The 70,938-nt window shown below is 35.4% G+C and overlaps 6 protein-coding genes across 9 annotated transcripts; 3 read left to right on the top strand and 3 right to left on the bottom strand.

The window, feature by feature from the left end:
• Window positions 1–3,831: 3,831 nt before the first annotated feature.
• On the bottom strand, window positions 3,832–14,749 carry LOC111997540 (putative disease resistance protein RGA4). Of its 3 annotated transcripts, none has more exons than XM_065760692.1 (6): window positions 11,306–14,749; window positions 11,078–11,176; window positions 10,738–10,816; window positions 9,835–9,946; window positions 9,624–9,716; window positions 3,832–4,019 (listed from the first exon to the last, which is right to left on the bottom strand). In XM_065760692.1, exon 1 carries the CDS (start codon window positions 14,678–14,680, stop codon window positions 13,499–13,501), a length of 1,182 nt encoding a protein of 393 aa, XP_065616764.1. In that variant the 5' UTR covers window positions 14,681–14,749; the 3' UTR covers window positions 3,832–4,019; window positions 9,624–9,716; window positions 9,835–9,946; window positions 10,738–10,816; window positions 11,078–11,176; window positions 11,306–13,498. The 3 variants fall into 3 exon arrangements, with proteins under 3 accessions (XP_065616764.1, XP_065616767.1, XP_065616766.1); XM_065760695.1 differs by lacking the exon at window positions 3,832–4,019 and adding an exon at window positions 6,066–6,317; XM_065760694.1 differs by lacking the exon at window positions 3,832–4,019 and adding an exon at window positions 6,335–9,427.
• A 1,719-nt stretch (window positions 14,750–16,468) lies between these two features.
• Window positions 16,469–28,690, bottom strand: LOC111997536 (uncharacterized). Of its 2 annotated transcripts, none has more exons than XM_065760680.1 (8): window positions 28,451–28,690; window positions 28,190–28,246; window positions 27,997–28,072; window positions 26,978–27,057; window positions 26,775–26,824; window positions 26,595–26,679; window positions 26,342–26,440; window positions 16,469–17,299 (listed from the first exon to the last, which is right to left on the bottom strand). In XM_065760680.1, the coding sequence occupies exons 1-8, from the start codon at window positions 28,676–28,678 to the stop codon at window positions 17,228–17,230; spliced, it is 747 nt and encodes a 248-aa protein (XP_065616752.1). In that variant the 5' UTR covers window positions 28,679–28,690; the 3' UTR covers window positions 16,469–17,227. The 2 variants fall into 2 exon arrangements, with proteins under 2 accessions (XP_065616752.1, XP_023885399.2); XM_024029631.2 differs by lacking the exon at window positions 16,469–17,299 and adding an exon at window positions 19,397–19,838.
• A 2,013-nt stretch (window positions 28,691–30,703) lies between these two features.
• Window positions 30,704–33,424, top strand: LOC111997584 (pentatricopeptide repeat-containing protein At4g01400, mitochondrial). The gene is made up of 2 exons (XM_024029693.2): window positions 30,704–32,215; window positions 32,806–33,424. The coding sequence occupies exon 1, from the start codon at window positions 30,721–30,723 to the stop codon at window positions 32,140–32,142; it is 1,422 nt and encodes a 473-aa protein (XP_023885461.2). The 5' UTR covers window positions 30,704–30,720; the 3' UTR covers window positions 32,143–32,215; window positions 32,806–33,424.
• A 1,483-nt stretch (window positions 33,425–34,907) lies between these two features.
• Window positions 34,908–38,501, top strand: LOC111997572 (uncharacterized). The gene is made up of 7 exons (XM_024029681.2): window positions 34,908–35,285; window positions 35,430–35,605; window positions 35,680–35,732; window positions 36,158–36,272; window positions 36,485–36,607; window positions 37,851–38,022; window positions 38,197–38,501. Exons 1-7 carry the CDS (start codon window positions 35,166–35,168, stop codon window positions 38,380–38,382), a joined length of 945 nt encoding a protein of 314 aa, XP_023885449.1. The 5' UTR covers window positions 34,908–35,165; the 3' UTR covers window positions 38,383–38,501.
• A 1,456-nt stretch (window positions 38,502–39,957) lies between these two features.
• Window positions 39,958–44,347, bottom strand: LOC111997519 (protein TRI1). The gene is made up of 2 exons (XM_024029614.2): window positions 43,774–44,347; window positions 39,958–40,415 (listed from the first exon to the last, which is right to left on the bottom strand). Exons 1-2 carry the CDS (start codon window positions 44,104–44,106, stop codon window positions 40,290–40,292), a joined length of 459 nt encoding a protein of 152 aa, XP_023885382.1. The 5' UTR covers window positions 44,107–44,347; the 3' UTR covers window positions 39,958–40,289.
• A 13,030-nt stretch (window positions 44,348–57,377) lies between these two features.
• LOC136062069 (RNA polymerase sigma factor sigB-like) lies at window positions 57,378–63,060 on the top strand. The gene is made up of 7 exons (XM_065760686.1): window positions 57,378–57,792; window positions 59,869–60,059; window positions 60,595–61,197; window positions 61,579–61,809; window positions 61,963–62,103; window positions 62,218–62,418; window positions 62,567–63,060. The coding sequence occupies exons 1-7, from the start codon at window positions 57,684–57,686 to the stop codon at window positions 62,846–62,848; spliced, it is 1,758 nt and encodes a 585-aa protein (XP_065616758.1). The 5' UTR covers window positions 57,378–57,683; the 3' UTR covers window positions 62,849–63,060.
• Window positions 63,061–70,938: the final 7,878 nt, after the last annotated feature.

The raw sequence follows: 70,938 nt of genomic DNA on the forward strand, positions 1-70,938 counted from the left end.
AAGTGTTCTCAAGAATTAAGAAGATGACCCCACACATTCACATCTTCCAATTGGGAACAAAACCCTTTCCATAAACAATACCCCTTTTTTTTAATGTGTTTTTCCATGCTAAAGAAAATTTTCTCTAAAATTTAAGAAAAGGGCAATAGCAAACAAAAATTATCAAAAGAAAAATTTTTGTAGTTTACGCATTGATCTTCTTTAAACAAACTTTAATCAAATTATTGTTGGTCTTTTCTAAGGATTTTTTTTTTTTGCTTCATTTTTTAATTTCCCCCTTTCCACTTTCTTTTCTGTGGGTGGGGCGGAGCAGGGCGGGGGGAGTAAAATAGTTAACTTTTACAACACAGAATTGCCTTAAATGATAACATCTTTCTTGTAACAGTTATATCAAGTCACTCATGTAACAAACCAATGAGCAAATACCCTATGATTCAATTTTATAGTACTCCTTTGTCAAAGTTGGACCCACTAACCTCCCTAATGATATTAACTTATTAGATTGTTATATGCTTGACTAGGAATAACTATTTGTTAGCGTGGGTAAGTGCGTTTCAAACACTTTTGCTTTGTGTCCCACATTGTTTAGGAGTGGACACTTTAGTATTTATAAGCCATGAGTTATCTTAAAGGATATCTAAAGATAGTGGGCTAGGTCTTAGACTTGGAATCTTATTTGCGTGATTCTCTAGTTTGTGAAATCTTTCTAAATTCTAGCTATATTTTCCAATACCACAGATGCTTTTTCGTTTGTGTGTGTGGCAAGATGTTTCGAGCATTACAAAATTCAGCTTGCCATAAGGCCCATAACCCGCTGGATCCTTGTATGCATGTGATGGTGTTTCTCTTCTTTCTCTAACTAGCTCTAGCACGAAAGAACTTTGTATTTCTGCCCCTTCTTACAACCAAGTAATCATTGACCTCTGCTTCCATTAAACTTCATCACATTCCATGAGGTTACTCAACTCATGTTTCACTGTATTAGTTGTTTCAGTAACTTATTCATCTGGAGCCATTTGTGCTGCAATTGTTGATGTTTCTGTTTGATGCCAGAATGGTTTGTCAGTTGTCACCAACATGCTGCTTGCCCCTTTCCCAATGTAGGGACTGAATGTTTTAACTTAGCACACAGAGAGAAACTTTGTATTTCTGCCCCTTCTTACAACCAAGTAATCATTGACCTCTGCTTCCATTAAACTTCATCACATTCCATGAGGTTACTCAACTCATGTTTCACTGTATTAGTTGTTTCAGTAACTTATTCATCTGGAGCCATTTGTGCTGCAATTGTTGATGTTTCTGTTTGATGCCAGAATGGTTTGTCAGTTGTCACCAACATGCTGCTTGCCCCTTTCCCAATGTAGGGACTGAATGTTTTAACTTAGCACACAGAGAGAACATTCTTGAACCTATAATTGATGCTCGGATTGGTTCACCTATAAACAATTTGAGGCATTAAATGATGTTCTATAATTTAGAGAGCATGTTATAAAGTTGGCACTTGGCATAACAATCCAATGGAATGCATTTGATTATTTAGCACATTTTGAAAGATCAAAAAGAGATTTTTTTTTTTTTTTTCCACTCTTGTCGTATTTTCTCTATTAATATTCTTTTTATTATAATGAAATTATATATTAATATTCAGGTACAAATTTCAAACATTTTGGAAGAACCCTGAATAATATGATTTTCATTTGCTATGGGGCAAAAATAAAATGCTTATTTATCTAAGCATGAAAACATGTGTACTTAATTATTATAAATTTACAATTCAAATTAACTCTTACATTAAAAAAATTTTAAAATAAATAAATAAATAAAAAAGAGCCAAAGATTTTACCACAGTTCTATTTTATTATGATACATATCCTCAGTACTCACTGATTCAGACTAAACTAGGAAAAATCCTCTTATAAAAAATAAAAATAAAAGTAAAACTAGGAAAAATCCTAATTCAAATTTCTTAACAAAGTAAATCACTTAAATGCTTACTACAAGCATGCCCACGACAAATTACAACACCAAAATTAGTGACTGGTTAAAGAGGAACAATATATGTAATTTAGATATGTATGCATACATGTTAGGGCTGTAACCGGTTCGGTTCGATCGGTTTTTTTTTTTAATCTGGCCAACCGAAACCGAAATTTTCGGTTTGCAAAGTTCTCAACCGAAACCGACCGAAATAGTTGGAACTCAATTGATTTCGGTTTGTTTTGGTTTCGGTTAGTTTTTCGGTTGGTGTTTGGTTTTTGTGCCTTGAGTTTGGGCCAGTTGGGCCTTTGGGTTTTTTTTTTTTTTCCAAAAATTTTCTATTTGGGCTTTTTATTTTTTTATTTTTTAAATGCAGTATTCAAGCTATTTGTTTTATGGCCCTTTTATGCTCTTTGTAATTAAGCCTTTTTTAGAAACCTATTTTAGGCCTTTTTTAGGAACCAGTTTTGGCCCAGATTCGGGTCTTCCCCATTTTGGCCATTTTTGGGCCTCTTTACACATCCATAAAGCATTTTACAAACAAGAAAAAATCACAACCTGCTTTGCAGCCACCTTGAAGGCAATAAAAAAGTAGCTAACTTTGTATATCAGAACTCAAAGGCAATTAGCTAATTTTAATAAAGAAACCAACCAGCATAAGCGGCTAAGCACACGGGTTATCGATTTTTTCAAAACCCTAACTTTATTTGCATATAAAACTTGAAAAAAAAAAATACTTTCTTATGTTGTTACTAAAAACAAAGATTTAGTATTTTAAAAACCTTAACTTTATTGATTCAGTATTAAAAAAATCCAAAATACAAAACAAATAGAGCATTATTGAGATTTTCAAAGAGCACATTAGACAAAGGCAATCAGCTAACTTTAATAAAGAAATCAAGTAGCACAAGCAGCCAAGCACATGGGTTATCGATTTTTTCAAAACTCTAACTTTATTTGCATATAAAACTTGAAAAAATAAACATCTTGATCTTATGTTGTTACTACAAAACAGAGATTCACTATTTTCAAAGCCCTACCTTTATTGATTTAGTATTAAACAAAACACAAAACAGAGAAAGGGTATCAAGATTTTCAAAAGAGACTCACCGTGAGATGAGAAGTCAATGATCAAGCCGGCATGGAGAGGGTGGCGTGTGGAGGCAGCAGCAAGGGTAGATTTGGCGTGAGAGGGAGTGTGGAGTGTGGAGTGGAGGCTGTCTAAATGTGAGAGTGGAAAGTGTGAGAGTGAAAAGTGTGGGATGTGTAGGGTAGGGTTTCTAACTTTTGTTTTTATAGTCTAATTAGTTTTAGTTTAATTAGATATTTACTTAGTTTAATTATTGTTAATTAATCTAATGGGTCTTAAAATGTTATGTTTAAAAAGATAAAATGAAAGGCAGAAAAGCCATTAAGCTAGGGCCGAATTAATTTGATGACTAATTTGTTAGATCATATATGCAAAAAAGGCCCAACTGTTTTAAAATAAGATGGAGGCCCAAAGTATATATAAACCAAAGGAGGCCCAACGCAAAGCATATATAATAACTGAGGTTAGATGCCCAAAGCTCAAATATTTACAAACTTTATATTATATATTTAATATTTAATATAATATAATAATATATTTCAGTTCAGTGCATTCAAATCTACCACCGAAAACTACCAAAATTTTCCGTTTTTCATATAATAAAACCGAACTGAAACGAAACCAAATTGAAATTTTTGCAATAGTTCAGTCAGTTTGAAGCGGTTTTTTCGGTTTCTCGGTTTTTTGCACACCCCTAATACACGTGCCACATTAAACACCGATATCACAACTGCAAATGAACTTCAAAAATTAAAGACAAAGCATTGGGTTATTTGAATATGAATTAGTACCAGAAGCCTTATATTTTCAATCTTTATGGCAATTATCAGTGATCAAACAATGTGATTCATCAACTTTTTATTCTTCACAACAATAGAATCAAGTACGCGTTCTTTTCAAGATAGTTATGGTGAGCTACCCAAATCCCCATCTTCAACAGGTAACCAACCACCTAACATGCAGAAGAGGACATAATTATATATTGTCAGTATAAAATGGAACAGAAGGTAAATATTGAAATCTGGACAAGTGTTTAACAAATCTCAAAAAGAGATGCAGGCTAAGAATTAGTAAATAAATATGGATGTATGGATGTATAGATCATAAATGTATATGGTTACACAAAACCTACAAATGTTAGTAGGCCAAAGCCACCTGTAAACTGATGTGCTCTACAATTAAATCATATTTTTTTTGGCAAACATGGAGGAATTGATCCCTTTCTAAAGTTATGTTCTCCAATACTATGTTTTTTTGAAATTTATAATAACATTTCTTTCTAAAGTTAACTTTCTCATAAAGAGTAATTTCTCAGTTAGTACTTTCACATTATAGATGATACTGTTATCATTAAGTTTGAGCTTGGAACTAGGAGTTCTTCACGCCATAACAATGGATAAATGCTTAGAAATCACATAATGACAACAGTGTCATCTATAAGGTGAAGGTGCTAACTGAGAAATTACTCTTTATGAGAAAGTCAACAGTGTCAATAACTACAAACACCTCCACAAAGCCATTAAATCAGGAGATTGCTCCTTATAAGTGTTAAATCCAGAATCACTACTCATTTTAATGAACTCAATTGTGACACAGCAAAATGCATCAAAATGATACATCTAATCACATCCATAGATGTGTGTGTGTGTGTGTGTGTACATATAGGTGTATATCAGTCCAAATGGTGACATGTTCCTTACACTGGCTTCCATTATACACATCTAACACAATGACAAAGGAAACATTGTCAACCTCTGTCAATATTCAAAAAAGCATTGAAGACTATTGCCTATTGGATAGAAGACTCATGAGAAGCCACCTCTATTTTGATTTTGAATTGACTACAAAGTAACACATCCTCCACTCCACCCCCCCCCCAAAAAAAAAAAAAAAAAAAAAAAAAAAAAAATGAGCAATGGTCTTTGGACCAAATGGCATCTCTCCTCCCCCAATAAATTAGGGTGGAAAGTAAGATCATAGGTTCAAACATGAATGTTACTTCTCATCAAGAACTACATTTTTGGGAAAGGCAAGTTTGATAGATCACTTGAACTACCCTAACTTAGGTAGAAATAAAAGACTAAAATTTACAAAGCTTTCCAAGTTAAAAATCAAGCAAACAGATTTTGAAGCTTTTGTTTCATGGTCCAATTCATTCTCAATGTAATGCATATCTCATTCCAGCCTATTGATAAAAAAATGGAAACAAATGTAAATAAATAAAATGGTAGAAGCAAATTAAATTTCCTAATGGGATAGTAGCAAAATCTGCAATAAGATGACCCTAAAAAATTTCCACTCACCTGCATACAATCAAATGCTGGTCATCTTACATCTCAAAAATTCAAAAATAAATAATATTCAATGCCTTAGGAACGAAAAATAACTAATTCCAAGACAGCATAACAGATTTCCCCAAAACATCAAATTCAATGACACCTGAGTGCCAAATTGCTCTCAATCATGATACAACATTCATATTTGCTTCTAAACTACATGTCCTTGACTTTTGCACAAGACGACCCTAAGAAGTTCAGCAAGAAAACGAGCATTGAATTATTAATAATTTCCACATTATCTTTAAGTAAATAAACTGTGTTCAACAATACTGCAAAAGGAAAATTTTGAATCTAGGCAGTCTCTATGTCATATGAGCACACAACGTTCAAACATGTTGCTTTCATATATAAATAGAAATTCATCATCAAGTTTCCAACCACTAATTTCATGGTGTAACTCCAAACAGATAATATTGTAAGATTTGATTTTACAATCCTATTTCAAGGTGTGGTATCAAGATATGCCAAAAAGGAAGTTTTGAACAGATGGTTCTAAAACATTGAAACCAAAAACATCACGGACACGCATTTCATTGGCAGAAACTTGAGATGGAACTTTCATAAGCAACTTCTCTTTGCTTTTTTCCAGGGGAAAAAAATTTTGAAAAAAATTTTGAAGCAAGTTTTCAAATTATTCCATAATGAAGAATTAGTGAGCGAGCATTAATAAACATCGTGACTGGGATCTCAATAACTATTCAATTAAAGAAAGTTGAAGATTATTTTGAAATAACACCTTCAAAATCTAATTATTTAAAAATTTATTACACACTATTGGGGAATGTTTTTCGGCGCACAACCATGTTGTCCGCTGGAGGGTGACCTTGCTAGACCCAAATATGTTTGGGGAGTTGCGTCCAGAACTCAACATTAGGCCACGTTGCCCAATGGCTTTCGGCATATTTGTAGGCCTACAAATGAGTAAAGCCCAAAATCTAAGAATCATGATAATGGTTGAATAAATAATATGTGTTTGATATAGTAGCTTTGGTTAATAGTTGTAATAATAGTTGAAATAAAGTAATATGTATTTAAAGGTGAAGTAATCATGTATTCAGTAGTGTAAATTTAGAGATATGGATACAGAGACACTTATCTTTGTATGATTTGTAACTCTAACTGTATAGCATCAGTGAGTTGATAGTATTCCGACAGAATGACTCTAGCGGTGGAGAGAGGCAATGCCATGATAACTTCAAGATTGAATAGGAAAAATGGGTGCAACTGGAAGGAGAGAGAGTATGTCCAGTTGTGTATAGAGGCTAGTTAAGTTTATCCCATTTATCATGCACTTAAATGAATTTTCCCTTGATAATACTCTTTTAGTTATTGTGAAATTATGAATAGTATTGTCTTCCATAAGAAGGGTTTTTGTAAGAAGTTTTTATGCCTTCTAGGAGAAAGGCTTTAATATTAAAAGTTTATGCCTTCTATGAGAAGAGCTTTTAGTATGAGTATTTGATATCTCTTCAGAAGTATGGAAATGGTAAAAGATATAGATATTTTGTGGGATGTAGTATTTGTAATTTGTAAGATACATGGAAGTAATGAGAAATATGGAGGTTAAAAATGGTAAAGATATGAGATTATAGCTACTGGAGAAGCTATAGTGATGACTTATGTTACTTTCCAAGAGGAAAGATTTTGTAAGAGAAGAGGTTTTGTAAGAGAAGTGAAGAGGGAGATGTGTTTAGAGGGAATGGGTAGCAAGATAGATGTATTTTCTGAAAATGAAATGCGAGAGAATGAGCTTAAGAAAAGTAATGGTGTTGTAGTCTGTTTAGCAATATTGTTGAGATTTTCTACTAGAGGATGGATAAAGGCTTATGAGTAGTGATATGAGGGGCATTTGTGAGCTTAGGGCTGAAGAGATTAGTTTCTAATTTGGAAATTGAGAACTTAAAAGCTCAAAACCTCATTAAGAGTTTAAGAAGATAATTAGAGGAAGAGGGGAAATAGAGAAGTTTATGAGAGAGTTGTTCTTCTCTATTGGTATGTCTTGAGGTGTTGATGAAATGCTCTATTTATAGCTGAGTTTAAGGGGGTATTTAGCAAAGAATCTCAGCAAAAATCTGTCCCAATTAGCAATAAATCTTCAGAAAATCCATCCTAGGATTTGGCTGAAAATGGTATGTTCAGCTTTAAGGTGTTCTTGTTGTTTTGGATAATAGCAGTTGGAGGAAAGATCAGCAAAAAAGGAAAATATTTTAGCAAGAAAAAAATAGTTTCATTGGTTGGTTTTGGTTTTTAGCCAAATAAGGAAATTCTGTAATTTCAAGACTGCTGGGTCAGCTATCACAACTATTCTGAAAAAGTTGTCCCAGCTGTCAGAAAAAACTATCACAGCTATCATAAGACAGCTGTTGGTTGGGGCTAAAGTAGATGAGGTCAACTGGTTGATGTCAAGTTGCTGGAGAGAATATTCAACATTTATTTCATGGGTTTGGCTAAAATGGTAAGATCTCTTTTAAGGGTATCTCGCTGATTTTGGTATAGCAGCTGGCTGCTGGGATTTGAGCATTAAATGGCTGGTAATGTCACTTTCAGCCAAGTGTCAAGTGCTGAACGCACTGCTAATGTTCTATAGGAAAGGTTTCCTCTTTTAGGTATTTATATTTTTGGTCTAAGATTCTATTACAATACATTTTTAGCAAGTAATAGAATAATTAATTGATAGTTAATGAAACTTTAGAGATTTAGTCAAGGTCTCATTGTGTTATTACTTAATCTTGGTAAGCAAAAAAGGCATTTAATACTCTGCTCTGGCAGCTGGCAGGAGAATATTTGGTTAGATTATGGTAGATGGCTGCTAGGTATTAAAGATATTATGAATATTTTATATTTAAAGATTGAAGATAGCCAATCAGATTTGGCCATGTTTTTGAGTTGGATTTTAGCTAAAAGTAGAAATAAGTTTATGTAGAATAATATGCTTAGGTTTCCAAATTCGTATAGCAATAGTTGAAGATTGAATGAATAGTTATTTTGTCAGTATTTAGATGGCTAGAGTTTTTGAGTGTTTGTCATATGATGAATATTAAGTTTTAAGAAAAGATCAATAAGGAGTTTTATCATTTTAAGTATTATGTGATAAGAGAAGTTTACCATATGTTACTCGCTACACACTGACTCGCCAGAGTTTAGGGAGTTGGAGAAAACAGGCCAAGCAACATGTTTCTTTTATCAACTTTAAACCGCTGGAGCTTTACTGAACATACCTCTTGGCCCTCCAAACCATAACTCCCAAAGTTTCCCCAAAGAGACTCATGAGTTTGGATCATGAGCCAAAGATAAGATGACGTACCTTGAGCTTTGTTGTAATTTTGTGTAAATATGGGCTATTGTTAGAGAAGCCACCTTCCATGAGTATGAAAGAGATAATATGGGCCATGAGTTTTGATTTATTGCTTGAACTCAATCCATATATTGATGTTGATGATATCGTGGGTTACAATCCCAATTGATGAAGAGGAAATATGGACCATGAATCCACCTCTAGAAATAAGGATCTTGTGGGAGAGGTGAGCCCAATCCATGAAGTTGAATAGAATATAAACTTATTTTGGGTTTTAAATGAGATTTACCCAAAAATCAATAATATGTTGACGTGGCGCGAGTTGCCAATGAAGTGATGCCATGTGGCGTGAAAAAAGAGTCCTCAACACATACAAAATGCAATTTGGATGGTTTTTTTTTTTTTTTTTTTTTTTTAATTTTAAGGAAAAAAGTCTACCTTTAGATTTAAGCATTTTTATTCCCTAAAGACACCAGACTCAATCTCATTATGCTTTTGACATTAAAAAGAATTCTCCAAACACATTTGAGAGAAGAAGAAATTATTCTGCCTTATTTCATTGTATAAACTAACTAAGCCAGTAGTTTCTTTCTAATTAATCTAATGACATTGTGCAAATGAAATGACTGAACAGAATACCCTAATAATAAGTGAATTCCTGCAGTGTTTGTTGATCAGGTAGATACTCCCTTCAAGTGTAATATTTTTCTATTTCAGCAAAGCAACCTAAATCACACCTCATCAAATCAGTTTTAGGTACAAAGATTTAAATTGTTAGAATAGAAAGCAAGTTACACTATCCTTTTCTTCTCCATATTGTGAAAAAAATCATAAATGCAACAAAAGTCCTTTGAACAAACAGAAAGAATACAAAGTAGAAAGAGATTTCCCAAATACAAAATAAAAAAGAAAAGATGATTACCGCTGAGTTCACAACTTCGCCTAATTTCAAGGCCTGAATGTTTTGAACAATGTCTGAATTTTAAGCAAGATTTGTTCCTTGCCTTCATTCATTCTGCATGAGAAATCAAACCACTGATAAGTTCTCCAAAATATCAAAACCTCAAAAACATAATGAAGAACAAACAAGAACAATAATATTGGTGTTCCATTCTACAAAAAAGGTCAAATACCTTAGGTTAAAAGATGGCTTTAGAAGGTAGATAAAGAGGCAAGACATCAACCACTAGGCGAACAAAAAGTTCTTAAACTTGTTACTTGGGTGCTCCTCTGAAAATTAACGATCTATCACATGAAAACAGATAAAAAGAAGGTAAGTTATTACTTGCCATCCATTAAAATTGTGAAGGGAAAAAAGTTTTCCCTTTTGGCAAGACAACAATGAGGAGTACAAATAATCAAAAGACTAGAATTTTTAACTTTGAAATATTTGGAAAGAAAGGTTGCTAGCAGCTGCAGGTGATAGAGAAATATCAAGAGATCAACCACAAAGAAAATAAAAATAGTTCCTGGTTGTGTGATGTTCTCTGCATTAGAAACCCAACATATAAAAAGGGATAAATAACAAAGAAACTGAAGGCACCAAAGGTTTTGTTTGAAATGTTTGAAAAAACTCAACAGTGAAATCAAAGGGCATTACTTGAATGCTACCGCTGGTACATGCGAAAAAATGATCAAAAGGGCTGTATTTGCCAGAGTACTGGGAAACTACAATCAGAAATTTTCAGTTAGTAGGTAAAAATTGCAATTCAGATTGAGAAAATCTTGTGATTATTGAATGCTTTGCTTTTAACATAAACCAAAAGAAATAATCTATTTAGGTAGATTATCCCATCAAAGAACTACTTTTTTTATAGGTAAGATGATGTAATTAAAATAAGAATACTTCACATACAATGGACACAAAGAAGCCTAAAGAATTACAACATGAAAGTATTGTGTACAGAAAGGATCATCAAAGAACAACTTAAGCCATTAGTTATTTTCTGAGTAGTTCAATGGAGAATTTGCAAATTATGTCAAAATTTTAAATATAACACCACCCTCTCCTAATGAAAAAATAAAAATAAAAATACCTCCATAGTTAGCACAATTCTGCAGTGTAGTTGCCGGGTTAAGTCCTGCCCTCAAAGTGCTAAGAAATTTTCTATGATTCTGTAATTATAATAATCAACCATATATGTCAGTCCATGAACACAATCTTATTTTACACAAAGATATAAATTAATTAGAATAAAAGAACAAATGAAAGAATTTATGTTATACTTATTTGTTCTCCTAAAACTTTAAAAAAATAAAACAAAAAAATCAAGTGTCTTATTAAAATTTTTATGGATAGGAACAAAATACAAAAGAATTTTACAATAAAAAATAAAAGAAGAAGAAGAAAGAAAGAAAGAAAGAAAATAAGATTACCACTGAGTTCTTGACCTGTTGCGCAATTGCAGTTTTCGAATAGGGTTCGAATTTTAAGCCTAGGTTTGTTCTCTGTCTTAGATGGTTCTTCATTTGTTCCTGCATGAGAAGTCAATTAACCAAGAAGTTCTCCAAAATACCACAAAGCTCAAAATGCACCAAGAAGAAGAGCATTTTGAATAAATATAGAAGGCTATGACAAATTGGGATTAAAAGATAGGTGCATACCTGAAGAAATTGTTTCCGGCTGGTCCCAATAATCCACAATTAAGTATGGGACATGATCAATGTTGGGCCAATCTTCACCTGTTTGACTCAGGCATCTTTGACGTAAGAGGGGACAATCAATAATTGTCAGATGTTCTAAAGATTTCAGCTCATGAATCTCTCAAGGCAATGATGCTAAGTTGGGGCAATTGTGAATGAAAAGACTTTGTAGTGATGTAAGGTTGCCTATCCACTCTGGTAAAGCTATCAAACTAGGACGTTCTGAAATTATGAGTTGTTGAAGAGTCATAAAATGTTGAAGCCCATCTGGTAAAGACACCAGCTTTGTAATTCCCATAAGACATAGAGAACGAAGGCTCTTAAGGCCATGCCATTGTAAGCCATCATCTTCGTTGTTTAGCAGAGCAAGCTCATTGTAGGGCCATATTTCCATAGATTGAAGCGAGGTGAGATGTTGAATACTTCTACAAGTTGAAGATCCTAGTCCATCACACAATATTATAAAGAGTTTCCGGAGAGAAACGAGGTTCTGCAGCCACTCCTCTGGAAGCAATTCTAAATCTGAAACATCCAATAAGGAAAAAGACTCTAATTCTGAGAGGGGAAAGTTGCATGAGGAGGCAGTTGATGGGCTCTGTCTTGGTACCATATTCATTGTCTGATGCAATACCTTTGAGCTAGCTTTATACAATTGCAGCTCTTCTTTGAGAAATGGAAACTTGGGCATGGAAGTCAAGTTAGGACATTGATAAATTCCTAATTTTAAAAGACAAGGAAATGATGGCAGTAACATATGCTCTGCCTCGTTATCATTATCTTTCATCCACCATCCCTTCATAATAGGGCAATTCCCTAATTCAAGAGAATATAAGGTTGGGAAAAATATTGCTTTGGAAGAAGAGGAACCAAACAAATTACTAACAGTGTCTTTCTCCATGTATTCAAGTGCTACCATATCCAATAGACTGACAGTCTTGAGAAAAGGGAGTTGATTTAACAGCGGCAGGTGCTGGCATCTACAATTATCCCTTAACCACAAATTGACAAGATTAGTGAGTAAAGAGACCCAACTTGGAATATTTTCACCCATATAACCATACAACTCCAATGCTTTAAGATTTGGATGTGGCTGGAGCCCTTCCAATGACATTTCATCATAACATTCAATTTCTACAGTCCACTCTGGGTCCCACGAAAATTCTAGTCAGTGAAGATGCTGTTTCTCAGTCATTTTTGCACCTTTACATTCCAGCACCACCTTGTCATCTTTTCCATGTCTTAAATTGGTAATTGTTAGGCTTCCTCCCAAATTTCTCAGATTTTTCAATTTACTTAGCCCACCACTAGGCCTAGCCTTGAAACCTTCCTTGCTCACTACAAACATTGGTAGTGTCTAAAGAGAAGTAAGATGCCCAAGTCCAACGGACATATGTGTCAATTTGCTACAATCAGTAATATCAAGATGCTTGAGATTGACCAACTTTTGAATGTCCCTGGGTAATTCTCTAAGCTCCAAACAACTATTCAGTTTTAGTGTAAGCAAATTCAACAAATTAGTAATTGAATTGGGGAGAATTTCAATACTAGAATTTTCAAAAAGATCAAGATATCTTAAATGCTTCAATTCCCCAATTGAATGCGGCACTACATGTAGCCCTACCTTGCTCAAATCCAATGTGCACAAATACTTGAGATTTGAGACAAGTGCATCACAAGTTAAGCTATCCGAATTCCCCCCACCACCAAATGCAAGAATTTTTCTTATCTTCCATCCACATTTGGGTGTTGAAAGATGATCAATAAATCCGTAGGACCAAATGATACATGACGAACATTTTCAATAACATTTTCCCAACTTGAATTTAATATTGTACTTTCTGTCCCAGCCACAAGAATTGCAAGTTCATGCATGAGATCATGCATTTTGCATGATTTTATGTTGCCCAAATCATCCTTTTCTACATCCTGGAAAAACAACCTCCAAAGTAATTGCATAAAATATTCTCTACCAACATCGTGTACACATTGTCTTTGATCTATTAACTTAATAAAACCTTGTGCAGCCCAAAGTTTAATAAGTTTATCTACATTAATTCTATGATCTTTTGGAAACAATCTACAATAGGCAAAACATTGCTTCAAGTGCGACGGAAGACGATCATAACTCAACTTTAGAGTCGATAAAATCTTATTTTATTGTTGAGCTAGTTTTGAGAGTTCATTTTCTAAGATGGATTGCCATTCAATTTCAGAGGTTTTACCATACAATAAGCTTCCTATTGTTCTTATAGCGAGAGGAACCCCATTACACTTTCCCACAATCTGTTTTCCCAATGCTACTAAGGCTTTTTTCTCTAGTGATTTGCCATTTTTAAATGCCACTTTTACAAATAAGGGCCAAGCCTTTTCTTCCGGTAAGCCTTTAAGATCATAAAGTGAAGTTGTGCCTATTATCTCTACTACCTTTATAGAGCGTGTAGTTACCACTATCCTACTTCCCCTGGCACCACCCATTAATAAATTTTTAAATTGATGCCATTCATCTATGTCCTCATTCCACACATCATCCAAGACAAGGAAGTATTTTTTTCCATTAAGTGTTTCTAGAAGCTGATTTTGTAAAATCTCAAGGTTTTCTTCATGCCTCTCAATTTTCATAGATTCTAGAATTTTTTTTACGTCAAAATTATCCGAGACACAAATCCACAACTTCAGCTCAAAATTATTTTTGACATTTTCATCATTGTATATGAGTTGAGCTAGTGTAGTTTTCCCTAATCCTCCGATTCCAACTATTGGAATAATTGAAACATTCTCTACAACATCAGTATCAAAAAGAAGTTTTATAATTTCTTTCTTATCAATATCTCTCCCAGCCACATCTTCTTCAAGTACAAAAGAATAAGTTTCTCTATTCCTATTATTGACTTGTGGCTCAATGGGGTTTTCTATAAACCGGAACTTCATCCTATCATCAGCAATGGCATTTAGTCTCTCCCTAATTGCCTTTATTCTATGGCCCATCTTAAGACTATAAGCAAGCTGGTTTGAACCTGAAAAGAAAATGCGTACCTCCTTTGTTATCTTACTTCCAGTCATCATTTTCTGTAGCAAAGCTTCAGTTGAGAAATCATCCAGCAGGTCATCTGCATCAAAGAAGAGATCTTTGAGCTTTCTGAGCCAGTCTTTGATCTTGTAATTATGAGAACCTTGATTTTCTGCATCTAGAAGCACAGCTTGGATTGTGGAAACTGTGCTATTTAGAATTCCAAGCTCAGCTTTGACACCACATGCTAACTTGATCTCTTGGAGAAGTAAGGAATGTAGCACTTCAAGTAATTTCCAGGAAAGGTCAAAGAAAACTCCGTCTGCCATTTTTTTTTATCCCTTTCAGGAATGCTTAATAGTTTTGTGGGATGATAAAAGTGATGAGAGGCAGGTTGTAGTGTCAAGCTTAACATAACCACATCAATATTTATAAGCCATGAGGGTGACATTGTTGAACACTTTTCCTGTTAATTGTCTTTCAATGATGCTTGCACAAAGGATTAATTCTCTAGGTTAAAGAAAGTAATATTAGACAGCAATGATTCTCAGCAAAAGTAACACAAACAACTTTAACAATTATTCCTTCAGTGATAATGGATGGCATGAATGGTTCCTCTTCTTTTCTTCCTTTGGTGGCTTAATTCCAATTCCAATCCACTCTCCATCTTTTGTGTTCCTTAAGATCATGAAGCGTACCAAGTAATACTTATACCTTGCTACATTGGACCCTCTTATAGGTATTTTTATCACCATTTTTATCATATTGTTCTTTCTTTTTCGTTTTTTGAGAATGATATTGTTCTTTCTTAATAATGATATTAGGTTTAACTAATTAAAGAAAAGGATTAAGGGTCCAGTTAATGTGTGCCCTTAGGGCACACATTAAGCTTTCTATTTTTGGAAATATTTTCACGAAAATTGAAAAAGCTGTCATTACTTTTTCAATTCTCGAGAAAACTTTTTCCAAAAATGGAAATTAATGTGCGCCCTAAGGGCACACATTAGTAAAATCCAAGGATTAATTACAGGTGGAGGGGTATTTGGAAGGGGAAAATTTTTATTGTGAAACCCAAGATTGTTGGTCGATAAAACCAACAACAACAACAATAATAATAAATAAATAAATAAAAGGTGAATAGCGAGTTCTATAAAGTTTTTCATATGGAGTGCAAGTAATTTTATATATACGTGATTAAATATGACGAGAATAATTTACTTATTTTTCAGGGAAAAAATAGAAAGAGAAAAGATTACTTAAGGCATTCTAGGCAAAGCAAGTGGAATTAACAAATAGTAAAGAAACAACGTTTTTTTTTTTTTTCTGTGTTATCCATTCATTGAAGCAATCAAGAAATTAATGTTCAATGCTTTTGCTTTATTGCCGGAAAATTTTCAATTTTTTTTTTTTACATGCTTCCTATCTAGAAATAGAATTGCCTATTAAATAATTTTATAAATTCCAATAAAAATGAAGACTTTATAGTAAATATATATTTAAATTGTTCTAACTTCTAAGGAAAATATTATATGCTGATGAGATTTGTTTTGGCAGCATATACAAAGTGCAAAAGAGAGGAACATATGAATAGAACACTGCCCTCTGCTTTAATGTTGATATGGCAAGTACATATCTTGAAGGAATTTAGGTATTGCGCATTTGAAGAAAAGATTCTGGAGAGTAATTGCAAAGTAGCTGACTAGTTGCCTTTCTCTAAAGAGAGCAGTATTGGACGTGAAGGTTTTGATGCACTTTATTCTTCACTAGACTCCCTTCTTTTTTTCATGTAGTTTGATGCCAATTGCAATACATGTCTCTCTCTTTTATCAAGTCAACTTTTTTCTTTTAAACTAACCGCCACGCGATGCGTGAGAATATATAAATATTATGTAATGAGGTAAAATATATAAAAAGTAACAATTATTTTTTGTATATTTGATTAATATATTTTTACAGTGAACCATATTCTTCTAACTTATGTTGTAGTGTGTTAATTTGCCTAATATACAACTAAACTTTATAAATTTCAAATTTATTATTCAAATTTATCATCTCGGAGATTATCTCTTTTTTTTATAGGTAATTAGAAAACTAATATTAATGATAAAAAAAATAAGAGGAAAGTACACGATGTTCATGATGATGAACAACAAGAAAAAAAGAGCAAACAGCACAACAAGAAAAGGGTAATCAGGAAACTAGGCTAAGGGAAGACATAAACTCAAAGAGAAAAGAACAATCAGTAAAACCCCAACAACAAGACCACTCCAATAAACTACGATTGCTTAAAACATTTAACTCATCCACCGTCTTCTCCTTGTCCTCAAAAGAACGACGATTTCGTTCCAATCACACAATCCACATTAGGTACCCTGGAACCAAATTCCAAATGTCCGAATTATGCTTCCCAAGCCACTGATGCCAACAAGATAACAAACCCACCATTGATCCTGGCATAACCCAATGAATACCAAAAACTTGAAACATAAAAGTCCATAGGGAATGAGTAACAGGACAATGAAGAAGAAGGTGGTCTGTCGACTCCCCATCACGGCAACACATACAACACCAATTAGCCAAAGGGCAACCCTTAAGCATTAGATTATCCAAAGTGAGGATCCGACCATGAGCAGTTGTCCACAAAAAGACCGCCACTCGCTTAGAAATCTTTGGTTTCCAAACCCCCTTACAAGGAAACAAAGAATTCGAAACACCCCGAATTGCATGATAGTAAGACCAGGGGTCAAACTTACCATCACCTTTTAGCCGCCAACAAAGAGTATCTCTCCTATCATCCCGAGGAATATGAGTTTGGATAAGCTGAAATAGAGAATACGATGCAGCCAACTCCCAATCTTCAAAAGCTCTATACAATCTTAAATTCCACACTCCAACTGTACCCCCTTCTGGAATCCACAGAACCTCAGAAATGCAAGCATCCTTGACCGCTGAACACACATAAAGCTCAGGAAATAATAAAAACTTATTATAAAATTACAATGTTATCTTAACCAAAATTAAAATAAAACCAAAGGGAAAAAAGATAGAATTTATAATAATTTATTACTCAAACAATTGGTAGGTATATATTCAAATTCATATTCATGTAGATTGTGTTTTAATATAAACTCAAATTCCTATTTCCCAAAAAACTAAATATTAACCCAAACCAAAATTCAAGCAAAGGTATAAAATGGAGAGGGAAGACTTAGAGATGAGAAATTAAAAAAACACAATACCAAAACACATATTTATTGTTAAAAAAAAAAAAAAAAACCCATCAACCTTAATCACAATTATAAGAAAGAACAAAAATCTACCAAAAGAAAGTAGAGAGAGAGAGAGAGAGAGAGAGAGAGAGAGAGACTGTGTGTGTAAGAACAAAGATATTATAATTTATTCTCCACACTCTCAACGTTGGGAGTTATTTTCATATATATAATCAGATTAGTTGCATAGGATAAGATGTTTGAATACAAAATGAAACATTTGAAATACAAATTGTAGATGAGATAGAAAAGCATATGAGATATGAAAGTGTTCGGGGCTTATCTTGAACTGTTCTTATCTACTACAATATTTTAATTTGATCTAATCTGATTTGCTGCAGTGTTTGATTCCTTATCAGATTGGAATGCTGAGAGAGAGAGAGAGAGAGAGAGAGTACTCACAATTTTTTTGTGAGAAAAATATGGATTGAATGAGAGAATTGGTATTGAATTTATACAAAATAAAATAGAGAAAACAAGAGTCAAAATATAAAAAAGAGAAAAAGATGAAGAAATTGTAACGGTAAAGTAGAGAGTAGTGGGGAGATAAAGAGGTACAGAGAGAGGATAAAGGTTAAAAGAAGTGTAACAGTAAATATGGACTAATAGGGAGAAGAAGAGTTTTTCTTTTTCTTTTTCTTTTTCTTCTTCTTCTTCTTTTTAAAATAGGGAGAATAAAAGTTTAAAAAAAAAAAAAAAAAAAAAAAAAAAGAGAGGTAGAAAATAAGTGAATGATGTGGCCACTGATATGACTTAACAAGAACATAACAACAATAAATGATTTGCTTCAGCTTTTAAATATATATAAATTTACTATCTTACGGTTAGTCATTTATTGGTAATTTGGTACTATAGAAATGCATACTATTATATTGTTTATCGAGAATCTTGAGATACATTTTCCTTTACTTTCTTTTTTCTTTTTTTTTGCCATTTTTGAAATTTGTTCCCTTATATCACCATACATCTTTGGTGCGATGGTCACTCCACAAGTATAAATGCTTGTAAAGTGTGGGGGGTAAGAGCCAGAATTCAAGTCTCTAAGAGGAAGTTTCACGCACATATACACTTAGATTAAGTTAGAGTATAATTTCTATCTTATATCAAAAAAAATGAAAGAAATTTGCTCCCTTATCAAATTTTATACTTTCATAGCATTCATAAATGCCCATTATAGATATGCATTACAATTTTAAAGCTGTTTTTGTACATACTACCATATGGTGCAAAATCACATACGATGCATGATCATGGTGTATGCATGGAAAGAAGAACGGGTGAGCATGCATAGCCTAGGAGGCAAAGGAATATCTGGAGTACAAAAACACAGCAGGTGTGGGAGTTATAATTAGACACTCCAACGATGAGCTAATTGCAGCGATAAGAAAGAGGAGAAGGTCAGTGGAATGGTAGAGATTGCAGCAATTCGAGCTATATCTTTTGCAAAGAATATAGGAGTACACAAAGTGATCAATGAAGTAAGTTCATTACAGATGAAGAAGACTGTTATAGAAACAGAACTGGACCTGTCAAGTGTGGGACACTTGATGGAGGAAGCAAGAAATGGATTAAAGGACTTAAGAATGTTTGTTGGACTGTCTGGTGGGTAGGCAGGAAAACAGGGTTGCTAACAGATCAGCATGGCATGTTGTTTGCATTATAGATGCTGTTGCTTGACTGGAGGACGCTCCAGTTTTTTTACCAAGTTATGTACTACTACCTATGTTTTTTTTTTTTTTTTTTTGATAGGTGTACTACCTTTGTAAGACAATTCAATTAATACAAATGCATTTTTTTCATTCCCAAAATAAAAGTCTCTACAAGATACCTCACAATAAATTAACCTAGCCACCTTCTTCTTTTGGTGGGGGAAGAAGTGAGTGACCCAACGGGGCGGGGTTTCAAATTTAAATTGATAGCCTTTATTTCAAAAGGCTGCATCTTGACAAGTGAACTACTCGTTGGGATTAATAATAAAGAGCCTATAGATTATTTATGCCATCTTCTGGTACAACCTACGGAAAATTCTTGCGCCTTCTAATTCTGCATGAATTTCTCTCTCAGTCCTTATTCCCATTGGATTGCTCAACAACCATCCCTCATTGTCACACAAGACACTCTGGCTGAGGGCATCAATGTGATGAAGCACATCCACATCAGCATCAAACTGATTTCTCATATCAAGCGCCACTTCAAGCACATCAGACTGTATGAACACCTGATCAATACATCAAAATGAAATTTAAGACATGCCTAAATCTTGCATGTGTGAAGGAAGTTTTGGTAAAATAGTATGTTCAACACAGAAAACTGGGTAGAAAATGAAGATTTATCCCTACATACTTGAAGCAAATTATAGCACCATTTGTTTAGAAAGAGAATTATCTTACTCATTTGCTCCTCTTATTTTTTTTTTTTTTTTCCTTTCTGATGCTCCTGTCTAGAAACAGACCATACATCTTTCTATTAGGTATGAAAAACAACCCACAAAAGCATGTTAAAACATTGCATCTTACCCCAATTATCTAACTGAAAGCAGCTATATTAGCTCACAACACAACAGAATCTAAAAGGAATATTGAGGTCCAGGGTCAGAGTGATGGGGAACGTAACCAGCAGCCCTTTTTGAATACTAGCAAGAGGAAAGGGAATTTGAGTGCTCAAGATTTTTTTTTTTTTTTTTTTTTTTGAGGGTTTCAACCTATGTCATCCGCTTATGATAATAGCTCTTTATCATCAGACCAAAACACCAATCAGTTTTTAATGTATGCAGGAATTGATCCCTAGATCTCTTATACAATCATCAGAGACTTTACCAGTTGAACTAACTGGAACCCACAACCATCAAGAGTTAATTTGGGATGTTTTGCATAATGAAAAGGCCTCTAGGGGACCTTTCTTAGCTAGTCTGAGTTGTTTTGAATCTTTTTTTTACTGCTTTTTAGAAAAATACTGGTCTAGTTTCAAATAAAGTTTCCCTAAGCTTGCGCTTTTCCTTTTGTAGACCCATTTAAAACCAATAGGCTTAATACCTTCTGGTTTGTCTACTAAGGTCCAGACCTGGTTGGTATACATTGAATCCATCTCTGATTTCATGGCCTTTTTCTAATTCTCAACATCCTTATCATTCATTGCTTCTTGATAAGTAAAAGGATCATTATAATGCTCCTCTGACTCCATTAGATAAATCTCATTTAACAAAGTGAGTCTAACTGGAGGCCTCATAGTCCTTTTACTACACCAAGTCTCTTGCATTTTGCTTGGTTCAATAGGCACTATTACTTGCTCTTCATTATTCTCATTCAACTCAGCCATTGGTTCATCAGTTTGTTCATCAAGAGAAACTTTGGCTCTACTTTCATTTAAGCTATAATCTTCCTCAAAAAAATAGCATTCCTGCTCCCAAAAACCTTTTGCTTGCTAGGATTGTAAAAATAGAAACCAGTAGACATCTTGGGATAGCCAACAAATAAGCATCTACGATTCCTTAGTCCTAGCTTATCCACATTAGACTTTCTAACATGTGCTGGACAACCCCATATCTTTAAGTAATTTAGACTTGGTTTCTTACTAGTTCATAACTCATATGGGGTGTTAGGAACTGATTTGGTGGGGACCCTATTTAATAAATAAACAGCAGTCTCCAAAGCATAACCCCAAAATGAGATTGGGAACTCTGACATGCTCATCATGGAACAAACCATAATAAGGTTCTATTTCTTCTTTCGGCTACACCATTATCTTGAGGTTTAGCAGGGAGAATCAATTGAGAAATAATGCCATTTTCTTTTAGATATTCCCCTCCTCTTTCAAAGTGAAGAACTTTTATGCATTTTCCAACTTGTTTCTCAACCTCATTATGGAATTCTTTGAACTTTTCAAAGGATTCAAATTTATGTTTCATTAGGTACAAATAACAATACCTAAAATAATCATCAATAAAAGTAATGAAGTAAGAGAAACCACCTCTTGCCATGTGATTCATAGGACCTCATACATCAGTGCATATTAATCCTAATATATCAATGGCTCTAGCTCCCTTTCCTGTAAAGGGGCTTTTGGTCATTTTCCCTTGAATGGTAATTCGCCAGATTTTATAGAACGGGTTGTACCAAGGCCCATGAGTCTTATTTGTGGAGGTGAATCAATTTCTTTTTGGTTTAGATGCTCTAGTTACTTTTCTTTGTTATCAAGACTCCCTACTCTTTTCTAGGAAAAGGTTATCATGAGTCCTACTCATTCATTCTTTCAATAGGTGGAATCCTACTCTTTCTAGTAAAGGATTTGAGGTTTTTAAATGTAGTCAATAATGGAGATAGAATTGAATTTAACAAAATTCTAACAGCTTATTTGGTCTTTGAGGGTATGATTGCCTCTATTTCCTATGTGATTGACTAGGGTTTATCTTTCTTTATTTCTTGTTCTATTCACAGTTTTGACATCAAACCATCAAACTCATTCAAAATCTTCTTCTTTTTTATATAAGTAATTAGAAAATTTTATTAGAGGGAAGGAACACTCAAATGTGAGTGCCCTTACAAGAATTACTAACACACACTCATACCCCCCGAAAAAAATATCAAAGTATATTCAAACAAAGATCTCAAAAAACTATTCTTAATATCTAGCATAGAGTGCTCTTCATTCTCATAAAGTCCAACAATTCCTCTCTCCAAACTGCCCACATAATGCAATGTGGAGTAGCTTGCCACACAACCCTTAAACATCAAAACCTTAAAACCCTTCAAAATCTCATCAAGTACCCTAATTTAATGCTGAGTTTCTAAAGATCCTACATCAAAATTGGTATCAAAGATCATTAAAGCTTCTGCCCCCCATCAGAAAGTTACTCCACAAAAGCATGTTAAAATTTGCATTGAAGCCAATCACAATGACTAAAAGAAGAGATTCTTAAGCTCTCAATACAAAAGAATCTAAAATTGAGCATATCACTTGACATAATCATGAATTTGACATGCCTTTCATGATTAACTAAACAGTTGCTTATAAAATTACAAGAATTACTTAATTACTTAATGCATAATTGCATATGCTGAATTGTTGATGTACACCAAGAATTATTCCCCTTATAGGCTTCCCACCTAAGGTGTTTGGAATCACTACCAAACAAATACGCAAATAATCTCGATAAAAATAATAATAATCTGTAACCTACAAAAGGAACCATCTGGAGCTTTATATACAGCTTTCAGGAATCATAATGATAAAGATAAACTCTCCTAAACAAATCCTAAACAATCTCAAACACTAATATTATAATCCTAAACAATCTCAAATACTAGTCCAATACTAAAGATAAACCCAAATAAAGATAACATAAATGATAAGGATAATCTCCACAGGTGTGCCATCATGTGGTGTCCGCACCAGGAATTCTTTGAACTTTTCAAAGGATTCAAATTTATGTTTCATTAGGTACAAATAACAATACCTAAAATAATCATCAATAAAAGTAATGAAGTAAGAGAAACCACCTCTTGCCACGTGATTCATAGGACCTCATACATCAGTGCATATTAATCCTAATATATCAATGGCTCTAGCTCCCTTTCCTGTAAAAGGGCTTTTGGTCATTTTCCCTTGAATGGTAATTCGCCAGATTTTATAGAATGGGTTGTACCAAGGCCCATGAGTCTTATTTGTGGAGGTGAATCAATTTCTATTTGGTTTAGATGCTCTAGTTACTTTTCTTTGTTATCAAGACTCCCTGCTCTTTTCTAGGAAAAGGTTATCATGAGTCCTACTCATTCATTCTTTCAATAGGTGGAATCCTACTCTTTCTAGTAAAGGATTTGAGGTTTTTAAATGTAGTCAATAATGGAGATAGAATTGAATTTAACAAAATTCTAACAGCTTATTTGGTCTTTGAGGGTATGATTGCCTCTACTTCCTATGTGATTGACTAGGGTTTATCTTTCTTTATTTCTTGTTCTATTCACAGTTTTGACATCAAACCATCAAACTCATTCAAAATCTTCTTCTTTTTCATATAAGTAATTAGAAAATTTTATTAGAGGGAAGGAACACTCAAATGTGAGTGCCCTTACAAGAATTACTAACACACACTCATACCCCCCGAAAAAAATATCAAAGTATATTCAAACAAAGATCTCAAAAAACTATTCTTAATATCTAGCATAGAGTGCTCTTCATTCTCATAAAGTCCAACAATTCCTCTCTCCAAACTGCCCACATAATGCAATGTGGAGTAGCTTGCCACACAACCCTTAAACATCAAAACCTTAAAACCCTTCAAAATCTCATCAAGTACCCTAATTTAATGCTGAGTTTCTAAAGATCCTACATCAAAATTGGTATCAAAGATCATTAAAGCTTCTGCCCCCCATCAGAAAGTTACTCCACAAAAGCATGCTAAAATTTGCATTGAAGCCAATCACAATGACTAAAAGAAGAGATTCTTAAGCTCTCAATACAAAAGAATCTAAAATTGAGCATATCACTTGACATAATCTAGAATTTGACATGCCTTTCATGATTAACTAAACAGTTGCTTATAAAATTACAAGAATTACTTAATTACTTAATGCATAATTGCATATGCTGAATTGTTGATGTACACCAAGAATTATTCCCCTTAGCTCCAACAATCATTATGAATATCGCCACAATGACTATACCCAAAAAGAAAAAACTTAAAAAAGGTGTTAGCGATAATGAAAAATGGCTCTATCATAATAATATTATAAAAATGAAATTCATGACTTCATGGAATCCTAATACGGTTTCCATGGTCAGTTGTGGGGAAAGATTTAACTTTTCCAATGGAACCAATTTGGTTGATGGATGCAACCTTCAGATGTCTTATGGAAAACTGGAACCATTTGATTTACAACTATATTAGTAAGTTTTAGGCTCCAAATTTACCAATTAAAAAAAAGAAAGGAGGGAGGAAAAAAACAAAGGATGGTAAGGGTGGAGGCGTGGAGCTACTTGATTATGAATGCACTAGAGTTGGACAGCATGCAATGATTTACTGGGTCCATGGTTTACACAATCAAATCAAGAAACTCTCAATTCAAACCTAATCCGACCAATATGAAGCATCAAACAGACCAACTAAAGGGCACAAAAGTGGAATCTCAAGCACAAGAATCATCAAAGATGAGCAACCCTAATGCCCGATACCCTCACCATCTAACAGGTCCACTTGAGATTCTCTAAGCTGAATTTCATATATCCTACAAAGAAATCTACCTTCTTCATATTTCCAGCATGAGAAAGATTTCCTTCCATTGCCATATAGGCCCCTACATAAAATGGAGCACAAAATTCATACCACATTGAATACAATAGTTGCTGACGCATTCACTCCTTCCAAAATTTGCATGGCATTCAGCCTATTTACAAACCCATCACTAAAATCACCCATCTTGTTTTAACAAACCACATCAGTGACATTAAGTCCTTCTGCATCTCATGAACCATCTAAAGCGCTTTTCTTTTGCTTGGTAGAGGGGAGACCCACCCAGATGGAATTAAATTAACACCACCAAATTTTCTTAGGCTCTTACAACATCATTTGAAGCGTAATAAACTACTACAGATTATGTCGGCTTTCTTAGATGCCTCCAAACAACCCCACATAAATTCATTGATAGACACACCATTTCCTTTTTCTTTTTCTTTTTTTAACACACCAAACAATGAATCACACCAGGGAAGGAAAATTCAAATTCACTATTGCACTGTACTGCTAAATATCTTTCCCAAAAGGGAAACCCAACTTAATCCAAGCAGGAGCTGGGGACAAAACTGAAATTTTACCAGTGACATGTTTGGATAAAAAGGGAAGACAGGTTTGGACTTTTGAAGACTAAAAAGATCGGGGCAAAACAGTGATTCAAGCATTTGGGTGATCCAGTCAGAGAGTCTATAGTTTAAGCAGAAACATTAGTTACTGGGTCACTTTTATTCTTGTTTGTTCCCCCCCTTCTCTCTAGAGGAAAGTTAGAACCAGCAAAAACACTACAAGGCAAGAGAAAGTTTCAATTTTGGAAGGTCGAAATGCCCTTCCCAATTGTTTGGCTCAATTGAGGTCTTTTTAGTTGATAAATTCTAAAATACGAAAATTTTCAAAATCAAATTATTTTTGTTTTATTTAGATTATGTTGGCATTGAGAAGGAGGTTCAGATGGGTGTCTGTGCCTGTGTATTGAATTATATGTTCCATGTCTGTGTATTGAATTATATGTATGCATGTGCGTGTATGTACATAAAAATGACTATGTAGTATGTACAACATCACATTTCTGTTTCATCAAGAAATTTAACATAGTATATATTATTTTGAGGATTTTTTTCTTTTTCTTTTTCTAGTTTACTATCAATACAAGGTTGATACATGAAAAAAATAGCCTAGCCTTATGCCAAAGCTAAATCAAATGCACCTGGCACTATGTTCTTCAAGTAAGTTCTGAATTAGTCACCTAACTGATCTACTGAGATGGTCCTGTTAAAGTTCCTAATCCTTAAGTTTCAGGTTCAGATAGTGAAAGAGTCACAGTAAACTTTTTAAGAGAGAGAGAGAGAGAGAGAGAGAGAGGAATGATAGCTTAATATTGGAACAAGGGCTGTATATCAAATAACTTCGAATAAAGAATAGTTTGGAGACTTAGACAACAGAAAAATGAGTACTGCAAATGAAGTCTGAATCTATTTTGATATAAACTAAATAGATACCTGCCCCCCATGCATTAAATTCTTTATGATAGAATCTACCAAATGCTTCTGCACAACCCTTCTTTTATGATGCCTTTTCTTGAAATGAGGGTCTGGGCACTGCATATAAATAGGAGCCAAGAATGATTTTAGTACAAGTCAATGATCATTATATCTCACCATTGGCTAAAATAATAACTTGGAGTAAATCCCTCTAGAATTAAACATGCAAAATAATTCTTCCTGAATGTTCCGGAATAAGAGGTTCACTCACGAGGATTGAGACTAGCATCAAGGGTCCAGGATATGTTGATACTAATTGATTGAAAGAAATTGTGGCATTAGCAAACAAGAAATGTCTGCAATTCAGGTCAAGCAATCCATTATTTAATCACCCATGATAAACAGTTGGTTTCTTGTTTTCACTGTGCAAAACAAAGTCTCAGGACCATACATGTTGCTAAGAGCTAGCTCTTTAACCCAGAAGTTAGCACGCTTTACCAGCTGCACATGGATAGAAAATGTTACCACATAAATTTAGAGCCCTCATACTCTTTGAAGATGAAAGAGTAATTATAAATAAGTAATTATAAATTTGAATCAATCACAAAAACTCTAAAGCATATAAAGAGTAATATAAGGAGTTGGTTCCCATACTTTCTGCCGTATTTCCAGCCCCAAATAATTTTTCTCTTCAGGATTTCTTTTCGCAAGCCATAAGAGAAATCTGCCACTACCTGGGGATATTTGTATCATTAGATCAGTACAACTGATGAGTTCTTAATTCTCCTCTCCAGTGACTGAAAATAATGTAAAGCATTTAAAAAGGGTCCCAGAACATTAAGTCACTAATAACATATGCATTTATCAAAAAAAACATACAACTACCATACATATCAAATTGCTACAATATCTGTACATAGCTTAACCATGCGAGACAAGTCTCTCTCTCTCTCTCTCTCTCTCTCTCTCTCATAACTCCAGTCCAGAGGCATATGAAAGTCAGAAGGTACAATTGAATTATCCTTCTATAGGTAATTCAATCCACACCAGAACAGAAGTAATAGAAACATAACGATTAAAGAGTTATTAGTTCTTGACTTTTTTGAAAGCTAGGAAGGATAAGTTCATAGTGTTTCATCTTTAGGTTTGTGTAATCTATGACAGTGACTTAAAAAGAGCACCCTTGTAACCATATGTATTTTCTCTGTTTTATCTGTTTTCTCACTTACATGCGTTTTATCTTTTACCATTTTGTCCCATCCTTGCAAAAGTAACGAAAAATGGTATGCCTTAGGACTGGCAATGACATCCATAGTAGATGCAGAAAACATGAGAAACAGAGTGGATGCCGAAGAAAAGTACTTCTGATTGAACTTTTTTTTCTTTTTGAACTTTGTTCTAAAAAGATTAAGACTGGTATCTTCTAATTGAACTTGTATCTTGAAATTTGCACTCAAAGGCTAACAATTGCACTCGTTTAAAACAAAAATCTGATTTTTGACATGAAGGTTCTTAGAGATGCACTTGTGCAAGAGCAAGGCACAAGTAAGATATGGCCACCTTAAATGGAATTCCATGGATAATCCATTGTTGTGTGATCATAGCAATATTGAAGCTCATTATGAAGAAACAATAGTATACACTTTTCTAGATGAAAAAGATAAGGCATTTACCACTTCCAACATCCACCATGAGAGGCAATGTTGGGTCCTTGAAAACTTCATCCCAGTCTGGTGCATCCGCTGGCATCTACTCAGAAACAGAAGATTATTTATCTATTTCTCACTAATTAAAAAAAAGACCCATTTTAGTAGTGAATAACTGTAATATTTGTGAAAGGAAAAGCAGGCCCAATGAATTACATACAGAGAAAGAGGCACTCAGAGGGTTCACATGTTGCCGGATTCTGACATGACCCAACTCCTGCAATCCAATAAATAACCCCACAATTCACTCAAATATTTAAATTAAATATAAAAAATCACCCACAAGCCCTTGACAATATAGCAAGCTTTTATGGCTAATGAAAAGAAGGGGGTCTCATTTTCCATCATATTATCAATATTGGTTCCAAAAAAAACATAGAAATTATCAATATTTTAACAAGAAGAAGAAGAAGAAAGAAACCTCCGAGACTTTGTGGGTGAGATTAAGGTCAGCATATTCTAAGGCCACCAGGTCTGGGCTTCTGAGAGCAGTAGCACAAGCAGCACCCACCAAGAAGTTACTACTGCAATAGTGTCGACCAAACAAAGATGATGTTCTTAGTAGGACTGAGCAAAGCCCTTCCTTTCTCAAATTCTTGTTCCAGCTATTAAAGTAGCGCAATACGCACAAGGAAGGAGCAGTTGCCATTTCATCCTCTCCCCTATAAAAAAAAAGACCCATTTTAGTAGTGAATAACTGTAATATTTGTGAAAGGAAAAGCAGGCCCAATGAATTACATACAGAGAAAGAGGCACTCAGAGGGTTCACATGTTGCCGGATTCTGACATGACCCAACTCCTGCAATCCAATAAATAACCCCACAATTCACTCAAATATTTAAATTAAATATAAAAAATCACCCACAAGCCCTTGACAATATAGCAAGCTTTTATGGCTAATGAAAAGAAGGGGGTCTCATTTTCCATCATATTATCAATATTGGTTCCAAAAAAAAACATAGAAATTATCAATATTTTAACAAGAAGAAGAAAGAAACCTCCGAGACTTTGTGGGTGAGATTAAGGTCAGCATATTCTAAGGCCACCAGGTCTGGGCTTCTGAGAGCAGTAGCACAAGCAGCAGCCACCAAGAAGTTACTACTGCAATAGTGTCGACCAAACAAAGATGATGTTCTTAGTAGGACTGAGCAAAGCCCTTCCTTTCTCAAATTCTTGTTCCAGCTATTAAAGTAGCGCAATACGCACAAGGAAGGAGCAGTTGCCATTTCATCCTCTCCCCTATCTACTGTCCTTTCTTGGTACACAAAATGTTGGGCTACTCTTATTTTAGTTCCCCCAGTCACAAATCCTGGTAAAAAAAGTTAAATTTTTTTTTTTTTTTTAATGAGTTTCAAGTGTCAACAGGGACGGGTGTGAGGTGGGTTTTCTATTCTTCGCTCTCGCTTCCACTTTCGCTTCGGAGCGGTGCTTTTTTTCGTCCCATTCTGGCAAGTACCCATCCCGCCACCCTTATCTAGAGAAAGGTAAATTACAAAATTAGTGGTAATTTTAGGTTATAATTTTACTTAATATTTTTTTATTGAAAGAAAATTTTGTCAAATTTATTATTAGATTACATTTTTTTTTTATATTTTCTATACTTGTAAAATTTTAAAAAAAAATTAAAGATTAATAACTATGTCATCAATAAATTTTTTAAATTGTATGTTTTTGTAGTTTAAAATTATGCATGAAATATTAGCTTATAAGTTATATAGTAAATAATATTTTATTGATACAAAATTTGACATGAGTATTAAGAGAGTAAAGAATATGTAATTCAATGATTAGATTTTTAAAATATGTAATAATATTTATTTTATTGAGTAAGGTTGTCCCTCCTCAAAAAAAAAAATATTGAGTAAGGTTGTAGCCTAAGGCTACATCTAATTTTGTAATTAAATTTTGTTCTTTAAAATTTATTTTGAATGTATTAAATTAAAACTCATAAAACATTAAAAAAAAAATAAAAGATCTAACATTACAAAACATTTTCAAAGCATAACAATACATTAATTCAAGTAAAAATAAATATAAAAACAATTCAAACATAACAATAAAACAATTAAAAAATATGAACAACGTAAATATTAAAACATAAAAGTAAAAATTCAATAATACAAAATAATAATAATTATATATTTAAAAGTTAGAATACTAAAAACACATATGTATATCTTATGAAAAAACTTATAATTTTTTTTAATTATTTAAATATAAACAAGAAGGGTGCGAGAGAAAATATTAATCTTCATACCCACCCCATTTGTTATGCAGGGCAGGTAAAACTTGTCCATTAAGGGCGGGTGTGGATTTAAATTGTCATCCCTAATGATGACTACATTTTTTATTATTTGACCGAGACATCAATCAGTTATAGTGTAGATGATGTTTGAAACCTAAATTTTCAATTCAAACTTTATTAATTAAACTAATTGGAATCCACGATTAAGTAAACTTTCATATCTCAACCAAAAAAATCACACAAAACTTTAACATGAACATGGTATCACACCCAAAATTCGACTCTGGTTCCTAAACAAAATTTGGTTTTGTCTTTTTAATCCGTTCAAAAATACTAATAATTATAATACCCATCACCAAACGTCGTCGTTTTTCTATTCTTCAATGAGAAATTCACAAAGAATATCTCCTTCTCTCCTTCCTAAAATTTCAAACCCTGGCTTCAATATGAAAATCACAAAGATGAACCGAGCTCCACTAACTTTGTCTTTTCTTCTCACTTGTTCAAATTCAACTGTAAAGACCAGAATTGTGACTCATTCCTTCTACTCCTCACTACCACAACACCCCCACCAAAACCAAAACCAAAAGCAACAACAAAGACAACATTTAAACTCCAATACCCCAATTGGGTTGTCTCCATCTAGAGTCCAGAAGCTCATAGCCTCACAAACTGACCCACTCCTCGCCAAAGAAATCTTCGACTACGCATCAAACCAACCCGACTTTCGTCACTCTTACTCTTCCTACCTCACTCTAATCCTCAAACTTGGTCGCTCCAATTACTTCTCTCTCATTGACAACCTTCTCATTAGCCTCAAAACCCATCACTACTCTCTCCCCCCATCTCTCTTCTCCCACCTCATCAAACTCTATGGCAATGCCAATTTACCAAACAAGGCCCTCAAGACTTTCTACACTATCATGGAATTCAACTGTAGGCCTTCTGTCAAACACCTGAACTGCATTCTTGAAATTCTCGTTTCTCACCGGAACTATGTCCGGCCGGCTTTCCAACTTTTCAGGAATGCCCACTGCTATGGTGTTGAACCCAACACCAAGTCTTACAACACTTTGATGCGGGCGTTTTGTTTTTGTGGGGATCTTAGTATTGCGTACCAACTGTTTAACGAAATGTTTAAGAGAGATGTTGTTCCCGATGTTGAGTCGTATCGGATTCTAATGCAGGGTTTGTGTAGGAAGAGTCAGGTTAATAAGGCGGTGGACTTGTTGGAGGACATGTTGAATAAAGGATATGTGCCGGATACGTTGAGTTATACTACTTTGTTGAATAGTTTGTGTAGGAAGAAGAAGCTTAGGGAGGCTTACAAGCTTCTTTGTAGAATGAAAGTTAAAGGGTGCAATCCCGATATCGTTCACTATAACACAGTTATCTTAGGATTTTGTAGAGAAGGACGTTCGGTCGATGCTTGTAAGGTTCTTGAAGATATGGTATCAAATGGGTGCTTGCCTAACTTGGTCTCATATCGAACTTTGGTTAATGGTTTGTGTGATCAGGGAATGTTTGATGAGGCGAAAAGTTATACAGAGGAAATGATATCAAAAGGGTTTTCTCCACATTTCTCGGCTGTTAATGCTTTGGTCAAGGGTCTTTGTAATGTTGGTAGGATTGAGGAAGCTTGTGGAGTTCTAGGGGAAGTCTTAAAGCATGGGGAAGCTCCTCATGTAGATACTTGGATGATGATAATTCCTAGGATTTGTGAAACAGATGAGACGGTAAGGACGAAGGAAGTTTTGGAAGAAATTTTGAAGATAGAAATAAAGCATGACACTAGAATAGTGGAGGTGGGTGCTGGTTTGGAGGACTATTTGATTAGAAAGATACGAGCTAAACAATGGAGAGGCTAACTGTTTCGTGATATACAGATGACTAGTTTTTTACCCTTTATAACACAAGGGATCCATGGAATTCTTGTTCCAGGTATGAACTTGTCATTCCCATTGGTTTATTTGTTTATAGCTGTACTTCTTGTAGCTCACCATATGATCTAGGCAACAGAGAGGTCGATAGGAAAACAAGATCAAATATCAAAACTTTCTAGAATTTTGGTCTAGTTATTAGCTTGTTGCTCTTTTCTTTGAATTAAGCTTTTGAAAGTGGACATGTGAGAGTTATTGTAATTTTCAGTTTTCTCATTCAAGAGTGGTTTGGAATTGGACAGTTATGGGAGCCAAATGGGTTTTGGACTTTGGTCTTGTGACTGATATTATGTGAGTTTGCTAGTTTAGTTTTCCTGTTAATTTAGTTTCGTGCCACTTCTTTTATTTTTTTCATTTCTAAGGGATATTAGAATGTGGGCTTGAGCAGGTGTAGTTTTGATATTCAGTGAATATATCTATATTTTCGGTAATCATATAGTCTTCACCCTGTGTTTTTTGATTCAAGGCTTAGGAACAAAGTTTTAACGTTGGAGTATCTTTTTGCCAATGCTATTTCTGATTATGTATAAGATCCTAGGGATGCTAACTTTAATTGAAATGGGTTATTGTTGTGGTTTGGCATTACTGCAGGGTAAAGATATGGCTACAGGGAGTTTTTCAAATTCACTTGGTGATGTAGATGCACAAGAACCAATGGCGAGCTCAACCCAAATGGATTTTGACGTTGATCTTGAGGAGCTATCCAAGAGGAAACAAGTTGATTATTCAAGTGCAATGTCAACTCAATCAATATCACACCAAAAAAAATATATATGCAGGAGCTCTGCTACTTCGAAGGAAGATACCATTTATAAGGATTTGTCTATGCAAATTGGAAAAGTTGCAGTAGCATTGGAAAAAAATTTACCAAAATCAACTTAATATGATTTATGATGATAAAAGGTCTTGATGAGGCTATGCTTGATTCTACATTTGACCATCTAACACAGAATGAATAACTAGCTAATTCATTCTTGTTGGCATGACAACCTATTTTGGATTTTTCAGTAGATGGTTGTATTTTGGACTACTTAAGATACTTATGTAGATGATAATATTTTGAACTATTTTAGATTATACACACACACACACACACATCTTCTTTGGATGATTTCTTTTTGTATAGGTTTTTTTTTTAATGCGTGAGAACTATTTTAGGTTGATTTTGTACTTGGTCAACATTATATTCAAGTTATAAATGAAAGCTTCCGTTCATGCAACCATTTGGAATTTACAGGAAATATTACTAATTTTCTGTGCATGCCGAAAACTGGATTAATGTTTTTTCAGCCTTTCTTTTTCTTTTTTTTTTAGGGGGGGGGGTTGCAAACAAACACTTGAAAAGTTTTTTAACCATGAAATATTTTCCGTAAAACAAGTCATTTTCCAAAAAAGTGTTTTCCATCAAAACAAATTAAGCAACAGTGTTGAGTAGTTTCAACATTAGCAGCAAGTGATGAATAATGATGTGTAGACTGGGTTTTACATTTCTTGATGGTGACTTGTTTTCTTCTAGATAGAAAAATTGGCAGCAAATCTTGAACCAAGCTTCTGCATGTTCATTATTTTTGGTCATGTCTGCTCTTTTTGGGCGTTCGACTTGATGGCAGTTGGTGTTTTTTATGGAGATGTAGAGGTTGCCGGCAGTGTGGTCATTTGTGTTGTCAATGATTATGATGATGGCATTGGGTATGGATCGTATGGTTGGAAAGAGATAGAGGGATAGAAAAAACCCAAAGAAAAATACTAATTTACACTTTTTAAAATGGTAATATATATATATAATGAAAGCTAATGACATTGACGAGAAGTGAATTCACTCCAAACCATAAAAGACTCACTGTTTTATCTATAAGTCTCACATTACAATTTTAGCAAAGTGAACTCGTTCCCAAAGTGTAACATTAGCAAAGTGTAAAAGTTATTATCAATTTTACCATAAATTTAAAAAAAAAAAAAACTTACAAATGTGAAAATGAATCATAAATGTGATTATATATATATGTATATATATTGAGTTCCAGTTTGCTTAACTAGTAAAGTTTTAAATGTTGAATAAAAGATTTGGGATTCAATCCCTGCCTATACCAAAAATTGATTAGTGTCTTACTCTAATGAGATTTAAGGTTAAATTAATAAATGTGTGAAGGGTTGTCCAAGAGTCAATTCAGTAAGGTTTGTATCCAACTTAATCCAATCAGGAGATAGACACAAATCAGAGGACTCAATATCGACTGAGACGTATCAAATAAGTTCAAATCAAGCTTTACACAAATTAAGTTAGTTTCGATCGAAATTGAGAAGGCAACGATGATCAGCGGATCCTGTTAGAGATCTTTCAATTTCCTCTAGGTCTTGTTTGAGATCTTTGGGCAAGATCTTGGACAACAATGCGATTTAGGTCAGATTCTTGGCAAAGAGGGAGGATTCCTGCGAGATTTCAAGATATTTGGGGTGAAGGGTTGGTTGAGTTTGTTTATATCGAGTTTCAAATGAGAGACCCACTACCAGACTCACTCCTAACGGTTTTGGAGGAGGACACCCGCTGTCAATTGCCTTAGGCGTTAGTTTGTCCTGCTTTGGGCTTAGGTCTGGCCAGTTGGGGCGGGTGGGTCGGGTTGTTGGGTCTAGTGGACAGCCCTAAATGTGTAAAAAAAACAAACAAACAAACTCTATGAGCGTTACTTGTAGAAATAAATCCGTGAGGGCAAACATCCTTAAAGCCCGGCCAGTTAAATATCTTTCGATATTTGTATGTTCTTTTTCTATCAAAGGGGCAGAAAAACAAACAATTCAACTTGCAATGCCACATGACAATTATTTGACATGTTTGTGGTGGTAGTTTCTTCCACACGTCCACTGATTCGCAGTTAGCAGCTAGCAGCGACACACTGACCCTCCTCCACTTCAGTTTTATACTTTGTGTGGTGGGTAATAACTTAATAAAAGTTATGGCCTTAGCTTTGTCATCATCATTGAAACCACTGTGCTCCTTTTCCTCCTCCGCCGCCACTTCACCATCTTCAACCCAGCAAGACTCCTTCAGCTACCGTCCTGCTGTTATTCTTCCAGCTAAGTCTCCATTTCTTTCTGTCTCTCTTTATTTACACTCACTTCATGCACATGCGCTGCACTCCATTGCATGCATTTTGCACCAAAACTAGTTAACTTAACTGTGCGTATGTGTAATGTGTATGATTCTCAATTCTATACAGGGCTTAGGGAACAATTCAAGTGACTACCTTAAGTTAGAGGCCACTTTGAAAGAGAACTATGGTGTCCCCACCGTTGTTGCTAAGGTTTCAAGGCTTGATTGGCTTAGAAATGCTGCTGGTTTGGTGGACCCCAATTACTGGCGTGGCACTCTCCGTCCTCGCCCTGTTCTTGATTGGTTTTTCCTTTTTTCTCTATTGGGTCTCTCTTTTTTTCTTGATTAAGCAAAGGCTTATAGGTCTATGGTAGCAGGTATTTGAAGAGGGTAGATGAGGCTGTTCAAGAGGCTAAGGAACTAGCTCAAGGTATTCTCATCTCTTTGCTTATAACTTTAATTGAACTTACAAAAGTTTGTTTGTTTCTTTTTTTTTTTTCCTTGTTTTGATTAGTGTTTAGTTGTGTAATGTCAATAAGTTTCTTTTAATTGTGCATGAATAGTTCATTTCATTCTACATTAGTTTTCTCTTTCGAAAGAATTACAGCTAATTATATGTTGTAAATAAATGAAGGGCAGAGAGATGTGGACCAAAAAGGCATTTCAAAGCATTATCTAGCCTTTAGAATTGTTTTTCCTTGAAATCACTGTCATAAGTTATTCCCTTGCAATTAGCAATTCATGCAGCTTCCTTTCTCTGCCAGCCTGTGTCTTAGTATTTTAATTCTCCGTCAAGGACATAATTATGTGCTTACAATGGCAGTTTCTAAAGTTGTGGAAAATATCTTATTCTAGGGGGTACTTTATCCTTGATTGGACACTCAGCTGGAGGATGGCTTGCACGTGTTTACTTGGAAGAATTTGGACTGTCCCATATCTCCTTGTTATTGACTCTTGGAACCCCCCACCTGTAGGTTATCGAACCTTAATTATTATTACTTGCTAATGAGTAGTCTTGAATCCTGGCAGTTGCACTAATACATAATTTGTTTTTTTACATTGTTATAAACAGGGTTAATGGGATATACTAGTAACATTTGTTGTGCTATCTGCAAGAGCTTAATTTGAATTTCATAATGAGAATTACCATCAGCTCTTTTTATTTTCTTTTCATTCTTCCAGGCCACCTCCAAAAGGTCTGTCAGGGGTTATTGATCAAACAAGGGGTCTCCTGTATTATGTTGAAAAACATTGCTCAAAAGCTGTGTATACTCCTCATCTGAAATATGTATGTATTGCTGGGAGGTAAACTCAATATCAAATTCTGTTATTGGTCTTGCTTCTAGAATCACTTTTTGTATCGCTCTCCTTGTTCAATTGCAATGGCTTTTGCTACTTCGCACCAAAATTTTAGGTTCTTTGGTGCCAGTTCATTTGGCCTAAGGGAGTCTTTGGTGGAGGCTAGTAGTAGTTTGACTCTTATCTTGCTGCTTCTTTTTTTTTTTTTTGGTGATTTCCCATATTTGAAGAGCAACAAATCAGTATTATCAAGATAAATAACTAGTATGGCTTCCTTGGAATATTTATTTCAGACAACCAAATAGGAAAACTTCTGGAATGGTATAATTGGCAGAATGATGTTGGAAAGCATGAGAGAATTGGGCTGTATGGCTAGATGGAGTCACGCAGCCCAACATAACATGTGCATGATTGATTTTGTAGGAAGTTTGACATGCTGCAAGTTGTATTACAATTACTTGTTGCCTTAGAATTATCTTGGCTAGAGTTTATGAGCCATGAATTTGTAGATATGATGGTCGTAAAGCATTTTGGTGCTTTACTACCATATCCAAAGAACTGAATATAAGCAAATTTCTTTTGTACTTTCGGTGAGCTGTAGTTCCAATTCACTGGTGGTTGGTGTGATGAATTGAGGAACGTGCTGGTACTGCATCTATGCATTTTAGTGACTCTGGAGTAGCATTCACTGGCAAGAATCATCAGTTAACCTGTTTGATTCCATACCCAAAAGCCATAGAAAAGAACCACATAGCAAAAATTTGGAGTGACACAATTGAATGATGGAAAGGCTTAGTGGGGAAGTGGTAGGTGAGAAGGGGAAGCTTTACATTTAGTAGCTTTTTCTGTTCTTTTTTTTTTTTTTTCATTTTCCTTCCCCTACCCCTCCCTCCCCCTCTGCAAATAAGGCACTGATGAGTTATGGCAGCAAAATGGTGCATGGATGATGCTAACAGGATTAATAATCCTATTGATGTGAATCAAGTCTGAATTAGCATGAAGTTTGCCAGGTCTAGTAAAATTCATTTGCATAAAATGGAACAAAGTTAAACAGGACAAGAATAGTGTATTTATGGATGAGTGAGTCACACTTTTATTTTGTAAATGGCAACAAGAACAAGAGTTTATCATGCAAAAGGCATCATAAAATTCTATAGTTGTTATCTTTATAATTATTGCTTTAGAATTTGATTTATTGCTTAAAAGCTGTGCGTAAATCTAGAATCTAAAGGGGTACCTTAAACTGCAGGTATATCCGAGGGGCTCAGCTCTTTCGCAATTCAACTGTAAAAGTTGAGTCCACAGTTCCTATTGGCAGTGCCCAATCAATTTCTGAGGATGCTATCATGAATGATTTGAGCACTTCAACATCAAATACAGCAACTTTACGCGCTCGCTTTGTTGGCCAAGGGTATAAGCAGGTAAAGTCAATTATTTTAGCAATTCATTTCATACTATAAACTATATTCTTGAAATATTGTCATCGAGGAGTTGAAATTCTCTCTTAATACTTCTTCTATGAGTTATGCTATCTACCTCTCGTTTAGCATGCAAATGATGGTTTTGGTACTGACTTGAGTATGGTATTTTGCCAGGTTTGTGGACAGGCCGATGTATGGGGTGATGGGGTTGTGCCAGAAGTATCAGCCCATCTAGAGGGTGCTCTTAACATTAGCTTGGATGGAGTTTACCACTCGCCAGTTGGCTCAGATGATGTGTTGAGACCATGGTATGGTTCTCCTGCTGTTGTAGAGAAATGGATACACCACCTCCTCAGTTAATGGATGTGGAATATCAATTCATTACGTAATACTATTAGTTAACCGAGCAAATCAAACAATATTCTTTTGACGTTCAGAGAATCTATCACGTATTCCATTCATCATAAATTCCTTGTTTACATCTTTTTTGTATTCCTAGTCATTCTGTTAGGGAAGCAGAAATGCCCTTAGCATTTTGTGATCTTTCTATTTATGTAATTAATGTACACTCAAACACCTTTTCCCCTTCTTTGATTAATCTCACGTTGAAAGCCAATTGGACAAACTCTTGTCCTGCATCTCACAGTCAAATCCTTGCACTTACTGCTCATCTACAACCAGCTAATTTTTATTAGCACAAAAGCATCAAATCTTTTTTCAACCACCCCCCCCCCCCCCAAACACCATTTTTTCCTCTCGTGAATGTTGTCCACCAGATTTTAAATCTGACTATGAACATCAGAATCCGCATTTGAGTTCAGATTAAGTAACTTCATAAAAATAGCAACTGAATTTTAATCTAAATAAATCCATGAAACTTGCATACACCATGGATCCAACTATTTACAATGTTTAGTCATATGATGCAGCTGTAATTGTAAAGGTTTGTTTAGCTTATTTACAATGTTTAGAATGAACCTTATAGCTGGCCAAGCTAGAATTTCTTCCAAGAGAGTTATGGTAGAATACTGTGGTTAACTCTTCTCCCCTGATAAATGAAAAGGCATAACCACGTTTTCACTTTTGTTCGCAGTCAGCTACTCAGCTATAATTCCATTGATTTGTCAGAGATCACATTGTCAGGTTTGGATCTAGCTGAGTCATGAGTTCAGAAATTTGAACTAGAAATGAATTTCCTAGGCCATTCTCACCCTCTTGTTAATTGTTATAAATTGTTAGACAAGCAATACTCATACTTGCCATGGTAACAGATCCAAAGACAATTAAATGATAATCTGCAATCCAGAAAATATTTACTAGCAGGAAATCACTTTGAAAGAATACAAGGCGCCAATTAAGATGCACTCCTATAGAACTTTAATGGATCTAAGAAAATATGATCACCACAATATGGCAACCATTTTTGTGGAATTGTATTGCATAACTCAAATATGTAACAACTTGGCTTCCTCCTGTCTTGTCTTGGTNTGTTAATTGTTATTGAAATTGTTAGATCAAGCAATACTCATACTTGCCATGGTAACAGATCCAAAGACAATTAAATGATAATCTGCAATCCAGAAAATATTTACTAGCAGGAAATCACTTTGAAAGAATACAAGGCGCCAATTCAGATGCACTCCTATAGAACTTTAATGGATCTAAGAAAATATGATCACCACAATATGGCAACCATTTTTGTGGAATTGTATTGCATAACTCAAATATGTAACATCTTGGCTTCCTCCTGTCTTGTCTTGGTATGTGGGAAAAAAGAGGGGAGCAATAAAACAAAAACAAAAAGGACAGATAGCATCATCAGAATTCGGAAGTAATGCAAGTGAGGTGGTGCCCAATAGTATGAGCTCAATGCGAACCATATGAACAGGAGCATATGCAACAAAAAAAAAAAAAAAAAAAAAAAAAAAAAAAAAGAAGGCTAAAATACATCTAGATAATTCTCCATAATCCAAGCCACCAAAGGTTTGAACAACCTGCTGGTAATATAAGCTAACACTTAGCACAAATAACAGTAAACTTGATATCAGAGAGCTGCATAAATGCCATCTGATATATTTTCCTAAATGCTTTTTACAACATGTCCAGCTAAACACTTTTTTAGTTGCAAACCCAGCCCAGAGAGTTCACTCTTAAACAGAAGTTAAAGAAACATAATAACATTCGAAAGGATTAACAAGAAATGTCACAAGAGATTGCTCTGTAAAGGGTGGGAGCATCAATCCTGAGGCAAACACCTGAGTCAGCAGTTACTCGGTCTTAATAAAGTGGCGGAACAGCAATTTTCCAATTTCCAGGAACCCAACCTTATCCTTTCCATCAAATAAGCCCTTGAGCTTCTCATCACAATAGATCTCCCTCTTATCTGCCGGATTCTGCAGGCAAAAGGCACGCACACATTTCATCAAAAACATTGTCAAAATCCAAATCAACAAAAGATGAAGGCATCAAGGTCTACCCTGTAACATTAGTGGTAGACAAAGCAGAAACAACTACAATGTATGCAACACAAAACAGGTTCCCTATAATAAAGGTATCTACATGTTCCAGTTACAAGAGTACCAGTAATTTTCAAAGACAACTTCAGGAGAAAAGAACTAGTTCATTCTAATCTGGACTGGGGAAGGTAGAGAAACAATTATATTTTATTACATATATACCAAACCCCAATCTGGCAACATTAAAGACAAAACTAATTAATCCATGAACAGTATTAGCAGGCACTTAAGTTTTCACAGAAAACAGCAGCATATCCAGAAAGGGAGGAAGCTGTCCATTTACTGACTAAGAAGCAAAGTATTACCAAAGAATTTGAGTTTTATATATTTTAATTCCCTCTATTTCTTTGAGTGTGCATTTCTCAGGGTGAAGCCTATGTTACAGGGGAAAAGAGTGAAGAAAAGGTCTAACATCCTCAAGGAGTGGCAACTAGCAAACAAATATTTAACTGCAGAGGGGTCCCAATGCAGAATAAACTATAACTCTGGATTATATGGACATAAGACCACCAATTCAATTGGCCATGAATTGCATTCCCTAATCCATGACAGATCCTACATTCCTATATTCTGTTTATAATGAGACAAGAATCCTCAAATTACACCATTCACACACAATCGCAGCTTATCTAAACAAGTGACCTGCAACTGAAGCATTAATTTCAAAAATAACACAAAGTGTCATATTAACAATAAAAAAATATAAATATAAAATACTAGAAACACCAGTGATACATGAGATTCCTCTGGTTAAATAGTCAATATTTCACAAGGATTAGTGCCTAGGGTTGGTATATTGACTAATAAACTAGATCAATAAAATCCAATGTATATTCTCAACATATCCTATCTTTAGAATTCCATATAGACTTTGTGACCTTTCAAAAATAAATATGAAGGGGGCAAAAAGGTGAAACTATCAAGGCCAAAGGCCTTAGAGCACCCACAGCAAATGTGCCACATGTGCCAAATGCTAAATATTTGGCACACCAAACACCATTTGACCCCATTTATCAGATGTGTCATATCTCATATTTTTTGCAACATGCTACAATAGAGTCACAAATTTGCCATAGTACGGACAGGTGTGGCATATAGATTTATTATTTTTTTTAATTCCTCTTTCTCTCTCATCTCTCTGTCAATCTCACCCTCAAACCCCAATCCTCTCCTCTCAAACCCTAACCCTCACTGCTCTTCCACGCCCATGCCCATGCCCATGCTGACGATCGAGTTTGGGATCGAACCTGACAACGAGTTGGATGCTAAAGACATGTTCTTCAGCAAAATCAAGTCCCCAAACGAAGTGGGTATTTCACCATCAAGCGCATTTGATGAAAGATTTAAAGACTCGAGGTATGCATTTAGTGTAACCGAAGTGGGCATCTTTCCTTTGAGCCTATTAGCTGGGTTTGGTTCCAACAGAGGTGGGTGGGTTCGGTTGGGAGTAATGACGGTGTGGGTCGGCGATGTCGGTGTGGGAGTAATGTCGGTGTGGGTCTGTTATGTGGGTCGGCGATGACGATGACGATGACGATGACGACGATGAAGATGGTGGGTTTGGAGTCTAGGTTGACTTGGATTATGAAGGTTTTGGGCTTGGAAGTGGGTGTGGGTGAGGGTGTGGAGGCAGTGGGTTTGTCAGGGTTTGTGGTTGAGGTGGTGGTGGTGGTGGGGCTTCCGATTTGGTGTTGGTGGGCTATGGGTTTGTTTTGAATTGTGTTTTGGGTTGTGGAGGATGTGGTGGTTGTGTGGTGGTGGCTGTTGGTTGTTGGCAGCAGTGTGATGTCTGTTGATTGTGTTTGATTAGTTGTAAATATTATTTTAATGTATAGAATTGAATGATAAAATATCTGATAAATGGGATGTTGTAAAATGATGTGGTAAAATAATAAAGTAGGCCTTTGGTTTGGCAAAATGGCATAAATTATGCCACAGCTGCAGTGGATGCTCTAGCATTGGCCCAAACATTACTGCTCTATGTTGACATTTGACAAAGGGAAATGAAGTCAAATCAGGTCTGGCAGTTCTGGACAGCTATGATTTTGAAGAATTAGTATTAGGCTTTGGTGGGGAGAAACGGCTGGAAAATAGTAAGGAATAATAGAAACCTAAGGTTTGGATAGCTGTTCCACAACTGTAAAGAGTAACCCATGAACAGTAGTTTGTTGATTATTAGGGCCTATTTGACAGATGGGTGGTTTAGAGTTTTGAAGTATTGCATTTTAGGGTTTTAAAGGTGACAAATCAATGTGGTCTAGAGCTGTGTAGCTCAACTGGCATCTTTTGGAGTTTCCAACAAAGAAAACTAGGTTCAAATTCCCCCTCACAACTTGTAATTACCAAATTTATCAAAAAGATGACAAATCAATGTGTGGTTGCAAAGATTCAATTTTCTTGAAATATAAAGACGGAAAAAAAATAAATAAATAAATTTCTAGCCATCATGCAAGCCTCAAACGAAGCTTCAATGAGATGAGTAATACCTATTTCTAGTGGAAACTCTGAATTCTTGAAACCCTAATAAGAGCTGGACTCCTTGATCTTTTACTAGTGAGTCCAAACTAAACAACAAAACTCAAATAAAGCCAAAGTAAAACCTAAATGGACTACCAATCTAGCCCTCGGTTCCACTTTCATTGTCAATCCTCTATGCTATTAGGGCATTTCAGTTTCAGTTTGGCTTCTTTTGCCTAGCATTCTAAAGAAGAGCCCTTTAGACTCACCTCTAACCATTAAAAACCTAAAAGCAACTGACCCCACCTATCAGAACCAGCTGCTGGGTAATCAACAGCATTCACTGCGCTAAGCAATTTATGCTAAGGTAGCAAGTACCAATCTTGTTCATCTTACTCCCATTCTTTCTTTCTTTTTTTTCTTTTTTTGAGAAGAACATTCATTCATATATAATATAATATAACACAAAAAGGTCATTACTATCTTCTTTCTTTTTTGAGAACCAAAAGGTCATTACTTTCAATATTCATTGTTACAATGCAACCCACTTTTCAAAAAGTACCAATCTTTTAATTTATAACAAAGAACCCTTTGGACTCACCTCTAACTGACCCCATTTGCCAGAACCAATTGCCGGGTAATCCAGCGGTACTAACCCGTGACGGGCTAAACAGTTTATGCTCATGCAGCATTCTTTTAAAAAAAAATTGCAACCCATAAAACAAGAAGAATGAAAAAAAATAAAAAATAAAAAAAAATAAGAGGAGGGGAAATGGACCTGGAGATTGTGGAGCTTGATGTAGGACCAGATTTGCTTGACGGCGTCGGAACGAGAGGCCTCAGGAGCACCCAGGAAGGTCTGAAGTTGTGGAGAGATTGGACTCACTTTCTGTATCCCGGAGGCTCTTTTGGGCACTGTTGTAGATGTAGATGTAGAAGGAGTCGCCTTTGCTGTCTTTGTTGGTTTTGGCTTCGCTGTTGCCTTTGGCTTTGGCTGCTTTGAGGTGGTGGTCTTGATAACCTCGGCAGCAGAAGCAGAAGAAGCAGAGGACTTGGCTGGGGCTAAGAGTGCCCTGCAACCTCTCAATGCCCTAATTCCAGAAGACGCCATTCTCACTGTCTCGGTAGAGTCTCACTGTCAGGTCCTGAAGTAGAGGAAATAAACGAGGGTTTTTCTTCTTCTTCTTTTTTTTTTTTTTTTCTTTTTCTCCTCTTGTGTTTGTACTCTGTACTACCACCGCCTATTTGAGTCTAGTTTTCAACACGCCTGAGGCCGAGAAGGGGTGGATTCAAGCACTAAAACGGCAAAAACACCTTGTCGTTGAATGGTGACGGCCCTTTTTCTCTCCCTTCTTTCCTTTTTGAAGGAAGGAAAAGATTATTTTTATAGGTAAAAAATTGGTTTTTTTTTTTTTAAATAACTATAAAAGCCAAATAATTTTGTTAGTTAGCAACATTTTTAAACTATTTAGGAAACTAGTAACTTAAGTCTTTGAGACTCGATTTTTGTATACTGGCAAAGCTAAGGTGGATTAAAAGATCTACGTAGAAAAAGACTCGATTTCTTGTTCACCATCTTCTTCCTTCGTTCTTTTTTTTTTTTTTTTTTTTTCCTCTATCTACTATCCCACTCCTTTCTTCCATGTCCCAACCGTACCTCTCCCAATCAACTCCGCCGAGGCTCTCATCAGCATTTCCAAATTGTACACTTATGCCTCTCCTCCACAGAACACCAAGTTCCCACTCGTCTATACCCTTCGTAGCTCATCGCTTTTGCGTAGCTATAACATTATGTCTTTTTCCTTCACTTGTTGAGCTTAGGCTGTTGAATTCGGAGAAGGAGTGGCATTCGAGTTTGTGGCCTCGAACGATGTCATTGTTGAGGTTTTCAAGTTTTGATCTAGGCTGTTGGCGTTGGTGTCGGAGGTAGTTCTTTTTTTGTTGAACAGGAAATCAAGTCTTAAAGACTCAAGTTCCATGTGGATCTTTTAGTCCACCTCAGCTTTGCCAACACACAGAAATCGAGTCTCTTAAACTCGATTTGCTACAATAAAATCGAGTCTATCAGACTCGAGTTGTTATTTTCCTAAATAGTTTGGAAACGTTGCTAACTAACAAAATTGTTTGGCTTTTATAGTTATTTAAAAAATAAAAAAAAATAAAAAACTTAAAAAATTCAACTTTTAAATATTAAGAGTATATTTGGTATCTTAAAAAATCAAAAAAAAAATTTTATTATTTAGTATATTTTTGCTATTATTCATGAGTCCAATTGCACTTTTTGATATTACTCATAAATTCTATTATACTATTTCAGCTACTTTTTAGTTTTATCTACAATACTTTTAGCAAAAAGTTTTCAATTTCAACTAAATAAACTGTTCCCAAACGAACTCACATGTTTGGGATGAGCTGAATTTTTTTGCTTATTTCCACTTTTAACTTATTTTTGCTACTATTCATGGGTCCCACAGTAGATACTATTCATGAGTCTCACTGTACTACACAACTTATTTTTTAACATTTTTTCTACACTTTCAACAAAAAGTTTTCAATTTCAGCTAAATAAACTATTCCAAACAGACAATAAAGTTAGCAAAATGTTAGGTCTACACTAATTTTACAATGAATCTCAGTCTTATGTGGTAGATTGTTATTGATTTTAATCTAAACCAACCATTGAAATTGTAATATGGACATTAGGGATGCACACTTCGAATGTGTCTCAGTGCTAGTCTCCAATGCAGTTAGAGGACTGAGCCATCCACAAGTGTCCATTAGCAACATAATCTCTAGTATTTGTCACAGATTACAGGCTTTTCACTCCATGCAGGTTTCGCATGCTAATCAGGAGGATAACAAACTTGCACATATTTTAAATTGAAATGTCAAGGGGATTGATAATTATGAAAGTTGGGTAGATGAAATCGGGGTATCATTGAATCGGCTTTTGCTCAAAATATTTTTAATTTATCTTTATTTGTGGGTTCCAGTTAGCTCAACTGATAAAGTCTCTGATGGCTACATAAGAGATCTGGGGTTCAATCTCTGCCTACACCAAAAACTGATTGGTGTCTTGGTCTTATGATAAAGAGCTATCATCAGAAGCGGACGCCAAAGGTTGAAACTCTCTTTCAAAAAAAAATTTATCTTTATCTTAATAAAGTTACTATACTTTTCATAAAAAATAAAAAGAAACCATGAAATTACTTTTTGGCACACCAATCATAGCCTACCCCATAAAATTTATTATGAAATTATTGTGTTATATAGCATTTCTCTTAAAGTAATATACTAAAACCTACGACTTCAAAAGTAATAACTTAAACTTTGGAGTTTCAAAGAGTATTAAATTAAACTCGTGGAATGTGGAATGACATTATGTTTGCAGTTTAGATTTCTGTTTCTATTTTTGGGTTCCAATTCCTTAGAACAATTTTGGTTGATTGGTAATTATCTTATTAGATTTTAGATAATTACTTTAATTTTGAAGATTTTTAGGTTATTTAATTACATGTAATAATAAAATTGACGTGGCATGATTTAATTGGACCAACTAGCACATGTGACAGGATTTTTTTTTTTTTTTATATTTATAAGAAGCTCGTAACTTTATTAAGAAAAAGATAAAAACGTTACATCTTAAATCAAAGCTGACTCAATCATAGTAGGATTTTCCTTTATCCAAGCTACACTGTCCTTAGGCGCAGCCTTGAGGAGATCTATACTGCTATTACAAAGTTTGATACTAAGTTTAACAAGAAATCTAATGGAGAATATGTTGGGGGTGACAAACAAACCAATCCTTTGTTTAAGGACAGTGATTCGGTAGGACAAAGGAGTGGGGATGTTGAATCTCAAGTCACTATTAGTCAGCTTAAAGGTGGAAAGTGGACAAGGGTGCAAACTATTAGGGCCACTTCCATGGATCCGTTGGGGGTGGTTGTTGGGAAAAAGCGAAGCACAGAAGGGAGTATGGCAGAAAGGGAGAGTAATTCAGAGGTTCAAAATAAGAAGGGAAGAGTGGTGAAGGGGAGTGAAGTAAAAAATTTTGAATTGGTGGAGGCTAGGTCCCAACCCCGCCAGTTACAATGAGTATTTTATGTTAGAACTGTCAGGGGCTTGGGAATGTGAGAGACCGCGCCCCCGACCCGTTTTAATGAATGTTGGGCCAAACCAACATGAATGGGTGGAGTTGTGTTATTGCCTCTCAAAATTAAGGTTTGACTAGTTATATTTTCCCCTTTAGATTAAGGGTTTTACAATGGAGTTGCCACTTATTTAATTATTGGGATAAATAAGAAAACCAAAATTGAAAAATTCCTCATTTTATTAATTTTCAATTGAATTTACATTGATCATAGGAAAATTACATGGCTTTGGTCCTAGATGCAATCTTAAATAAAAGTACATGGCTTTGTTTCCTAATTACAATCTAAAAATTGAAAATTACAAGGATAAGCATTTGATCTACTAACCCTTGATCTAAGTTTGGAGGCTATATTACAAGGTGGGAAGGTGTTAGGCACCTACCTTGCCTGGTGAAACTGGTCTTCTAGACTGTGGTGGCCAACATTCATATCATATCATCCAATATGTCAATCAATTTGCATGTTAAATTTAATGTGTGTGCATGTGATAAACCCTAATTCCATTTACTAAGTATTGCATTTGGATTGAAAAATAAATTCTAGTGAATGTGTGTGATTAGTGATATCCTAGATTCAAGGATTTGAAAGAATTATGAAACAAACATGTTTTTCATATTTTTGATGTAAATTTAAGATTAAAACTAATGTTATGCATGAACATGTGATGAACAACCAAGAACATATGAAGAACATATTAGAACAACTAAGAACATTCAAACATATTCAAAGGAATTTAAATGATCATTATCATATTTTAATCTTAAATTCTCATCATAGCAATACAAGAAACAAGTTACAGAAATGGATTATACCTTCATGCAAGATCCATATGGTGGAAAAGGAAACTCTTGGTAGAGATCCTAAGGGTGGAGGAAAAGAAGAGTTAGGAAAGGAAGAGTGAGTCTCACTCAATACCTTGAGTCTCAAGAAGACCAAGATATGACAATATTACTCAACTTCACTAGAACTCAAGAGAGGAGAAGAGATGAGAGTTTTTGTGTCCTTTGGAATGAAGGAGGAGGAGGGTTTATATAGTAGTGGTGGAGGGAATATGAATAGAAGACCATTTAGTGAGGGTTGACAAGGATCATGAACTTAGACTTCATTTTAGCCTTGGGAAAAATTTGATGCATTAAATGGAGAGATTGGTAGGAGTGGGGAGCAAGCCAAAATTCGGTTTTCCCGTAGCTACTATAACAGCCTGTAGAGCCATCTTTGAAAAATCATATCTAACTCAATTCTAATCGGAATTGTCTCATTCTTGTACTCAAATTGAAGCCTCGGATGTCTAGTTTCTAGAAAAATTAACCTCATTCACAGATTCAAAATATTCTGAGAGATATCAATGAAATTGTGAGAAGAGGTCATTTGTTAGAAAATAGTTTCAGCACAATTAATATTAATAGGTCCCAAATTAGGTCCCAATTAACATTAAATGGTTCCAATCACTCCAATTTCAAACTTAAGTAGTTTCAAATTTACTCTAATTAAAAGATAATTGCACAAATTACTCATTGAATAATTAATGTTTAACTATCTAATTAATTAGGCGTATGCAATCTCACCATAAAATGTAGTCATAACCAATCAAATTATGACACATCATTGATATTAAATTGATTACACTTATAACCAATTGAAATAAATTGTTCATAATCACATATAGTCGGACTCAATTTGTAATAGTGCATCTCAGCCATTAAAACTTGATTTGATGATAACTTTCAATCTGGTAGTCCGATTAGGGCTTATGACCAGTCGATTTGATCGTTACAACATCAAGATTATTTTAGTGAAATGAGATTAAGGATCTAATAGCCAAAATCAAGATGCATATTTCTAAGATGAAAGTATCATTTTACCCTCCATGTGAGGTTAAATGCGAGTTGCAAAATAAGGTGTCAACAGGGAACCGGCAGATAGTTCAAGAGCTCGAGGATTTGATCCGGGCACAAGATCCTTCAGTCGTGTTTATAGCCGAAACATGGTTGGTAGAAACAAGGCTAGGTAACATTAGGGATAGATTGCGAATGGGAGATTATTTTGGTGTGTCTAAAGTGAATTTGGATGGAGGCTTAGCTTTGTTTAGGAAGGAGGGGGTGGACGTGAGTGTTGAGTCTTCATTACTAAACCATATAGATGTTTTGATAAATAAGAATAAGGAGGATGAGTGGAGGTTTACGGGTTTTTATGGTGAACCATTGACACAACGAAGGGTGGAATCATGGAATTTGTTGAGAAATTTGCATGGGAGATTTTCTGTATCTTGGTTACGTGCCAGCGATTTTAATGAGATTACAAAATCTCATGAAAAAAGTGGAGGGAGATTGAGGCCGTGTGGGCAAATGAAAGATTTTAGAAATGCTTTGGATGAGTTTGGGCTTATGGATTTAGGGTTTGTGGGGAGCAAATTTACTTGGTTCAAAAATATTGCCAATGGAATCACGGTATGGGAACGTTTAGATAGAGCATTGGACACAATGGATTGGTTTGGAAATTATCTGGCAACAATAGTGGTGATTTTAGAATGTGGAACGTCGGTTCATAAACCAATGTTAATTCATTCTTGTGGGATACCGGTGAGGAAAAACAAGCCATGGCGGTTTAAGAAGATGTGGTTGGAAGAGAAGGGGTGTCATGATGTAGTAAACTCGGCTTGAAGGGAAGGGGAAGGCGGTACTCCAATGGGTGGTGTGGTGAACAAAGTGGGAAAGTGCCAAGTAAAATTAAAAATGTGAAGTAAACATTGTTTCAAGAATGTAACATAGGAGATAGCTCAAAAGAAAAAAAGATTGAGGGAGGCAGAAAATTTGGCTCTACAAGGAAATAATGTGGAGTTGGTGACAAAGCTAAAAGGTGAATTGGTGGATTTGTTAGTAAAGGAGGAGCAGATGTGGCAGCAAAGATCCAAAACCCATTGGCTGAAATCAGGTGATAAGAATTCTAAATTCTTCCATACTAAAGCCTTACAAAGGTTTAGGAGAAATTGCATCTTGGGAATTAAGGATCACAATGGGGTATGGTGTGTGTGGGAAAGGAAAAGGTGGCTGAGGTGTTTGAAAATTACTATAGTAGTTTCTTTACAACCTCAAACCCAAATGGTTTTAAGGAAGTAACACAACATGTGGGCCGAGTAGTTAATAAAGAGATGAATAAGGAGTTGATTGGAGATTTTAGTAGAGGGGAAGTTGAGAGGGCTTTGAATCAAATGGCTCCTTTAAAGGCACCTGGCCTGGATGGGATGCCTCCAATCTTCTATCAGCACTATTGGAGGAACATTGGCGATGATGTGACAAATGTGGTGCTATTTTGTCTAAATACCGATAAGAACCCCATAGGTTTGAATCATACTCATCTCACTCTCATTCCCAAAGTGAAGAGTCCTATAAAAGTGTTAGATTTTAGACCTATAGCTCTTTGTAATGTTTTGTACAAAATTATTTCAAAGGTTCTAGCAAATAGGTTGAAAAAAATTCTACCATGTATCATCTCTGAATATCAAAATGCCTTCCAATCTGACAAAGCCATTTCAAATAATATTTTAGTGGCCTTTGAGTTGTTACATCATATGGGAAACAAAAAAAAAGAAAAGGAAAGAGTGGGTCTATGGCTATGAAATTAGATATGAGTAAAGCCTATGATAAGGTGGAGTGGGACTTTATGATGAAAATAATGGAGAGAATGGGTTTCCATCCTAGATGGAAGGGCTGGATTTATGAATGTATTAGCACTATTTCCTTTTCTATAATGGTTAATAGGGAACAAAGGGGTAATATAGTTCCAACAGGGGTTTAAGACAAGGGGACCCTTTATCACCATATCTGTTTTTATTATGCTCTGAAGGGTTCAATGGATTGATTCAGCATGCTGTAAATGAAGGAAAAATTAATGGGTTCTCTCTATGTAGGGGTGGCCCAAAAATTTCTCATTTATTTTTTGCAGATACAGCCTCCTGTTTTGTCATGCAAAGGTGGAGGAGGTGAAATCCATTCAAACTATTTTGGAAGTGTATGAAAAGGCATCAGGTCAACAAATAAATGCGGGGAAGACAACTTTGTTCTTTGGGAAAGCAGTGAGAGAGGAGACCAAAAATTCCATTAAAGTACTACTTGGTGTGCCTGAGATAAAGCATTATGAGAAGTAATTCGGACTACCTACAGGGGTTGGTAAAAATAGAAGAGCAAGTTTGAATTATATAAAAGATAGGGTATGGGGGAAATTGCAAGGGGTGGAAGGAGAAATTATTATCATAAGCGGGGAAGGAAGTGCTCTTAAAGATGGTGGTCCAAGCTATTCCCACTTTTGCAATGGGATGCTTCAAACTCCCAATTGGGTTGTGTAAGGATATTGAAATGTTAATCAGGAAAGTCTGGTGGGGACAACAGGGGGAATGAAGGAAGATACATTGGAAGAATTGGGATACTCTTTGTAAACCAAAGATTGAAGGAGGTTTAGGGTTCAAGGACTTGGCAAAATTCAACGATGCAATGTTGGCCAAGTAGGTGTGGCAGCTTAGTCATGATACAAGCTCACTATTTTATCGTGTATTTAAGGCTAGATATTTCCCTAATGGCACCATTTTTTATTCCAAACAAAAATCTGGTTCTTATGCATGGAAGAGTATCCTGAGGGCAAGAAAGGTGATGGTGATGGGAGCAAAATGGAGGGTAAGGGATGGCAAATCAATAAAATTTTTTGTGGATAATTGGTTACCGGGTAGTTTAGGTGGTAAAGTAACTCATGTCCAATCGGGTTTAAAGGAAAATATAAAGGTGGCTAAGTTGATATCATCGGATAGGGCTGGCTGGAATGAACAATTGGTGGAGTCTCTATTTCTTCCTTATGAAGCTCAACAAATTAAGGCGATTCCCTTGTGTATGGTGCCTAGTGGAGTTTATTCAGTTAAGTCCGGATATAAGCTACTCTGTGAAGAAGGAAGAAGGGATGTTGCATCGGGTTCAAGTAGAGAAGGAATGGCTGCACTGTGGTCTAAGATTTGGAAGTTGAAGGTACTGGGGAAGATACTTCACTTTTTATGGAAGGCCTATAATGACTGTTTACCTACTAAGGTAAATCTCATGAAGAGGAAAGTTATGGATGACTCTCATTGCAAGCTGTGTGGGAGGCAACCTGAAGATACAAAGCATGCGTTGTGGAGCTGTGAGGCGGTGAGGAGGGTGTGGTGTGTGGATTTAAATTGGGTGAGTGAAGATCTGACAGTATACGAGACGTTTTTAGACCTAATGGAGCTGTGCTTGAAGAAACCAGGTTCAGGCAAGCTATTTGGGATAACAGCGTGGCACATTTGGACGCATCGTAATAGAATTAGGCTGAGGGAGAAAACAATACCGTTGAGTGGTACCGGTGAAGCTGCAAAAAATTATTTGCAGCAAGTGAAGGCAGTTCGTGAGGTTAGGGAAGCTCAAATAGTGGTTAAACAACCATTTAGGTGGAAATGGCTCCCACCGACAGCAACAGAGTTCAAAGCAAACTTTGATGGAGCGTGGTTTAATGAAAGTGACGAAGCTGGAATTGGAGTGGTGGTGAGGGACTCCGCGAGTCAGGTAATTGCTACACTAGCCAAAAAAAAACCTCATTCCCTGGACTGTTTGGAGATGATGGCAGCGAGAAAAGCAGTGGTTTTTGCACAAGAGATTGGCCGACAAAAATGCCAATTCAAGGGTGATTTAGAAACTATCATAAAGGCTCTTAATGGAGGGGATATGTCCTCTTCATATTTTGGCCATTTAATTAGAGATACTTTGATTGTTGTTAATTAATTTTTGGATTTTTATTTCTCTCATATTGTAAGGCAAGGCAATGTCATGGATATGCCTTAGCCCAGAGAGCTCGTTTATCTTTTCCTTTACTAGTTTGGATGGAGGATGTCCCATCTGATATTGTTGCTTTTGTAACTGCAGATTACCATATTTCTTAATAAAATTCCTATATAGGCGTGGGCCTGTTTCTCAAAAAAAAAAAAAAAAAAAAAAAAAAAGCTACATAGTCATCAATGCTCTTAGCATGCCAAGCCAAGACTGGACATAAACATAAAGAGCCTTTGTACAAGTGGTATTTAATGATATTGGTCAAAATCAAATTTACCCCAAACTTTTAAAGGTGCAATTTGTAAATTAGTCTTAGATTGAAACTATAGGATTTAATTACTTGCAAAGGACCTAGCAACCGTTCCTCTTCCTCACTCCCTTTTTGTTCCATTTTCCTCCTTTTTTATTCTCTTCCTTACTCTCTTTTTGTTCCATAACCTTTGTTGATCCCATTTTTGCAAATCCATACCTAAAAGCCTATGAGGAAGAAAGCCCAATAAGAAGCAAGACTCAAATGCCCATATGAAGGAAAGCCCAATGAAAAGCAAGGCCTACCAAGAAGACCAAAGAGCAAGAAAGGTCCGAAGAAAGAAATGCAAGAGAAAGTGATTTGTAGCAAAATACAGATCTACCAAGAATACAGTTCTTCAGCAAAATGGTTTAGGCAGATCAAGGCAAATTGGACCAAAAACCCTTTTGATCCAGTCAACATTATTTGGCCCACAAAGGCCCTAATCCTTTTGTATAAAATAATATGTGTGAAAACTAATATGAAAAAACAATGAAAAGAAAGAAGGAACAGCACGAAATGTCAATAGCAGGAATTGCGTTAAGGAAAGAAAATCCAAACCAAAGAAAATGACAAACACAACATAAAACGCATGAAGAAGTAAGACAAGGACATGCAACAGAATGTAACAATGCTATTTTGCTATGGTGGAAACAGTGTGGGAATGAAATAAGACAAAAGTAGAAGAAAATAGTGAGGCAAGCACACAAGGGTCGGAGCACCATCAACTTGTACCTAGCCAATACAAGGGAGGTGGGTCACGGTCAAGGGGATTCAAAGGGCGTGGTTTAGTGGTGGGAGGAAATGGGGTCTATATTTAGTTTCTAGTTGTGAGTCTGTGACTTCTTTTGGAAATATACCCTGCTGGGATTGTATCTTATCCAAAAGATGTAGTAGATGGCTAGGACCATTTGATGCATGCCATAGAGGTAGGTAATAAGGTAGTTCAATCCTTATCTATTTGAACCCAGAGGTGGAGATATACAACAAGAATAAACAAAATAGAATTTTGTCATGAAATGAGTAGCGGTGGAGTGAGAACATACTAAGTAGTGGTAGTGGCTGGCAACCAGTAGGTTGGTGGGTAGTCCTAAAGGAATGCTCACAACAAACAAAAACAATTGGTAAAACCCTAAGGGTAAAAGGGAATTCCTATTGAATTAGCTCACTATAAAAATGGGAGGTAGCAATAAATGAAAAGGAGGAACCCATGGTAAAAGAAAGCAATAAACACCTAGGAGGCATTTAGAGGAGAGGCACCCAAGGAGAGGGGGATCCAAAAAGGAAAAGACCTAAGGGAGAAAAACAATCCATGACAAGATAGTAGTCAGAAACTAAGAGTAAAAATAACAAAAAGAAAGAAAGAAAGTGGTAAAAAGAAGAGAGAAAATATGGCAGAAATAGGAGCATGCATCAATAGACCATCTTTTTCCTCTCTCCTAACAAACTCACTCTTTGAAGTCCCCTAAAAGTAATAACTAGTAATCATTTAAGCCTATTCTCCAAAATGCACAACTTTAATGGAGAAAGCCTATGTCAAGATTGTTCAAGTTGGGGTTTGGGTTCCTTCTTGGTTTACTTATTCTATGAGAAGATTCAATACTTTATTTCGATTGCAAATATATTTGATTTCACTCGTTAGAACATATATTTGATGTATTTAGTCGTTCTACTGTAGCATCTTTTTTTTATCACATTTGCTGCATCAATTGTCCTGCTGTAGTATCTTTATTTGCTGTACTAGTTATTCTGCTATAGCACCTTGTTATTATATTTACCTTGTTAGCTATTATACTAGCTAAACCTTTTCTGCTGAAGCTTTTTTTTTTTTTTTTGTTATTACGTGTTTTACTTTTGACACGAACTAATCATTATCATGTCATAAGTATATATACATATACCTTGTATCTCATGTTCTGTAAAATATATTTTCTATATGTATGTGTGTATACGTATGAGTGCATTTACGAATATATGTGTGTATATATTTGAGAATATGCTAAGCCATGTAAACTAACGTTTACTTGATGAGTATTTTCTTTTGGTTTTAAATTTTTTTATGTGCAAGAAGTAGAAAAGTACTTCTGCAATAAAAAAGAAAAGTAGTCATTCATGTTGCAGAAAGTTTTACTGCATGGCAAAAGGTTTTACTGCGTAGTAGAATGCTTTAGTGTGTTGCAGAAAGCTTTAGTGCACAGGAAAAAGCTTTATTGCGCAACATAAAACCTTACTACGCAGTAGAATGTTTTATTGCACAACTGAAAAGTCAGTCATGTGGCAGAAACTAGAGAAAAGTTCATTCTGTGGTAGAAATAGAGGATAAGTCCTCTTTGTAGCATCTTCCCTTGGACTTTGGACTCAATATTTGCACACAAACTAGCAACGGTAGAATGGTACTTTGGAACTCATTCCACGGAGTGCCAGGCCCAACTTTCTTCTTAGAAAATGCCTAGACTAAGCGTTGTCCAATTACATCAAGACACATGTCTAAGGTACAAGAAACATAAAAAGAACCCTCAACACCCTTTCCATCCATCTCCTTTAGGAACCATCGAGTTCTATTACCCCTCAAGTTCAATGCCTAAAATAGCCTATCTCATGGGTGGATCGCTTAATTTTTCAAGTCCTCAATTTATGTGAGAAAAACTTTTGGGTCTTAATCAAAGGACAAAATGAGCTTTAAGCTTGATCTATAAGATAGAGAAATTTCGAGCATCTTGTTCCATTTTCCTCCTTCTTCTTCTTTTTTCCCCTCTTCCTTACTCTCTTTTTGTTCCATACCCTTTCCATCCATCTCATTTTGGAACTACCAATTATAATACTCCTCAAGTTCAATGCCTAAAATAGCCTATCTCATGATCACTTAATTTTCAGGTCCCCATTTTATATGAGAAATTTTTAGATCTTAATCAAAGGACATAATGAACTTTAAGCCTAGTCCATAAGATAAGGAAATTTCGAGCTTTTTGGACAAACTTGTGACATTATAGACTTTTTGGGTTTAAGCCCAATTAATGTAGAAAAAGATTAGGGCTTTTTATGCCCAAATGGTATCGTGATGGCATTTCGGTTGTTAAGTCCGATCTATGTCATGGAGAATTTTGGGCTCAATATTTTGAGAAAAAAATATGAATCTTTGTTGGATAAAGGATCATCTTGTGTAAGTTTAAGGTTTTTTTTTTTTTTTTTTTGGGTCCAATATTTTGAGAAAATTTTATGAATCTTTCTTGAATAGAGGATCATCTCATGTAGGCTTAAGGTTCTTTTTTGGGCCTTCTTTGAGCTTACAACATATTTAGTGCACAATCTTAAGTCTTTTGTGCTTATTAATGATGCGATATAGTCTGTCCAATGAACCTATATCTTGTGACACGTGGAAATAGAAATGATATTAAACAATAGTTACTTTTCATTTTAAAGAATAAATACGATCAAACAACACAATTCCATTCCTACTTATCAAACGAGTCATAATTAAAAAAATATTGTGAAGGTGGGTCCCATGTCCACACATCCAAAATCTTATTAGAGTCATCAATAAGGTCTGCTTACCCTTATGTAGTCGCTAGTCTAAAACTTGGGTGGTGGAGATGTGAAGTTGCAAATTGTTACTTTTCATTTGTGATCAAAAGTAAAAATATCATAATAAGATCTAACATTATACAGAATTTCACAACATTTAAATTTTTAAATAAAATGTTGGCTACACCTTTGAATTTGTAAGATTTAATATAAATTATGAAATAAATTCATTTTAAATATGGATGATTCTTTTTCATGAACCCCAATGTCAAGCCCATTTTAAAAATCCACAATCACACAATATTATTTTCGATGTGTTTTCAATTACCAAATTGAATCCCAAACTAGTGACAAGTCTATGATGCAAAACTTTTTCTCAAAAAAGAAAAAAGAAAAAAGTCCACGATACAAAACAATTTTTTTTTTTTTAAGAATAATTGCATTTGGCTTTTTTCTTTTTCTTTTTTATTTTATTTTATAATTTTTATTTACAACTCACAAGCCAGTAGCCACAACTCACAAGTCATTAGTGTTGCTCAAAAGGTCCAAAATTGAAAGGAAATGGTAAAATGGGCTGGCTCGTAAAAACGTGGGCTGGCCTGGCTAAGCTAGACATTAGACTTTCTCTCTCTTCCTCACTCACTCACTCCTAGCCCTCAGGCAGACATGAGACATCCCCCACCTCCTTATCCGTTCTTTTATCGTCAAAACATCAAATTTCCAACACAACTCTTCTCTTCTCTCCTGTTCCTCTTCTCCTCTCCTCTCCTCTCCTTTGCCACTAAAAATGCTCTGTCTTTCTCTCTCTCATCCATCTATGTGGGAACAGATTTTTCTTTCAAATTTTGAATAACAGAAAAAACCAACATCATAATCAACAACAACAACAAATACTAGGATGTCTTGTTTGCTGCCACAGTTCAAGTGTTATCCAGACCCCTTCTCTATCCAGTTCAGAACTCTACACTCTTACACTATTACTACCACTCACTCTCACTCTCAATCCAGTGAGTTTTTCTCTCTCACCCATTATAATAATGTGTTTTTCACTCTTGCCAATTCTGCTTATTTAAATGTATTAGCATTAGTGTGGATTGTATTTATATCTGTTTATTTGTTAAGTAGCTCAAAACTGATGTTGTTTCTCACTTTGCTTATGGAAGTCTGTTATTGGGTTTCTGGGAACTTCACAAATGGGATTTGTTTCACCTCATGAGATACCCATTTTGACTTTGTTCCCATTAGGCTTTCATTGGGTAATCTTGTGGGAATGCCTGAATTGTTAACAGATACCCAGTTTTATATGTGAAACAAAATGCATTAGAAACTCACTTGTTTACTAGTTTGAATCCATTTGAGTAGAAGCATAGTTCTTAAGCAGTTCAAGTCAAACAACAATAAATCTAATATAATGATATTTTAGTCATCATTTCTTCTAAGTATATTACCTTTCATCCTATGGGCATTTGATAATGTGGGTTGATTTTTCATGAATGAGAAAAAAAAAATTAATCAAAGCAAGTTATTGCTAGATTGACTTGGTCCTCAGGACAGATATATTTTGCTCTGGTGGACTGAGGAACTCATTCGGCAAGTTTGTGCAAATGCATAAATAAGTGTGATATGTTTTAAGCTTTGTAAGTAGAACCAAATGTTTTCACAAGTTCAATTCCATTTGATAACAATTTTCTGGAGCATAGTTCTGACAGAATTCATATCCTGCATTGTAGTGTCATCCACTAATATTTTAATCATAATTTTAATTGGAATTTTAAAAATGAAAAGAGAAAGGGACATCTTCCTCATTAGATCCAGCATCTGAATTTATGAATTGGCATCTCTTGATGGAAACAAAAAGAGACTCACAACAGTTATTTTCTTCTCTTCCTCCCTTTTGTTGTTGTTGTTGGTGATCTTGTGCTCTAGGGCTCTACCCTATGTTTCCAAAAGTCCATTTCTTTTTCCTTAATGGTCCGTATGGATTGAGAGGGAGGGAGGGGGAGTAGAGTAGATTTGGCCCAAAATTAGGCCAAATCTACTCTACTCCCCCTTCTTTCTCCCTCAATCCAAATGGTCCCTTAATTTTTTTTCCCCTTAATACAACTTTTTGGGATGGCCTGTGAACTTATTTGTATTATTACTTTTGTAACTGAAGATTTTAGTAAGTTGTGCAAAGCTGTACTAAGTAAGTTGTACAATGTTACTATTGGGCTAAACCATATTGAAGCATGACAATTTGTTATAAACAAATAGTTAAGATGGTTAACAATACCAGATAATATTTTATAAAAAAAGTTTTAATCTGTATAAAATATATTTATTACAGTTGAAAATAATTGATCTATCACTATACTGACAGAAGTGAGCATCCAGCAAAATAGCATTTGGTGGCTAGTCTACTGTTGCTAAGGCGATTACCTTATGATTTCTCATATTGTCAATCTATTCTCTCACTTTGGATAACTACCTAGATGCCAGCAATCTTGTTTGTAACTACAGTCAACTGCTCTTTATCAATGATTCAAAAGCACAGTGCATTACCAGGAGTAGTTATTAAATAAATTGTGTCTATATCAAGTAGTGGACTTTCTGTAAAGTTCCTTATCCTAGTTATCTAGCTCCTTTGCTTCCCAATATCTAGCTTGATGGGCCATGTACTGTTTACAAAGTTTGATCTGGGTTCAACCCTCAATTATATTATGCTTTCAGTTTTAGCTGGGAATAAGAGATATTTAAATATGTAAAGTACCTTTTTAAAAAAAAATTGTTTTTGAGTGCCCAATGTTTCTGTTCTCAACATATTGATTTGGAATATAGCCTCTATATCATGTAGTCTTTCTGTTAAATGATTTTCCTTCAAGATTCTTCAAAATAGTTTGCTGAGTTGCGTTTAAATGTAATTCTTTATATTCATCAAGCATATTTAATAGCATAAAATGTCTTAAAGCTGTTGACAAAGGGTCAGACTTACTGGACAGAATACAGCAAAGGTTTTATTGGCTTCTGATGTTTTTAGCTGGCATATTGAGTCATAGATCTTATTGGCATTATTTTGGTCATGATCAATTGGTTGGAACATGCAGCAAAAACTAGAGAGCCTATTTTTTCGGGAGCAAAATGTATTTTATCCACTGCAGCACCTTCAACATCCACAGGAACTACTACATTACTTAATATGGAGAAGCTGAGATTACCTTCTTTAGAAACTAATTCTGACTCAGTCACTGAAAACAGACCATGGACATACACGGGGGCAACCCGTCCACCCGCAGAGGTCAGAGTTGTTCATTTTGGTATAAGTTATTATTGAAGATTGGGAATTTGGACTATGTTGGAAATTTTCTGGATTGCACATTGAAAGAATATTTTTATATTTAATTTTACTTTATCTGGGTATAAACTTACATGAGTTACTTCTTATATATGATGATGATTTTGAAATGCAGTTGTTCAAACATTGGTGCATATTTTGTTTTTGGTTTTAAGATGTGCATTGGGTCTTAGCCTTTAACCAAGTTGACATTTTTCAGTCATATTGTAATGGTATTTGTAGCAAATAGCCCACCATCTCTCAGCCTGGTTTTGGAGAAATACTGTTCCCAAAACACTTGTTTTGAATTTCATTCATTGCTATGTGGCTAGATTCTCTTACCATTTTGATATAATTTTTTAGTTGCCCATTAACTAGCATCCTTCTCTAGTTAATCTTGAATTCAAAAATTAACTAATCTGATTCTGATAGAAATTCTAAACAACACTTTCAAAATAGTCACTACATATATCAAGTAGCTTTGTTGTTTTATCTTCAGGTGAAATTTGAAGCAACATTAGCAACAGAAACACTTCTTACAAGTGAAGAGGCAGTGATAGCTGCTGCTGCCGCTGAAGCTGTTACTCTTGCAAAAGCAGCTCTCAAGGTTGCAAAGGATGCAGCCCTGATGGTTAAAAATAGTGACTCTGCAAAAGCAGATAGTGTGTCTCTGATTTCTCCTGAAGCTGATGCTTTACATTTCAAATGGGTTCAGCTCATGAAAACTGATCGAGCTGGTACAGTAGATCTGGTGGAAGCTGAAGCTGGAGTTTTGGAAGACCATTCTGAGCAATATGTTGCAGAAGAGTCTGATGATGTGGAGCCAACCCGTGAAGAACTTGAAGCTCTGCAAGAGCAACTTTCCAAGAGTAAAGCTGTAAGATCTAGACGCCAAACAGAACGAAAGGCTAGAAGAGCCAGGGCGGCAGATAAGGCTGCTGCCAATGTTGTGTCTGTGAAGCCTGGTTCTACCAGCCGGAAAAAGCGTGCTTCTTTACAAGATGTAGACTATTATGATCCATTGCGTTACTTGAGAGCAACAACCAGCAGTTCTAAGCTTCTTACTGCAACTGAAGAACTAGAGTTGTCTGAAGGAATACAGGTGCGATTCCAAGGAGTTTGAGAATTACTTTTCAGCTCAGGATATATGTTTCACCCTTATCTATAAAAGATCCACCCTTATTTTGATTGGTATCTATTCAAATGATTGTTACTAGAAACAGGGTCATATGAAGTGATCTGAAGAGTGCAGGCTTAAAATTTTTATTGAAAAATATAGTGTTGGCAATGTTATACAACTAGAAGTAAAACTTGAAAGCATACTAATTGAGTTCCCATTTCATCTTATTTCCAATACATTTAAAAGCAACCAACGAAGCAATATTGTTTGGATGTTTGTCCTGAATTTTGGATATTTTTCCCACTTCGTTTCCTTGATTTCTGATTCTCTTCTGATGTCTCTGCCACCCCCTATATAATGTAGGACATGCTGAAACTGGAAAAGCTCCAAGAGGAGCTTACTGAGAGATGTGGCGGTCAGCCCACCTTTGCACAATGGGCCGCAGCTGCAGGAGTTGATTCAAAAACCCTGAGGCAGCGCTTAAACTATGGTATTCAATGCAAAGACAGAATGATTAAAAGCAACATACGGCTTGTTATATCAATTGCAAAAAATTATCAGGGAGTTGGGATGAATCTCCAAGATCTTGTTCAGGTATTTTTCTTTCTTTTATATGCAGCCAAAGGAATTAATTGCATAATCTAATGTAAAAATCCTCATAAAGGAAAAAATATGAATATTTTGTATAATCTGCCAACCTTGATGCTTTTAAATTTTAACAGTCAAATCTCGCTCATTGACTTGCAGGAAGGATGTCGAGGTCTTGTAAGAGGTGCAGAAAAGTTTGATGCTTCAAAGGGTTTTAAGTTCTCAACCTATGCTCACTGGTGGATTAAACAGTCAGTTCGGAAGTCTCTTTCTGATCAGTCCAGGACAATTCGGTTACCTGTGAGATTCCCTTTCATATTTCAATTATTCTTACTTTTACAAACTATTAGTGTTAGTTTTAGATGTGTGTGCATAATATTTGCATTCTTTCAATTGTTATTTTTGTTTAAACAGTTTCACATGGTGGAAGCAACATACAGAGTGAAGGAGGCTAGAAAACAATTGTATAGTGAAAATGGAAGACATCCTGATGATAAAGAAGTTGCAGAGGCAACAGGGCTGACAATGAAAAGGCTTACATCTGTATTACTGATTCCAAAAGCTCCTAGATCTCTGGATCAGAAGATTGGCATCAACCAGAATCTTAAACCTTCGGTCAGTCCTATTCTTCCTCCCCTTCACCCTTAGGCCAGCACCTTTTGTCCAAAATTTTGTTGCCTTATATATTTTTGCATATTTTTTGCTAAGAAATTGCATCGCATATTTTTAGTTTTCTAATGGGTTCATATGCCTTTCACCGCAGGAAATAATATCAGACCCCGAAGCAGAGACAGCAGAAGAGCTGCTGTTAAAGCAGTTCATGAAGCAGGACCTGGAAAAAGTACTAGACAGTCTTAATCCAAGAGAGAAGCAGGTCATCAGATGGAGGTTTGGAATGGATGATGGAAGGATGAAGACGTTGCAAGAGATAGGGGAGTCTATGGGTGTAAGTAGAGAGAGAATTAGGCAGATTGAGTCGTGTGCATTCCGTAAACTGAAGAACAAAAAGAGAACCAAAAATTTGCGGCAGTATTTGCTTCCATAAGCCCCCATCAGATACAGGAATTAGATTACTAAAAAACGGTGCTAGCTTACCTGAGGTTTAGAAGGCTTGTGTTGCTTTTATCTATGTTTATAATTTATTTCTCCACTTTGCAGGACAGAAATGTGTATAGAAACAAAAGCTTTTGAAATTATGCATTTTTCCCCATTCTTTGAAGTAGTTCAGGACACTTACAACTGAAAGTTTCAAAATCATTGCTGAAGGCGCGTTCATAGAGAAAATTGAAGCTTTCTTTTCCAATTTTTGATGTATCATAAACTTCCAGGATGGGATAGATGAGCATAAAGTGGACTATTTACCCTTGAGGTTTTGTCTAGCTATGTACCATGCTTTTCTCTCTAGACTATGTGTGTGTATATCAAATGGGCCATGTGAGGGTGACATTTTATTTTTCACCAATTTTGAGTAAGACATGGCAAAACAGGTTGAAATTCGCTGACCCAACCTGAACCCGTCCGTTTTGGCTTGTTCCAAACCTGATTTTTTTGGCCCAAATTAAGTATGGGCCAACCCACAGTCTGCCCCTTTTTTTTTTTTTTTTTTCAGGCCAACCTAACCTGACATGTGGCCTGCCCCTTTTTTAACCCTTTTTTCTCCTAAAAAGTATTTAAATACCATATGGCAAGGTGTGCTAGACTGCTACTAGCTCTAGGTGCATAACATTATCATGAAATGCACAATCAACTTGTGTGTTGTGTCCCCTATTTATTAAAAAATAAATAAAGGATTAAATTAATGAGAAAAAAAAAATGCAAAAGGAAAGCTAAAGCCTAAGGCGTTGTTTGGATTTTGATAAACTTAGTTAACATATCTCAGATTTGTTAACTCATAACCCAAAATCAGTAAACCCACAAGAACAAAGCTTGTTTGGATGATTTATCAAACACTTAGCTTAGTTTATTGGAATATGGGTCAACAAATTCAGAAACAAGTGAAATATGGGTTTTGTGGCAGTATTGTAATTTCATTCTCAAAATAGGACCCACTGCTCAATGTCTTGTCTAATCACCAGCTCTCTTTCTTTTTTCTTTTCTTTTTTTGTTCTTTTTATTTCTTTCTTCTTCTTTTCATGTTTGCTTTCCTATTTCTTCTTTTCTTTCTTTCTTCTTCTCTTCAAGCTTGATTCGCTGTTTCTTTCTTCTTCTTTTTTCTTCTTCTCTTCACGCCAACTACTCTCTTTCTTCTTTTCTTTCTTTCTGCGCTCTTTCTTCCTCGCCTAACTTCTTCTAACCCGTCCCTCTCCTTATTCTCTCTAAATCAAAATCTCAAGGTTGAAGCCTTCAAGTTCCTCTCTCCACTATCTCTATTTCTTTCCTTTTCTTTTTCTTGTTTTTTCTTTACCTATGGCCGAAAATCTCTCTCCCTATTGTTGGTTGTTTGTGGGTTTCGGGATTTGGTTGATTTAGATTTGAGGATTTATAAAATGAAAATTTGATTTGGGTATTTGCGGGTTTATGTATGCATGTTTATGAGATTTGTATCTGTGGGTTCTGATTTGGCTATTTATGGGTTTATGAATGTATGTTTATGAGATTTGTGTCTGTGGGTTCTAATTTGAGTATTTGTGGGTTTATGTTTGTTGTTTGGGGTAGGATTGTTTTTGTTGCCTAAAATCTCTATGTTTATGAGCTGAGTTCGTGGGTTTGGGTTAGCTTCTTTCATCTGATGCATGGGGTTGAGAGAAATGAAAGAAGAAGAAGTTTCAGAGAAAAATGAAAGAGGTGTGCCAAGAGAAAATTTCACGGGTTGTACCGTTATCATTCTAAACAGAAAGGCACGATGGCTCCACAATTTTTGAGTTAAACTTGGGTTTTAAGTTGAAAACGAAACTCAAATATCTGAGCCAAACACATTATTGTATGAGTTAAGAAAAAAGTAGAGAATAAAATATGAGATATGAGAATGTGTTGGGAGTAATGAAAATTGAGATATGAAAAGAGAGATATGAATGATGTGAGAACCAAATAGGGCCTAAAGCATTTACTGTCTAGTGTCTACACAGACTACACTACCAAGTAAACAGCACTAACTACCAACTACTAAGCTCTACTTCTAGTTATAACATTCATTAACTAATACTACTAACTACTTGTTGATACCCACTTTTTGACAAAAGGCCCAGTAGTAAAAGAAGCCCAACAATATGAAGAAAAATGAGAGAAAAAAAAAATAGTAAAGCAAGCCCAGCAAGGCAAAATGACAAGAATAATGGTCAGCAAGCCTACAAGAATAATAAGAGGTAAAAAGGAAATAAATGGCCGAAGAAACCCAAGCAATGAAGTAGTAAACCCATGGGGACACTAAGAGGTAAAGAAGAAGTTAATGGGTCAGGGAAGCCTAAGAAATGAGTTAGTAAATTCATCGAGTTGGCTTAAAGGCTAATAAGCCCGAAAAGTAATAAGACGTAAAGATGTAGTAATTGGGTCGAGAAGCTCAAAGGATTTAACAAACGCCCATGGGAGTAAAAGAGGTAAAGAAGAAGTAAATGAGCCAAGAAAACCCGAAGAATAAAATGGATTGACACAGTAGGAATGTTGGCCAATAAAACCCAAAAGAGGTAAGGATGTGAAAAGTGGAATAGCACGACAGAAACATCAACCCATAAGCCCATAGGTAACAAGAAAATAAAAGAGAGGTAATGATATAGCAGGAGCAACGCAATGACGTGGAAGGATCCCCAGCCAAAAAGCCCACAATTATAGGAAAGAAGATAGGCTAAGCAGGGAGGAGAGGGTCTGCACCCAAGCAATGCCCAATCTAAAGAAAAGATGGAAGGCAGAGAACGTGAGCCCAAAGGCCCATATGTCTTTCACGCCGCAAGAGTTAAATACCTACCAAAACATACAACAGAATAAGACAAACACGGAAGCAATAGCAAAGGCGTGAAGGCCAGAAAAGTAATAGATTCAGACAAAAATGGAGCATGTACATAAAGCCCGACACCACCTACTGTACCCAGCTAATACATGAGAGGTGGGTCATGGGTCAAGGGTATGAGAGGGTGTGGTCTGGCGGTGGGTGTAGACACTGCATTTTGTACCCCTTATGACTCAGGCCCCCGTTCCCCATTGATGCCCAAATTCCAAAGCCCAAGGTTGGTTTAAGGTCTAATCAAATGTTAAATTGACTTGAGATGTATTAAAATGGAAAATATAACTTTTAATGAAGAGCAAAAATCTATTTTTGAAAAATAAAGGCCAAAAACAACCCATGGTTTGCATATGCAGGTTTGTGCCTGTGTATGCAAGCCACACGCCACATACACAGGCACAAGTCTGCGTACGCAGCTAGGGTTTCTGAGATATAAAAAAGACAAGTTTTTTTCATTAAATACTAAGATTTGGAATGAATCTCACATCGTCTGAGAGCCATTCCAAACTCTTATTTTTCAACTATATAAAGCCTTACATGGTACCTTTTCAAAACACACATAAAATCCAAAGGGAAAACCTAAGATTCACTAGAAATAATGAATCAAAGAAGGAGTTTTTCACAAACACCTTCAAGTCAATTTTTATTTGACTGGGGCCTTTTCTGGCCTTGATCTTTTGAGTTTAAGATTACTAATCATGTTTCTATTGACTTGCGAATAGAGTGACTGAGGGGAACGGTTAAAATCAAGCTTGAAAAGCTTCGTGTTTGAGGTATTGAGCTTAACTCTTTCTTTTCTGCCTTCTTGTTATATTTTAATTTGTTTCTTTGCTTAGTTTATATTTATATATGTTTGTTTAGGTTAGTTTTATGCTTTCTTTATTTTTTTAAGCATGTTAGGCAGTTAGATTTAAGCTTTCAAGTCTTGCTCTATTTTTCTACTTGTCTGTTTTATGGGTTAGGGCTCAGGCGTGTTTGCGTGCGCATACTTTTGTATGCACATGTAGGCTCGAAGTATGCGTACGCATACAACTAGCTGCGTACGCAAGCCTATGTATGCGCACGCATACTTGTGCCTAGAAACCTAATTTTGATTTTCTTGTTTCTTTTTCTTTGTTTGTTTTACCTAATATGCCTCTTTTTAACCTTCTTATATGTTTTTGAGTTTTTTTTTTGGCGTAAATGCACTTTTAGTCTCTACATTTTGCACTTTTTTCATTTTAGTCCCTACATTTTATTTTTACCATTTTTAGTTCCTAAACCAATTAACACGTGACATTTAAGTCCTTACGTCAGCCAACTAATGGGAAAAGCAAAGGTAGCAGACATAACACCCTATTAGCTGACGTGGCACTGATGTGGCAATTAAAATATTATTAAAAAATATTATAGCATTTTATATGCCACGTTAGCATTTTAATTTTTTATAAAAATCCATGTCAGACAATTTAAACCAAAAGATAAAATAAATTAAAAAACAAAATTTATATATATATATATATATATATATATATATATTTTTTTTTTTTACTTTCATTATTTGTTCATCGTGTTCTTCCTATATATTTTTACCAATTTTTTTCCTTTTCTTTATTTTTTCTTTTTCTTTTGGAAACCCACAACCTCACAAAAACTGAAAAACACGAATGAATCTTTTCTTTTCTTTTGTTTTTTTCATCTCTCTAGAGTCTAGTGGTTAATCTTTTGTTCTAAACCCAGATCCACCAAGCCACTCCCTTTCATCTCCATTGAATCAACTACGTCTTCTTCCACCATTCTCTGATCAAAATCTCTCACCTTTTCTCTTACAAAGATCCATCCCTTTTCTGTTAAAGTTGATCTTTGTAAAAGTCCTAATCGGCAAATACCATCCATTTGGAGGTGGAAAGCTCCGATACGATCGACAACGTGAAGGCCAAGATCCAAGATGAGGGAGTCATCCGAATCAACATCATTTAATCTTCGCTGGAAAGCAATCGAAATGTACTCTAGCCGATTACAGCATCTAGAACGAGTTCATACGCAATGCGGCGACGATGCGACGCTAGATCCTTAGGGTCAAGCTTGAGACGAGGAAATCCGGATTAGAGGATTTGCGGTTGATCTGTGGCCATGGTCCGGGCTTCGTGGTGGATCTGTGGTGTTGGGCAATTGGGTTGTGGTGAACATTGAATATGGGTTTAGTAAATCTGGGTTTATGTTTTAGTTTGAATTTGGAGATTTTGGCTAAAATTTATGGAATTTATTTGATCTTTCTTAATTGATGGTATAAAATTCATTGTGATAGAAAGCCAAATAGAAGGTTAGAATTTAGAAACAATGTGATCTGTGTTGATTTGAAATTGTCAGACAATATTAGTGTTTGATTATCTAGAAATTGCAACAAAAGAATTAGAATGAAATTTTGTTTGGTTAGCAAGAAATTGCAAGAAACCAAAATAACAATATTCAGAAAATAAAAACGAAATTTGTAGAGCCATTTGAACTTCTGCACTGCAGTAGATCCATGGTTGAACCACAATGTGAGAAGGCAAAGTCTATCCTGTAAACATGAAGAACAACTTCAGTTCTTACGAAAAAATAATGAAACTAATAATAATAATTTAAGTTTTGTTTTTTATTTTCTTTTCTTTTTTGGTTTAAATTTCTGACATGGTTTTTTTATAAAATAAAATAAAATGCTGACGTGGCATGTAAAAATGCCAAATAATATTTTTTAATAATATTTTAATCGCCACATCAGTTAATAGGGTATTCCGTCTGCCACCTCAGCTTTTCTCGTTAGTTGGATGATAGTAGGGACTTAAATGTTACACGTTAATTGGTTTAGGGACTAAAAGTGGTAAAAATAAAATGTAGGGACCAAAATGAAAAAAGTGCAAAATGTAGGGACCAAAAGTGCATTTACGCCTTTCTTTTTCTTTGTTATTTGTTTGTCATTGTATGCTAGATTAGGGTTTATCTTTTTGTTCCTTAGTTTTAATGCCATGCCATTCATTCACATGTCCATTCATTGATGCCATAGGTGCTGTGATGCAATGAGGTAAGCAAAGGTAAGTCATGCATTCACATGTACATGCATATTGTTTGATAACATGGTTTGATGATGAGCATGAATGTGTTTGGTCGAGCAACGTGTTCTTAATGATCTTCACATTCCTAATGTGACCCTTTGATGTTTACATGTTGCTACCTTGGATGAGATATATGATATGATACTAGATGAATGTTAGTGGATGATATGTATAATGATAACATGTTAGGGTTTATGATGTGATGATATGCATGATTAGATGAATGCTAGGGTTTATGCTTCGATAAGAGATGCCATGATAGATGTATGCTAGGTTGATGAGATGCCTCGATAGATGTATGCTTGGTTAATGAGATGTCATTATAGATGTATGCTAGTTTGATGAGATACCATGATACATTTTATGCTAGTTTGATGAGATTCCATGATAGATGTATGCTAGCGTTTGTGATGAGATGATTGTCATGATAGATGTATGTTAGGTTTTCTTGATGAGCATGATTAGATGTATGGTTAGGGTTTGGGATAAATGATGTCATGTTATATGCTTAGATGTATGCTAGTGTGTGTATGAGTTAGAATACAAGTATTGAACATACTTTTAATAAGGTTAAGATATAAGACACAATGATGGAAGACCAACCTTAAGGTTGGGTGGTCTTGGGTGCCTAACACCTTCCCAAGAACGTACCTAAACTTCGAATTCATACTCTGGTAGTAAGATCAATGGTTAGGGTTTGGGATAAATGATGTCATGTTGTATGCTTAGATGTATGTTAGTGTGTATATGAGTTAGAATACAAGTATTGAACATGCTTTTAATAAGGTTAAGATATAAGACACAATGATGGAAGGCCAACCTCAGAGTTAGGTGGTTTTGGGTGCCTAACACCTTCCCAAGAACGTACCTAAACTCTGAATTCATACTTTGGTAGTAAAATCAATGGTAATTCCTCGAAAGGACGCTATATTCATGGTTCTTAGACCATATAACTAGGTGGTGACTCTGACACTTTCCGTTATGTCCATAGTGGGGAGAAAGAGGAAGTTTATTTTGGTGATCTCGCTCAAACTTCTTTGGGGAAAATGTCCTGCTGGGATGACATCTCACTCAAAAGAAGTAAATATGAGCTAGAACTACTGGATGCATGCCATAGAGGTAGGTGAGGGAGAAGATTAACCCTTATCTAAATGAGAGTAGTGAAAACAAAGAGAGGTAAGAGACAAGACAAGTCATTTTTATTTGGGAATGAGGTGTGGTGCAGCCAATACAATGTAATGGTAGTGGCTGGGCAGTCGGCAGGCCAGTGGGCAATCTTGGAAGGACGCCCACAACGAGCCAAAAGCGGTTGAGGGGTAGAAATGGTAAATCCTACCATGACAAACCATTTTTGTTTGGGAATGAGGTGTGATGCAGCCAATACAATGTAATGATAGTGGCTAGGTAGTCAGCATGCCAATGGGCAATCTTAGAAGGACGCTCACAACGAGCCAAAAACGATTAAGGGATAAAAATGGTAAATCCTACCATGACAAACAGTATAAAAGGCAATAATTGTGAACAGTGAAAAAAGGGGGAGGAACAATCATGACAAGAAATAGAGATAGAACAAGGAAGAAAAGGAGGGAAAGAAAAAGAACACAGAAATCAGGGAAAAGCATGAGTGATAGAAATAGAGGTATGCATCAATAGGCCGCATATTTCTCTCCCTCTTGATAGACCCACCCTTTGAGTAGTTAAGAATCAGAGTTTAAGCCATCTAGGCCATTTTTCCAAAGTGTGTAATCTCTATGGCAGAAACCTTCTCTGAGGTTACCCACATTAGAGATCGGCTTGTTTTTTGGACTTGTGTTTGCTGAAAAACTAAGCCCATTTCTTTGGCAGACGAGTTTTGCCTTTTTTGATTGATGAATGATTAATTTGTTATCTTATTGTTTACTGCAATCTTACTGTTCGTGGTTGTATTATTCTACCATAATATTGATTAGATTCCTCAGTTTTGTTATCCAGGTGTTAGTATTATTTACAATGTTATAGTTATCCTACCGCGTTGTATTTTTTGTTGTAATGTCTGTAACAATTATTCTTGTTGTGAGCATGTCGTACACTTAAGACTCCTGCTAAGGTGTGTATATACTGGGATGGCCTAACTAGAGCATAAGCTGG

Source organism: Quercus suber, unplaced genomic scaffold (assembly GCF_002906115.3).
Source record: "Quercus suber isolate HL8 unplaced genomic scaffold, Cork oak 2.0 scaffold_378, whole genome shotgun sequence".
Lineage (NCBI taxonomy): Eukaryota > Viridiplantae > Streptophyta > Magnoliopsida > Fagales > Fagaceae > Quercus > Quercus suber.

What these genes read in the sequence shown, in the direction of transcription:
- LOC111997584 (XM_024029693.2), top strand. Translation starts at nt 30,721, where the DNA reads ATGAAAATCACAAAGATGAACCGAGCTCCACTAACTTTGTCTTTTCTT.
- LOC136062069 (XM_065760686.1), top strand. Translation starts at nt 57,684, where the DNA reads ATGTCTTGTTTGCTGCCACAGTTCAAGTGTTATCCAGACCCCTTCTCT. An exon ending in CAACCCGTCCACCCGCAGAG is followed by an intron (nt 60,060 to 60,594) that starts GTCAGAGTTGTT and finishes TTTTATCTTCAG; the next exon opens with GTGAAATTTGAAGCAACATT. An exon ending in ACCAGAATCTTAAACCTTCG is followed by an intron (nt 62,419 to 62,566) that starts GTCAGTCCTATT and finishes CTTTCACCGCAG; the next exon opens with GAAATAATATCAGACCCCGA.
- LOC111997536 (XM_024029631.2), bottom strand. Translation starts at nt 28,678, where the DNA reads ATGGCAACTGCTCCTTCCTTGTGCGTATTGCGCTACTTTAATAGCTGG. An exon ending in GAGCTAGCTCTTAGCAACAT is followed by an intron (nt 26,680 to 26,774) that starts GTATGGTCCTGA and finishes CCTGAATTGCAG; the next exon opens with ACATTTCTTGTTTGCTAATG. An exon ending in ATTTAATGCATGGGGGGCAG is followed by an intron (nt 19,839 to 26,341) that starts GTATCTATTTAG and finishes TGTATTGATCAG; the next exon opens with GTGTTCATACAGTCTGATGT.
- LOC111997540 (XM_065760692.1), bottom strand. Translation starts at nt 14,680, where the DNA reads ATGGCAGACGGAGTTTTCTTTGACCTTTCCTGGAAATTACTTGAAGTG.
- LOC111997572 (XM_024029681.2), top strand. Translation starts at nt 35,166, where the DNA reads ATGGCCTTAGCTTTGTCATCATCATTGAAACCACTGTGCTCCTTTTCC. An exon ending in TATGTATGTATTGCTGGGAG is followed by an intron (nt 36,608 to 37,850) that starts GTAAACTCAATA and finishes CTTAAACTGCAG; the next exon opens with GTATATCCGAGGGGCTCAGC. An exon ending in TTGGCCAAGGGTATAAGCAG is followed by an intron (nt 38,023 to 38,196) that starts GTAAAGTCAATT and finishes GTATTTTGCCAG; the next exon opens with GTTTGTGGACAGGCCGATGT.
- LOC111997519 (XM_024029614.2), bottom strand. Translation starts at nt 44,106, where the DNA reads ATGGCGTCTTCTGGAATTAGGGCATTGAGAGGTTGCAGGGCACTCTTA. An exon ending in TCAAGCTCCACAATCTCCAG is followed by an intron (nt 40,416 to 43,773) that starts GTCCATTTCCCC and finishes TTTTGCCTGCAG; the next exon opens with AATCCGGCAGATAAGAGGGA.